Source organism: Odontesthes bonariensis, chromosome 20, assembly GCF_027942865.1.
Source record: "Odontesthes bonariensis isolate fOdoBon6 chromosome 20, fOdoBon6.hap1, whole genome shotgun sequence".
Classification (NCBI taxonomy): Eukaryota; Metazoa; Chordata; class Actinopteri; order Atheriniformes; family Atherinopsidae; genus Odontesthes; species Odontesthes bonariensis.
The window spans coordinates 15792284-15862855 of NC_134525.1; the positions used below are offsets into that span (position 1 = coordinate 15792284).

The following is a 70572-nucleotide window of genomic DNA, read 5'->3' on the forward strand; positions in this document are numbered from 1 at the left end:
CACCTCTGTGTTTAGGTTTGTTCTCATCACTCGGTCGGCTGAATAAAACCACTCCAATGATTGTGTTCTAACCAACATGGGAAAAAAAAAAGAAAAGTGAATTGGATTGTGTAAGTGTAAATCCATTGTTGTGATTATTCGGTGTGCGCAGGCATCCTTCTTTCTTTTCTTTTTATTCTGCTCAGATTAGAGGCAGGTCTGCTGACTTCAACCCTCTGTCGGTTCATGCTAGTTCTGCCTTTTATTAAAAATGTGTGTGTGGAAGTGCATTGTGGGGTGTTTTTGTGTGTGTCGTGGTGGTGTTTCGTCGTGCCCATCCTGTCTTAACGGACGGCTTCCACCAGCTCAGGAGTTTGTCAGCGTGTCGTTACATTTACCAACCGCAGGTGCAGTCAGATGAGATTATTATTCAATTTCTGTTCGCTTCCGTTTGGTGTTCCGCTCAGTTCTCAGACTGGTTCTGTTGGGTTTGTGTAACTCTGATCTCAGTTATCAGACGATCAATTCATCCAGTCAGCGGCTCCTTGATATGTGCTCTTTGACTGTAAACCTTCTGTTTTTTTGTTTCCCTTTCCACATGCAGTAGCTCACCATGTACGCGGGTCGTGTCATAGATGGAAATATTGGGGGGGTGGGGGGAATAAGGGAACGCAAACATCCTTTCATCTGCCTTCTGTTTGGCCCCAAAGACGCCTTTGTACAAGCGTGGAAGGCGAGCTTTTCTTCGTGGTCTTGGAATATCAGCTCTGTGACACCACACTCTAACAGCTGATTATAACACGTCCCGTCCCTGGAAATAAATGAGTCCCTGCTTTTGTGGCTTCTCTTGTGAAATAAACTCCACCGGTCAACCGTTTATTGCCAAAAGCATCTCAGCAGTCCGAGCTGCCCCAACACGAGCTTGAAGAACATTGTGTTTCATATAATGTGGGTTTTTTTTCTTCTCTGTGGTAGATGGAGTAAGGGGTGCATTTGCTCGTATGTGAACGTGTCCAAAGTTATGGGAAACGGCCCCGTGCTGACGTGGTTTCTCAAGCTCAAGGGAAAACGAAACTACAAATGCAAACGACTAAAGACCAGGTGACGTCTGCAGATGTGAGGCCGCATTCTTTGGCTTTAAAGCGGAAAAATCCACAAGCTTTGTCGACAGCACAGTCTTTCAGAGCTGTGGAGGAAATGGAAAGAGCAGAATCCGCTGAATTGGCACATAGAAACCAGGTCTGCACACGGGACGCGGCACCTCACACCTGCAGACCCTCTCTGGTCCTCAAACAGCCTTCAGTGCTTTCAGACTCCACCTGAAACACTTGAGCCATGCTTGAAGCATCTCTCTGTGTTCGTGCGCGTGCGTGATTGTGTTTTGTTGTCTGATGATGCTGAGTGTTTCCCTTCAGTGGCAGAGAGGCCAAAATGATCTTGTCTGTGTATTGTTCTTCACATTTAATGATGATGATGATGATGATGATAATAATACACTCCATTCCATAAGCGTTCACTCAAAACAAATTAAAGCACTTGTTCTGCTTGAAATTATCTTGAATCTTTGTTTTTTTTTCACTTTGTTGTTCAAACTTTGAGGATCCAATGCCTGCATGTTTGTTCCTTATTTGTTGAATATTAGTATATATTTTTTTCTCCCTTCGGTCTGAAACAGAGGACAGAAAAAAAACTCATTTTGAGTTTCTTTGCAAAAAGAAATAAAAAAAATATGGTTTGTGTTATGATTAAATAATTCTGCCTTCAGCAGTTAAATTACAGCGCGTTTAAGTTGATGAAATGTCACGAATAGGGTTTTTAATTTGATCGCCGTTGCCCTAAAATGTCCGCTGTTAACGCTTCTTTCTTTCTTTCTTTCTTTTCCATTTTTCCTGACCAGAATCAGGAGTTGTGCTCCGGTGAAACACAACCAGGAATATTTGCACAGGCCTGTACATTCGATAACTTTCTACGTACTTAACTTCAGGGCCCGCATGAAATAAGAGCGACGCATTCGGGGTTTTTTGGTGTGTTTTTTTTCCCCTCTTTTGTGAGTTTATGAAAGAAAAATAAAGTGCGAGGTGTGACCCTTGCGACAAACTTGAGAAAGTATGAAAATTCAGATTATTTTCATTACGTAGTTTTGGGGGTTTTTTGTCTTTTAGAGTCGATTAAAAAAATATATAAAAAGAATCTACATATTTTTCCAGCTGTGGTCGCTTTCAACCAGACTGACCTCAGCAGTGAACCGGATGCTTTCATCGCTTTATAAGTTTACAGTCTTCCACAGATAAATAATCTCGTCTCTCATCTGATCAAATGCTCTTCTAAATTCAGTGACAACTGGGAGAAGAAATCCAACCATGGCATAAATATCGGTTGCATCTTGTTCCCCTTTTCTTTTCTTTTTTTACATTTTGATTTTCGGAGTGTATTTTTTATTTTATTTTTTTTTTTTGCTGTTCGGAACGAAATGTTCACTCGTTTCTGTTTAACATTAATAAATTAAAGGGACGGCTGTTCGTCATTGAGGGAGACAGAAGGGGGAGAGGGGGAGGTTATGAGGGGGGGGTGTCTTTTGTTTAGGCTTCTTTATTTTTCAAACTATTAGTCTGCAGTGAGGCTGTTAATTAGGCAAATAAAAAAGTAAATCAGGTTGTGATTTGGATCTTTAGGGCTTTATTTATTTGTGACGGCTTTTACCCTCGAGCTGTGAGCTGCGGAGCCCACTGAGAGGCGGATTCAGAGCGCGCAGCTGAGGAAAAAAAACTGCGTCTCGAAATCCAGCTAAGTTCATTAGAAACAGCCTGATATTCACCGCAGTCCGTCTGCGTCACAGCTTCCAAAGTGCAGTGAATCTGGTTTTATAATATCAGATAAGTATTTTATAAACACTCGAGGGTCGTGGGGTGGGGGGCGGCGTTGGACTGGTGGCAGCTGCGGCCGTATGTTCGGATCTCCTTTGCGGTAAGGAACCGAGGCACACTTGCACCCCGAGTATAATGAGGAGAACAAGAAAGAGACGCCCCGGCAGACAATAAACAAAGAACCGTTCGCCATGTGCGCTGCAGCTGCTGCACGCACACGCCCGCAACTGGGCAGCAGTGAGCAGCCACCGCCGCCAGGGGGCGGAAAGAGCGCTGAGTGCTCGCGCTCAGGTGGGCGACATCACACCAGTTTTTCTCCCATTTCTTTACGCTGAATGACGTTTCTACAGCACAGAAGCGCCGTCGACCTTTGAAACTATAACAACCCGGTGTGGAGGCATCGTCTTCTCTCTGAGGTACTACAGGCAGAAAAAAAAAAGTCGAATTCAAATCCACGTGTCAACAGGCATCAAGCCTGATGACGTTTTACCCAACCAACAGCTGCTCCGTGTCTGAACCTGACCTTTGAACTCTTTTTTTTCTTTCTTCTTTTTAAAGTCGTCACATGAAAGAAGTTTCCAAAAAAAATAAAAGGCACTTTAGACTTCAAGAACAAGAACAGAATATATATTTTTAAGGGTGACACAGACGTGCAGATGATGTTCGTTAGACAAAGCCTTTCGTTCGTTTCTTTTTTTTTTTTTTTTTTTTTTTTTCCAGGCGCAGTTCTACATGTTTAATTCAAAACTGAAGGAGGATGGGATATGAGGTGATTTCAGGCCGGCTGGTAGTTCTCTAAGCGCTCCAACAAGACCTCTGAGTAGCCGGGGGAGTAGTACCTGAAACAAGACGCACACACACATTACAGCGAGAACATTTTATCTTTGTAAAAATATCACTGAGTTAGAATCACATTGTAACTGACGGTGGTCGGAAGGAGAAAAGGCAGCACCTGACTATCTCCTCAGGGAAGCAACTGTTGATGGCGCTGATGTACTCCTGCAGAGCAGAGCCGGGCTCCGCCTCGATCTCTTGGACCTTCTTCAGGCCCCCACTGGTGACGAACAGGCGGCGGGCCTTACTGTCCTGGGGTAGCACCTTTTTTTTTTTTTTTTTTTTTTTTTGTAGGAGGGAGGGAACGAATTGATGAAAACCACCATAAACTTTTAAAGCAGACCAGTACCGGAGAGGCTCCCTCCTCACCTTGCTGAACTGGCAGACGACGTGCTTGAGGATGTTGCTGGGAGCCTCGTAGAGGAGCGGCTCCAGGGCCGGCAGGTGGGTGCATATCTGCAGAATGCTCTTCAGAGCCTTCTTACTCTGAAACGAGGAGAGGGATCAAACGTGTTTGCGAACCTTTTCATTCACCGTCCATCTTTGACTCCGCAAGGGCTTCATGTCTTACTGTAAACTGTCAGTGCTCTTTGGGAGTGCAATGGAGGCTAATTTACATCACTGATAACAGTTCGTTGTGCTTTTAATTTCATTTCATTCTGTGTTCATTAAAATAAATAAATAAATACACAAACTGATCTTAACACAGTGAGAGTAACACACTTTAGCTTGTAGCTCCTCTGAGCTGCTTGCACCCATGTAGAGCTCCAACAGCTTGGGCAGCAGGTTCGCTGCAGCCACCGCCCTGGCGTGCTCGGGACTGTGACGTCCTATCTGGCCGATTGACCAAACTGTGGCCGCCTTGGTGTTCTGCTCAGACTCCTCACAAAGACATATGGCCAGCTGGGGCACCCCCTGCAGGACAGGAGGGCACACGGCAGGACAGAGCCGGCTCGGTTAATGTGACCTACATACTGAGCGTGATGGAATGCTTCTGCTTTCAGCGTCCCGGAGAGAGAGAAACGCACACCTTGGAGAGAATGACAGCCATGGCGAGGCTTTCATTGTGCGCAGCCACATATCCCAGCATCATGATCCCCGGCAGCTGCAGGTTTCCGTGGCTGTCGCCCAGGTAGTCGATCACTGCCGCCAGCCCACCGTAGTTCACAATTACTTGAGACAGCTGGAGGACAAAACAAACACACACAGAAAAGAGAGACACACAGACAGACAAGTCACTCAGTGTGGGTATGTCTTTTGTGGGTGCTTGAGCCGACAAGGGTGAGTGCGCGGTACCTCTGGTGTGTGTTTCACCACCTCCCGCATCAGAGTGGCAACATTTTTCCTGACGTACTCATCTGGATCTCTGAGGCAGGCCACCGCGGCGGGGAAGATCTCAGCCTCGATCACCATCTCTGCCAGGCTGACTGAGTGCTTGCTGATCTGGCTGAGGGCGGAGAACACCTGCCTCTGGATGGGGACAAACGAATGCCTGAATGGTTCCCGAGATGCGTCACATCATTTGCAACCTATATGCATGTTGGAATGTCGTTAGTTTTTTTTTAACTAGAAATAGTTTTGGTTCGGCCTATATTGGGCAGTAGTCTTAAGCCACCCCTTATTTCTTTATATATTCAAAGGGAGACATGTTAAGCACGTGAGGGCATAAAGAGAAGCCAATTAAATAGGAGAAACGGAGTTGGTTCAAATGTTACAAGTATGAAAGTCAATCATTAGTGTGAGCGCTTTTATTCTTCAACACAGCCTGAACCCTCTTGGAGAAGCTTTCTGTCATTTCTTTAAGTGGTCTTCAGGAATAGTTCTCAGGCTTCTTGAACAAAGCTCTTCTTTGCCTGTTCTGTTCTCTGTCAAGATGATCCCACACTGCTTCAATAACATTGAGGCCACTGATTTTCAGTCTTGTTCTTATGTCATCTGGTCTTTTCTCCCTGTTTTTTTATTTTTTATTTTTCCTTTAAGAAAGGCTTCTTGAATGCCACCCAGGGGCGATTTGTCCATAAGGGCGATCGGGCGACGCACCACCAAAGGGAAAAAAGAGGAATTTTTTTTCTGTCATATTTTTCCACAGCATTACGGTGGTTGTGACAGTTCTAGACAGTTTCAGCTATAGACATTATAAAGGAGGTCTCCATCCCTGACATAAACGATGATTAGATTCCTTAAATAATAAAACCTGGAAGTCCATGAGCCCATGATGATTCCAACCTCAGGCAGCATCCCATCATCCTGAGCCAATTTCTTTCAACTTTAAAACCCTTTTTTAAAAAAGTTGAATCCTAAAGTTTCTCTTTTCATTTTGGCTTAAAAAATCCCAGCCTACTCTGAGCTGAACAACCTGCCCTTCCTTTTCTAAAAGCCATCAGCATCCACAGGAGTTGAACCCCTCATCTTGACAAACTAAAAGCTGCTCAGTAACAGTTTGAGCCATTAAATCAGAGAATGAAACTTTCCAACTTAAAGCTTTTCACTCTTTACTTTGGCCTCTAAAAGCTGGAGATATTTAAACTCCTTAAGCAGCACTCACAGGACTTGAACATCTCTGAGTCTCAAAACAGTTTAATGACCGTCTGAGTTACGACTCCGCTTGTTTGTGCTGTTTTTTTTGCACTTTTTACCTGAGACTGATGACACCATCTTTTAGATTTCCAACATGTTTCCTGTGAAGCAGCTTTGCTCATCAACAGTCTTTGATTTGTTCGAGTGCTTCGTGTTGGGTTGGGACAGTTCTGTCTCATGCTCTGTATCCCAATAAAATCTCTGACTTGTTGGTTTCAAAATTTGAAGACTGAGAAAAATTGAGTGGAACCTGGAAAAGATCAGCAGGAACAGCTGAGAACACGACTGAAACAGTTTGGAAATTTACTGAAAGTAGTTTAATGAGGGGATGGTGCTGAGAGCTTCTTCCTCTCATCCTGTGCTCAGCTGTTCCTGCTGATCTGCAACAACTCACATCATACTGAATATTTCTTGTAGTGTCTGCTCACTCTGACCACACTCTTATGAGGCTTTGGTGGAGAGTAGATTAGAGTAGTTTTCCCCTTTTTCTTCAGAACAGCTGCAAGCTGTTTTTAGGCCTTCCAGCTATTATTTTGTCCTCCTCTTCTTTTCACTTTCCTCAAAGTTTTTGCTGACACTGCACACAATGCCCAGATATGGCAAGTTTTGTCAGCTTGTAGCTCTTTGGGAATGGCCTCCTTGGTGCAAACATGATAAATTATACCTTTCGAGTTGTGTAATCTTTGGCTATTTTCATAGTTGCAGCCACAGAAGATTGGACTGGTTCTGGAACAGGCCGCTGGTTACTGCTGTAAGTGCTTAGAGACCTTTAAAATTGGTTAAACGAAACTGAGAAAAACAAAAACATGTAAATAAATGAGGGGTGGCTCAAGACTTTTGCACAGTACTATAATTACAGTCAAATGTTTGGGAATTTACAAACATGAGCCTGAACACAATGTTGATATTTAACAATAAAAACTGTAGACCTAAAATATCTAAATTAGTCTTAAATGAAGAAATGTCGTCAAGGAAAATTGTCAGTTTTTGCTAATATTTTACCTCTCATTTTTTGGTTTTCAAAGATCTAACTTTTATGTCATTGTGCCGTTTTTTTTTTTTATCATACCTACTACTACTAATAATAATACATGTTAAATGGAGGCTAAATAATTCGGTATATAGAAATACCATGAATGAAACTTACTGTATTTAACAGTAAGAATCTTTTTACAGATTCACAGATCTAGTCTAATCAAAGTAATTATCATTAAAATAACCTCATTCGTGTCTGTTGATTTCCCAAAGAGTGTTTTCTGGAGCTTCAAATGCTTTTTTTTTTTTTTTTTTAGAAGAACAGAAAATATTTGAACACAGTTGATTGGCACACTGTAAAGAAACAGAATGAGACTGGTGTTTATGTGATTCCTTCATAAAGCAGCAAGAAGTCCTCAAAAGCCCCACCTTGAGTTTGGCGTCTCTGCTGAGGATCATCTGTGCCAGGTGTGGGATGGCGCCGGTGTCCACCACGGTCTGGGCCAGCTCTGGCGTGTGTTTGGAGATGTCGCTGAGTGTAGAGGCTGCAATGCGTTTTAGGGCCATCTCCGGCTCCAGAAGACACAGCACCAGCAGGGGGGCAGCACCTGCATCCACCACCGACTGGGACAGAGCTGCAACATATACGGCATGAGTACAAACACACAAAGTTAAAGCGGGTGTATTTCCTGCTGTGTCCTCTTTTAATTGTTTTACCCAAAATCCAAAAAAAAAAAAGGATTTTCTTTTCCAAAATCTGAAATGCAATAAGATAAAAATGTAAATCAGTGGATGGCTGTGCTTCCTTACATGCATTATGTCGGGCAACGCAGCCCAGAGCCCAGGCAGCGGCCTCCTTCACCCCAGGGTCAAACTCCTCCAGGCAGAGAACTAAAGCTTCCACCCCCCCACTGTCCACTACAGCCTGGGCCAGCTCAGGGGAGTGTTTGGCTACGGCACGCAGCACAAATGCCGCTGCCTTCTTGTAGAACCTCTGCTCACAAACACACGGAAATACACACATCAGTTGTCTAAAGAATCCAGTTAGAATAACTACAAATTATCCATGTGAGTCCTGCGATTAAATTTCTTAATGTGGTTGGGGGTTTTTTTGTTAGTTTTTTTTTAATCTAATTCATTATTGAACAGCTGGTGTACTTGGTGGAGATTTCCACCGACTATGTGCATCAAATAGTGAACAATTTCAAAGAAGTTCCACATGCTGAAAGCGTTCACATGCTCACGCTGTAGATGAAATATTTCTTTTTTTTTCACAAAAATTCCCTCGACCTTCCTGTTAGAATTATTGGCACCCCTGAACTTTAAGTTCAGCATTTAGAATAATTCAGTAAATGTCCAAATGTGTTAAAAGTAACAACTTATGAAAAATAAATTAGAATCTGAATTAAGAATGCAGCTAAAATGTATGCTGGACACAATTGCTGGGCTTTTTGATGACTTTAATATAATTCCCCGAACAAAATAAAACATGAAGAAAACAGGATTTTTAAAAAGGGGTTGATTGCTTGAAGTCTTTTCCTAAATGAGACATTCTAGAGCTTCACAAATGATTTTATTCAAACTATATATTTATTAATATATCAATAAATATATACATATAAACATATATATATATATATATATGTGTATATACAGTATGTAAAACACTACACAAAAGGCTACAATGCAATCTTCAAAAATTTTTAGATCCATGTCTCAATTGTTCTTGAGAACGTTTAAATTTTACAACTATAAAGTTGCTCTGGATGTGGTTCTTGGAAGCAATTTAGTGGCATAAGTCTGTGAACACATGTACAGTTTTACAGCTTCGGACTGATGTGGAGCAATCAGTGAAGTGTTGATTTCAGGCCGTGCTATGTGCTGCACACTGAGCCAAGCAAGAGTCGATAAGCGAAGGCCAAAAAGGACACCACTGTTGAGAGAAATGCACTAAAGGGTAAGACCTATGTCTGCAAAGACGTTTAAAGATTACCTGTCAGAGAAAGAAGAAATCGGCTTGTTCATAGGTGAATGAAAGAACAATGAGGGTTAAGACTATGGAATCAGAGGATCACATGTTTTAGAGTGAAAAATGTATCCCGTTTTCAGACAACTGGGTTTGAGGTGAAGATGGTGGGACTTTCAGCAAGACAACAACCGGAAACACTCATCCAAGAGGACAAAAGAGTGCTTGAAAAGGACCAGATGGACTCTTCCGCACTGGCAGAAGAAAGTCCTGACTTGAATCCCATTGAAAAACTTTGGGTAGAGCTGCCATTTTGAAAAGGACCACAGCACACTTCAAAAGACCTTGAGCAAATAGCAGGGGAAGAAAGGTGTAAGAAGCCAAAAGTTCTGCGTTCAGATGTTAGCGAACATTGTCAGCGATTGTATTCTGGATGCGAGCACTTAGCTGTTGTTAAACATGTTAATAAAATACTCTGATTATATATATTTGGTTCATTTGAAATCAATTGGATACATTCCTAATTGATCTGCTTTCACTTTAAACTGCTAATTCTGACCAAAGCTGTCTGCTCTGAGCTCTAACTGTAGTAAAAAAAAAAAAAGGAGCCGGTAAAATCCTGAGAGGTAGATATTTCTTTGAGGCATAAATAAAGGTTTTAATATATTCAGGATACCAAACAGATCTTGAGTGTTTGAGAGAGAGAAAATGAAATGGAGGGTTTCTCAGACCATTTTTGAAATGTAAAGCAGCTAAAAAAAAAAAACTGATTCATTTCACCCCACAACAAATAAAACTTTGCAATAAACGCTGTAATTAAAGTGTCCGATTTAAAGCTTGAAATATTAACTGCGTGCCTCCTTTGTCTTCTGCCAGTCTGAGCTTCTGAACGCGCAGAGAGAGGAGACAAAAGTCTGGTTACTCTCATGTTAAAGAGCTCAAAGGTTTAGAAGCAGCCCTAAGGCCAACTGACAAGTAAGCCCCCCCCCCCCCCCATACACATGATCAAATTCAGGGGGCTTGACCCTGGAGGTCCTGCAGGGTGACAGCCAGCCTCTTGACTTCATCCGTCCTCTCTCACACACAAAGAAGAGGAGAGGAGAACCTGTTAGAAATGAATAATACATCCAGTGGATGAGATGCTCACATTCTGCGAGGCCAGGGACTGGACCAGCTGGGGCAGGATGTTCTCCTTCACCACAGCCTCCGCCAGGCTGTCGTTGCTGTCTGCCAGGCGGCCCAGAGCCAAAGCCGCCGTCTGCTGGATGCTTGGGACGACGTCCAGCATCAAGGGGCGCAGCAGGGATATCACACCTGCAGGCGAGGGGAGGTGAGGTGAGGTGAGGTGAACACTGGAACCACCAGCACACTGTAAGGTTCTAACACCGTTTCTTACCTGCATTTTGAAGGACTTCTATATTTTGTGGTCTGCTTGCCAAATCGGCAACAGTCTGCACAAACTGCATCCTTGATTTTTGGTACTGCTCAAAAACTGCAGAACAAACACACACACACACACACACTCAGTCAAACAAAACAATGCAAAACACTAGAGGAGCCACCCTCATTGTAAAGCTAAACAGCTCAGTGAGCTCACCTTGGATGATCTGTCGTTGACTCATTGTGACCCCCACAGAAAAAACAGAAGACGCCTCTTCTCGATGATGGTCTTCAAACTTTTAGTCTGGATCTGATCACGGCGGTTATAGCTGCGCTATAGCAGGTATTGTTGTTGACTGTTGCCCCGGCAACACGCAGGAAGCCGAATGTTCTGTTGTCTCTGTCGAAGATTGTGTATCAAGATAATGACTCACTCTGTGGCTCGCGTGTCCGCCTGAACCTGACGAGAGTCAACGGTCTCCGGAAATTTGCTCAGAGTGATAGCTCTTGGCTGTGTGCTATCTGTGTTCGCGCCCTGTTCAGTTCCCGCTAAAAACGCAGCCGCGGACGTGTCGCACACTTTGGATGCCTTCCATTGACCAAATTCAAAGGACAACAGGACTGAGAACGCTTCGTAGTCGTCGACTGGAGATTCGACCCGCCGACTGAGGCGTCAGATGCTCAAGGCCTTTTACAGTGTGCCCGAGTTCCCGACCTTCTTACGACCTGCCGGCGTTAACTTTTAACATTCACGAAGCATTTTGGAGCAAAAAGATTTGCACTGAACACATTTTAGAGCAGCTGCCAGCCCACCAGACGCCTCTTAAATCTCTTAAACGTTGCGCTCCACATTTTCCACAAACAAACACACTAAACTTTCCAATTTTATTAAGCCGAAAGAACTCCGTCAGGGGTTTACTCACGTCTCCTTCCACAGCTCATTTATTGGTCGCATGAGTATTTTAATCCTCTCGCCATCGACCGTGTTTTCTGATTCATACAAGACTAATTCAAAAACCTGTCTGGAATAAAACAAAACAAAAAACTTTACTTTTTTTTTTTAAGCAGAACGACAGACTTTTGATCCGGGCTTATGCAATCAGCTTCTGCTCTGGAAATGTATTCCACTTATACTCATAGAAAATCACCTGTTTGCATGCGGTAACCTAACAGGTCAATTGTGCCACGAGTGTAGCCAAGAAATAAGAAACAGAGACATCAACTTATGGAAATAATGAAGCCAGGTGCACGAAGATAACCCGAATGAGTTATGTAAAAGACAATATATTTTAACCTGCTGTTTAATCTATCCCAGAAACAACTAAAAAAAAAAGATGGCTGTTTGGAGTTTTTTTTTTTTTGTAGCCTACAGTTCAAAGAAAGTAACATATTCGGCTCTTTTTTTTGTTGTTTGTTTTACTTTGTCTTCTTTAGATAAAATTATATAAATTCATTTAAAGTTGGCAGTTTTACCGACGAGATATCAGACCATTAAATCATCATCATTATTGCCCAGCTAAGCCCCTAAATAACTATGCGTAATAAACCAGTATGAGTCCAATTTTCTTTTGATTTAGTTATTACTAAAACAAACAACAAAAACGATAATGTGCTCTTTTTTCCCCTTCCTTCTGATGAATTTATCACGTTAGAATCTTTAATCCCGCTGCCAGCCCGAATGGTTCATTCAGGGTAGCCTAAATGTGCGGGTTTTTTTTTTTTTTTTTTTTTTTTTTTTTTAAAGAATCTTCATGTGAACAGACGATTTTTTTTATTGGCTGGTTAGAAAATGTACGCCCATTTGATCTAAAAAATTGAATAATTATAACAAAACAAAAACAACCTAAATCCATTTTAAACCGATGGTTTGCAGTTGCCTACTTCTGCAAACCAGCAGAATCATTCTAACTGTGCAACATGAACGCAGCATGGCTAGGCTCTTTGAAAGCTCCCCAATCTCCATCGCATCCGCTGCGTTTTAGAGCAGCAAAACGCGTTCAGATGAAAAAGATTAACGCACAAATAAACGCTGCTTTTATTCGTCAGCTGATCACACTCAGACGCGCGATTTGATCAGAGCTTCTGCACAGTTCCCGCCGCCCTCCTTAACTCAGTTATCTGAACTTCTGCTGCCTCAGACGCACATCTGGCGCTTCAATGACTCCTTTATTCTCGTGCATGAGCACCAAAAACAACGACCAAATTTTTTTTTAAGAAGTCAACACGGGAGCGGCTTTCTTCATAAGTGTAAAATGTTTTATTTAGATGTTTTATACTGTGCAACAGTAACAATTCAATAAGTTGTCCATAGAATCGGGCGATACAAATACGGAAAACAGAGACAAGAGTCAAAACATCTGTCGTTGAGCATGAAATGAAGCTGAGCCCAAGTCATTCCCTCGTAACCAAAAAGGGGGGAATAATAAGATATCATCGTCGCTGATTAAATATGCATTTTGTATATGTACACGCAGATTCTCTACATGGGTTATAGATGAGGAGGAATAATCCGGTCCCACTGCGGCTACAAGAGAGTTCTTTTTTCTGTGATGGTTTTTCCCTTGAAGTTAATAGCGCTATACAAACTTCTGGTGTCCGGATTCCAAAGTCTTTCTTTCTTTTTTTTTTTTGGGGGGGACCAAACACCCTCTTTCAGAACTAAAAAAAAAAATAAAATAAAATGATAAAGTGTCACCATGAGCATGCATGTTCAAACTGAGCGTCAAAATATCCCAACACACATGAAATAAGCATGAGAAACACGTTTAATTTGAAAGACGTAGATCAAAAAAACGTAAAAGCCACCTTCCTTCAGTCACCTCTGTAAAAAATAAAGACGTAGCTTTAAAAAGGGAGATAAATGTTTGTCCTTCTTTCCAACTTTCTTTCTTCTCTCCTTCTCTCTGGTTCAGAACTCCCACGCCACCTGACTTCCTCGCTCCTTGAAATGTCTCTGGTTCCATCAAACTTAGGCTACAAACGATGCCATAATATTTAGAACAATGAATGGAGAGAGAAAGAGAGAAAACATTGTCTACACAGTGGAACTACGTTGGCATGAAAACAGGTTCAGCTGAGCGGGAGTCTGGCGTTGGCTGCTCGGGTCCGGAGCCCCGCGTCATCCAGATGAAGTCGATGAGCCGTTCAGGGAAACCTTCCGGGGTTTCCCGCCGCTACTGCCTCCGAACTGGGTGAAGGACCGGCTCGGGGTTTGAGCCGCGGCGGCCACCGTCCCGTTCACGCTGTTGGGGCCGTGCTGGAGCTGCGGGTGCGGGGACTGCGCGGGCGTACCAGGGCTCGGCAGCGACGAGGAGGTGGAAGGAGCTCCGGCGGGACTTCCGGCTTTGTCGCTGGCCGAGTCGCTTTCCGGACCGGACCTGCTCGCGCTGTTCTGCCCTTCCTGCTGCGCGTGGCTCACCTTCATCTTCTTACAATTAGGTCGTACCCGGTATTTCAGCGGTAACGGGCCGTTCTGCGGAATTTTAAAAGACAAAAATATATATTTAAAATGATGAAGACAATTTTCTAAAATAAGAAGAATTGTCCCCAATATGACCACAGCACATTTAGCTCCCTTAGGCCTACGAAAGCATTTGAGCAAACAATCATCATGACACGAACCTACTTCAAAATGTAGGTCAATAACATGAGAGGCAGAGTGGGGAAAAAAATCCTCATTGTGGCAACAGCAGCTCGTTCTAACATCAGGGCATAGTGTAGGCTACATCAAAATGTTTAAAATATAACCTTCTCTGGAGGGCATGACAGCACAGCCTTCCAACAGCATTTTTTGTCATTTCCTCCTCAAGAACTTTATTTTTGCGTAATTTCACCTCGTCAAATGTGAGGCCAGAGTCATCCCTCCAGAGCACATACATGGTCTAAAATTGTTCTTCAGAAAATCCTCAAAATAAAAAGCAGCATAACTTGGTTACTTTGTCATAAGTTGGACCTCTCACGGTTGGATCCATCTTAAATTGCACCCACGCAGTTCAAAACCTGTAATTGGAAATAAACTACCTCACTCTGCATTTAAAGCTGTGGTAATTCGATCAAATAAAATAAAAAGGTTTCTAAACGCAATAACTGATAATTCATCAAACAAAATAAAAAACAAAAAAAATCCCCAAAAGTCTTCTAGATCTGCATTGTTCTTTTGAACCTCAACAGCATTGTTTTGGTTAAGAAAAAAAAGAGGGAAAAAAAGACATTTTTGTTAACAATAGCTAACATTTATTTTCTAAACAAATCTAACTCCAAATTGATAAACATTCAGGTGACTGAAGCAACATTTATTCGATAAATTTCAATAATGTTCCACGTGCGAAAAAGTAGAATTCAGGATCATCCATTTAATTTCTTTAACAACTCCGTCTCCAATGAATTCTTACCCTTCTCCAAGTGTAGATATATGCTATGTCCATTAATGTGTAGTAATCTTTAAGAGGCTCATCTTCATACATGACTTCAACCTGGGGAGGAGAAAAAAAAACCCACTTCATTTGTAAGAAGAGTTGTTCAGTTATAGAAAAACGTGCTGAGATAGGTTTGTTCATATCAAAGCATCTATCCAAAAGTTTAAAATAAAAAATGTATTGAATAGATATAGATAATAATAATAAAAATAAGTAGGCCTACTTGGTAGGCGTTGGGGATGTCCATTTTGCTGCGCAGGAACTTCCTCAGATGCATAACTGTCATGGCCGCTGGACACTGCAGGTACCTCTTGTTAGCTATCTGCAGATCAAATTAAGATTCACAAAATGATAAATAAGCATTTGTAAAAAAAAAAAAAAAAAACTATGTACCCTGCCCTATGTATTAGTACATATATATTTTTATTTTATAGAGAACACAGTCTGATTGGTCCACCTTAAAATATGTGAAAGAATATTTGCTTTTCACAAACAATGTGGCTCATTACCAGTAACATGTTTGGCCCATCCCTGCTATCACATTTAAATCTAATGGCAGCAGAGTTGAAGGTTTCCATTATTGTGTGCTTTTTAAAACAAGTAGAAACGGGCCAAATGAGGGTGGAATACCTGATCTTTCGGTTGCTTGTCCTCAACTCCACCTCCCAGTCTGCACAGATTAAACATGGAAAATACGTCATCGACCCTCCACCTTTGTTACATCTGCACTTTTACCAAGTGCAAAAACCTCAGGGGGTACCAAATTCCTCGAATTTTTTAAGCATTTTTTATTCACTCACAGCAAGTCTTATTTTATTTATTTATTTTTTTTTTTTCAGGATTTCAGAAAAAGATGTATAGATGTAATAACTGTATGCAGTGTGTAAGGGCCCCTGTGCTCTGAGATATGGCAACAAAAATAGTAAATGTGAGACGCCAAAGGCTGAAGAGATAGTCTCGACTTGATTTAATGCAGGCAGTAAATGAAGGTGAGATATGCTGATGATTTCTAAATATGCCAGCAAACAGATTTATTTTCAGACTGGAAAAAAAAACAAAAAAAACAATGGGTGTCACATGTGTACACCCTATTGAATGCTGATCCGGTCCAACTTTATTTGTATAGCGCTTTAAAAGCATTAAACATTAAAACAAAGTGAAACACTAAAAGCAAGCAAAAAAACAAAAGTGACAGTATCAGACCAACACCTCAGACTGAATTAAATTCCAATGAAAAAAAAAGGATTTTAAGAGAACAGTTGAAAACAGCTAGTGAGAAGATGTGTGAAGGTAACTCCTTCCACAGTTTTGGGGCAGCGGCTGAGAATGCACAGTCCAACTCTGAGTTTTCTAATTGTTTTTTATGGACGATTAAGACATTTTAATAAACGAAAATAAGAATTTCAAAATCAACTCTAAAACGAGCCGGAAGCCAGTGTAACGATGCCAGAACTGGAGAAATGCGCTGGAAGCCGAGCAGCAGCATTCAGAACCGGCTGTAGGCGAGTGATGATGTTTGACTTCGCCCAGCATAAAGTGCAGTAATCTAAACGAATTGTGATGAAAGCACGGATTCAAATCCCAAAGTGGTGCAAAGAAAGAAAGATCCAGAGTAAGATGTGGGTCCACAAACACTTCAACGCTGGTTATTTTCAATGTTTTTTCTTTTTTTTCTTTTTTTTTCCCAGAGGCAGGACTGCCATTAGCTACTTTTTCTTAGCATGTTGAAAGGGAACCTTCTCAACCCTTTTACAGATTACAGAATAAAAAAAAAGAAAAAGAAAAAAAAAGAGGCTCACCTGCTCTGATCAAAGAACTCGATGGAGAGGCTGATGATCTCATCATCCGTTATTATTCTCTTGTCCTCATCAGCCACCTCACCACGATCTTCATGTGATCCATTCGAAGCTTTGTTTAAACAGACGAACACACGGTAACTTTAGGGGCCAAAATGCAGATGCATTGGAGGACCAATAATATTATGATTTCTGACTCACCATCCACAGGGTGCTCCGCATAGAAGTCTCTTCTCCTTTTCATTTCATCTGAAGACAATCAGAGAGACACGCTATTAAACGTGAGTTCATTTTCTTATTTTAAATCACAAACACATCCTCTCGGGGCTCGGACAGTGAATGCACCAGACTAAGAGGTCTGTTCTCACCCCTTAAAAGTGTTTCACTAGTCAATCCTGTGTGCATATTTCTTTCACACCAGATAAATTCCATCAGAACGGTGACAGGGATCTTAATCCCATGTTTGTAATAACTAAACCTTGTCAATTAAAACTGTTTTCATGACTTAATTTTAAAGTTTTGGGGTTTTTTTTTTAATCAATTTACAGCCCTCGACAAGACATCCTAAGTAACCAGATGTCATGTCCATGATACTAGATACTACACAGTGCTGCAAAAGATTTGAACAAACGTCTGATCACAAATGCACACGTGGTCATTCCTTCTCTTTTTATATACACATCTGTGTCATTTCCTGTGGCGGACCAGCTCTGCATGAAGTGACAGCATCTCATCTGTGTACATCTACCAAAGCTGGAAACATGCTTACTTTTGAAGAGGCCCGGGACCAGTTTGTACACAATGTCCTGTAAGGTTTTATCAGACCTGCAGAGAGGAGGAGAAGCTTCAGTCATGAAGATGAGAGAGCAACGACAGCCTCGCTTTCTATCAGGGATGAACGATTCATTCAGCGGTTCAGGGGAGAAACTCAACAAGCAAAAAAGACTGAGCTGGGGTTCGAAGAAGTAATGTGGCTGCCAAATATTACAAACACATTTAAGGAAAAGATTTAACTGATTTAAAACTATATTAAAAAAGACACACTAAGGTGGAGTAATTCCATTTTTTAATCGCAAGGCACAATCAATGCGAACAACACAAAGTTCTCAAAATAAGAACAATAAAAATCAGGATTTAAAGCAATAAAAAAGACACTCAAAAAAAAAGGTTCAGTTTCTTGTATAATATGGCAGAATATTCAATAAGCCATGTTCTCACCTAATATTGAGCAGCGGCTTGGTTTTATGCACTTGTACATCACAGATGGGACAGTATTTGCTGGTTTCCAGATAGCGCACAATGCACATTTTGCAAACTGCAAAAAAAGAAAAAAAGTCAACATATGATCTGAAAAGGATTTCCTGACTATTGTCAGAATCTGGGTTAAGGATGAATCTGCATCACTGCAATGAGGCTGCAGCAGGTTTGACTTTGGAGTTGGAACTTTGTGAGGCAAAGCTCCAAATTGGCATTTTCCACCCATTTTTCACTAAAAAAGAGAAACTCGCTCACATGAGTGAAGGCATTCGATGATGGTGGTTGCGTCTATGAAATATCCTCCACACAGGACGCAGATGAGGTGAGGGTTGAGCTCGGTGATCTTTATCCTGGTGGTTCGATGCATGTTGGGAGAACTGAACAGCAATCCTGCGTGGAAAGAGAAGGACACGTCACAACAGGGAGGCTTGGTTGGGCTGCAGGTTTGTGCTGACAGTGATGGCAAGGCGCGCCATCTGGAAAAAGGCTGCTGTTTGCTTGACTGTGTTAAAGCAACACAATCTCTTATGCTAATCCAAAAATAACTGAAGGGAGAGGTTGTTGGTGGCAGATTGATAGGCAGCAACTTCGCGGTCACCTGGCCGAGGGGCAGTGGAATATCATAAATCAATCGCTTTCGCTAAGATCGATTAAACGTAGATGGAGGGCGCAGCGCCTCGCCTTAAACCAGCGTTTAATCCAAAACCTCAGAGGAATGATAAAGGTTTAACAAACCAGAGGAGGCGAGTTTGGATCAAAATTACGCTCAGAGCCAAAAAATAAATAAAAAACTGATAAATCGCCGCGCAGATTATTTGAGGTGTTGTGCTTTTACATTTGTAGAAAATCTGCGCAGCCTGACTTCTTAACGTCCGTTTCAGCTTAAATAAGAAAGCAAACGCTGACAAAGAGGAGACGCGATGATATCCAAACACATGTGTTTTATGTGATAAAAAAAAGAAGAAGAAAAGAAAATGGTTTTAATCTGCGTCCACACGTTTGGCAGAAAACTGGAACCTTTTTAGTCGCCTATACGAGTCAGTGGCGCTGCGGCTTGAGAACTTGGGGAGGATGGGAGGCAACGACTCATTGCGTCAGGTGTGCCACACAGGCTGTGGGGAAACCTGATCGTTTCTATGGCAACCCCTTTTGCTTTTAGCCCACATGGCTGATCGCCAGTGACCAGAACGAGACAGGATGTCGAACCAAAACAACAACACGGGCGAGCTGCCGGTGTGCGGGGTGGGAGAGCATGGACGGAGTCTCTGCGTCCCTCCGCGCGCACACAGAGAGCCGCTGGACTGCCAGGCTGCCGACAGCACGGCTGCCATTTTGTGAAGGGAAAAAAAGACCCAGCTCGCATCGGTTCAACGGGCTGTGGGGTTTCATTCGAAAGGGGGCACAGAAAGCCAGTATCCACGGATTCCACGTGAGCTCGGCGGACCTTAGTGGACCGCCGAGGGGAGTGCGTTTACGTCCAAAAGGGAGGGCATTCCAGATTTCCTCCGCATCGCTTTGCGCCGTGTTTTTTTGTTTTTTTTTTCCCCCACGGCGAGTGCGCGATACTCGGCACCGTGCGGCAGCAACATGGCCAGACAGCAGCGACTGCGCTCAAGTTGATACGCAAACTGGATCATGGGCTGCAGTTTCTCCTGCGCCATTATCACCTTTCATGTCCACTTAGCAAACACCTAACGTCACGTCTAAAGGGATCCAACTTTACCGAGATTGACTGGAAGCTCAAGTTTTGTGTGTGTGTGTGTGTGTGTGTGTGTGTGTGTGTGTTGGGGTGGGGGTAGGGGATTATTTCAAAGATAAAAAATTTTTTTAAACAATTTATTCCATATTTCGGCTATGAGGCAAAACTGAGCCCGTATGAAAATAAATGTTGGGGCATAATATAAGAAGCTGGGCTATGCAAACAGTATAAATGCGCCCAGTGCTTTACTTTAAAGAAATGAAAAAAAATAATTACTAGTCATTTGAGGTCTAAAGAGCCCGCAGAGGCTGTCGCTTCATGAGGAGTTGACCCTCTCTGAACGCCGGGTGACGGCCAGCCTGTCCAGCCCCGCAGCTCGCCGTTACTTCATGGAGCCACAGTCGGCACCGAGCCCGAGTCCCGGCTGGTCTCAAGGCACCAAGCGACCTGTCTCTGATCGGACCTCTGTAGGCAAGTTTGGGCAGCTCTGTTCAAAGGTCGCCTCACGCTTGCAGTGATGGATAATGGCTACATAAGCAGGGCGCCTGTTGTGGCATTAATCGATAGTCTTGGTGTTTGGACAACTGTTCTTCCTCTTTCATGGGGTCCGCGTGCTCACTTTATAATACTTTGAGTCGATCACACCAGAAATCAAAAACTATGCCACATAAGTTCATCCCCAGCGGGAACGAATGCTCTTAAAATGGCTTGAACACCAACCAACAGGCGACCAAAATGAACCTCAACATCCGTGCTGCAGTCAGTCAGCAGCTCTCTTTATAAACCGACACATGAGCTCGATGGAGGAGTCTGTGGTATCAATTGATTCGTAACACCCTCAAAACAAGGTTTCACGTGGTCCTTGACAAGATCCAAAGTTCCACTCTTCTTATTTGTTCCCAAACGACCCCAGTGATCAACAGCGACCGGAATAAGCACCATCAAATTCGGCGCTGAGAGAAAAACCAAGACCTCCTCTTAGCCGCTGCCAGAAAAATTCTGAAAATCGTCCATTGAATAAGTTCAGAAACGTCGATGAGACTTCTCCAGTCAACACAAAGGAATATGTTTTTTTGTGCGCATTGGATGGTTGTCTTTATCCACCTAACCAGTCTGTTTAGAGGCAGCCAAAGCCTTCGCGTCTATCCACAGACCTGAAGGCTGTCAAACTGCACATACCGAGCAGGGGTAAATTAGGCTACATTGAATTTAAACCATTAATCACACTAAGGTCCTGTCCCCCCCACCCCACCCCACCCCACCGGCATTCGTGGGGGTGAAACAATGATAATTTTACCTTTCACAAGAGATAACACTGCCTGTCAGTGTCTGCCCCATAGGACCCGATTCCGTAACAAACCGAGCACCAGCGTTGGCCGTTCAAAGGTGAAAATGTTGACATGCACGATGAGCTCAAACGTCAAGCAAACAGTCCACGCTGGCTGAGCTCATGTGAATTTGGGCGAAATAACCGATGCTTTTCCTGCTTGATAAGGCACAGCCACCTCTTTGTATCCAGACCGAAGCGTCGCCCAACTTTTAACTTTTTTTTTTTTTAATCCAACAAAAAAACTCAACCATCCTTCTTAATCCAGATAAGCGCAAACCAAACCGTAAACACTCGAAGTATCTGATTTTTGGACGAGCCCGTGTTTATCAAGCAGCCGAGACGAAGTATTTAAGCACAAAATGAAAAGGTTTGCCTCCGTGTCACGTTCCTGGGAGCTGTGCGTGTTAAGTTAATAAATCAATTTCTCGGTCTTATTCGCCAAAAAACAACCCGGGAGCCAGTTCCCAACACCCCAACCATCCCAACTCTATAAAATGAAGACGCTGTGTGGAAGTATGAGCACAGGGGGACTGTTTGGAGCACTTGCTGCTGTTAACATCTCAGCCAACCCAGCCTTGGTCGCCTCAGATCTTCCACTTTACATAAATCTAAACGATGCAAAGCGAAGCCTAGCCGTGGTCAACTTATACAGGCAGAAAGCTGAACGCCACGCAATGCAACAATGAGCGTGCGTGGGTCTTAATTAGGTTTTATAGCCGGGCTGGGAACATGTTTTGTAGGAAGAAAAGTGGTGAGCAGACACACACGGAGCTCCACGTCGGTGATCGCTGCAGCCACCGCTAAAAGCCCCACATCCACCGCTGGATCAGCGCGGAGAAAACACAAAAGCACAAACCCCGAAGCTCGCCTTCTGCCCCCGTTAGTTAGAGACGATATCGAATGAGACGTACCTGGAGGCTCGGCTTGAAATCGGTGGGTCTTGAGGCGAATAGACAATGAAAGTTGGGGGGCGATCAGCAGAAAATGAATAGGAGCCGAGCCGCCATCTTGAAGCAGGCTGCAGACGCTGTCAGTGGCTGAGAGCGCACGGCGGAGCGGAGCGCATTTCAGATGTGCGAATGAAAACTCCTCGTTTCACCGCCTCTCGCGCGCCGTGTGCGTATCCGACCTGCGGCTCCCAAAGGTCCGGTTCCTACGGCTCGGGCTCGGGAAGGCTCCCACTTCGGCTGCGATAACTTTGCCTCCAAAATATCCGCTTCGCCACCAGTGAAATGCAGCAGTGTGTGTGTGTGCTCCGTGGAAACTGACACCGTCCCCAAAATGGCTTGTAGTTCGACCGCCCCGCTTTGGTCACGTGGTCTCGTTGCTTAAGGGAGCCTAGGAATTACTGTCGGTGTATTGCTGTTCCTCCAGATCTACTACGCAACAATGTAACAGAACACACAGACACGCACACTTGAACAGTTTTTGTGTGTAATTTTAATAAAAACAGTAAAACCTTTGAGTTTTGTTTGAGCTAAAATGACGCCAGCCGGCTGCTTAAGGGCGCCTCAAAAAACGACTGCCGGTACATTCTTGCTCAGTGACTGACTTACTCGTGATTTACAATAACATACGATGGAGTAATATGTATGCTCGAGCACGTTTGACCACGGCACTGCAGTTGGCACTGTGATTAAGGGCGTATGGCGAGCCCTCATCTCTCTCTATGATGTTAAAAATAACAGAGGCACACGCGCTCGCGTCGTTTCTACACCGTGAAAGTATCACTATAACACGGAGTCTGCGGGGGCGGCTGTCCTATTAAGCTCTGCTGGTCGTTGCTTTTAAGACCCACGCACTTGGTTAAGATACGTCCACGTGACAAATGGCTTCGGTGTCAAACCTTTGTCGCGGGCTGTCCTGACATCTGCAGCCCCCCCTCACCCCCAAAAGAAGAAAAAAAAATGCGCCACAGCAGTCACTTGATGAATCGGAGTCTTTATCCCGCTGGCCGCTGAAAATGAAGGCACCTCGGATGTTTATGGAATCCGAGCCTCCGCGCAGCTCCAGCTGAGGAGCTTTGAAGTTTCAGCTGAGGTGGATGCAGAGAGCTCAGGGCTTTGTCGAGGGAACGAGGACCGAGATCCCGAGCAGTTTAGCCACGAAAGAATTGGCTGTCTGCTAATAGTCCTTTTAAAAATAGTTTCCTCCAGAAAAAAAAAGAAGTAGCCTTGCATGCAAGTAAAAAAGAAAATCCATTTGCTCACAAACGTTTACCTTTTTTTTTTTTGTTGTGGATTTTTAAACTCATCCAGTTTTCAAACAAAATGTTTCCAGTCACTTTGACACAGACAACGCGGACATGTTTTTTTTGTTGTTGTTGTTTGTTTTGTTTTTAAGAAAGGGGTCACTCAACCAAAAGACGTTGAAAGTCGGGTCACCTTTTTCTTTCCTCCTCCTTTCTCTTTGTGTGCGTGTGAACACATCAAGCTGCGAATATGTTGAAGAAGCAAAACTTTTTTATTTTTCACTTAAGCCAAGTTGGAAAGAAAACTCTTCTCTACAAAAGTTTTTGGAAAAAAAAAAAGAAAGAAAAAGGAGTCCGGCTAAGTTGAGGGAGCTGTACACCCCATCACATCTGACTGGCTTTCTCCACACTCTTGGCAGCGTCTTTCAGCTTCCCCACCAGATCCTAAAAAACAAACAAAGGCCGATTATTTTCAGTTGGAATTTTCTTTTTCTTTTTAAATAACCAAAAATAAGCCCAAATATCTGCAGGGGGACATTCCAGTCTGCTATAAATAAGAATTAAAGACGACACTGTCAGATTTTCTTATTTGTTGGTTTGAACAGGGTGAAGATAATGGCCGATTTGAATCCACAGTGTGTGAAGCTGACTGCACCCGCTTATTTAAACACGTTAGCACACCTGCTGACATATTGCACCTGTTTACACAACGTACAGCAGAGCTTTGCGGAATGCGCGTGACACCTTGATTCGACTCCAAACGCGTTTTTGGTTTGAAACTTGACACACATTTACAATTTGATTGATTTTTTTATTATTATTTATTCTTTCTTCCGACGGGCTTTGATGCGACAGATGAAAGTCCCAGCGCGTTTAGCATCCCTCCCTTTACCTGCAGCTGCTCCGTCGTGCAGGCAAAGTTGATGTCTTCCGAGGAGCCTCCGTTCTACCAAAGAGAGACAAGATCACCGTCCAGCCCACTAAAACTTCCAGGAAAAAAACCAAGAGGAGCTGCAGTGCAGCTGTGTTACCTCAGTGTTGAGTGAGATCAAGTAGAAAGGCTCGTTGACCTTGTCGAGCTGTCCGTTCTGTTGGAGGAACAACATTTTGGACCCATAAAAGACATTTTAACTTCACAGATTTGTTTTATTGTTTTTTATTATTTTTGGCTGGTATCTACCTTCGTGTGGTATTGAAGCCGCCACGAAACATCATTAATTTGAGCGGGACGTCTTCCTATGCTGGAAGAGAAAGAGAAAAGGGCTTTTTTCCCCACCCCTTTTCTTCCGCTGCCATGTGTGAACTTTATAAAGCAGAGATGACACAGGACAGAAGCAGTGGACTTTGTGCGTTTTTTCTGTAAATTAATTAGCCTCGGATGAGGTCCCGGTGCGAATCCTAAAATTGTGCGAGGGATCAGAAGCCTCGCTCTGCGTTAAAAGACTTGTTCTCAAATGGAACTGAGCGCCATAACGGCATATTTACATTGCAGTTCATCACTCCACTCAGACTCTCCCTGCTCTTTGATGTGCTAAAGCAACAACTTGAATGGTTTTCTTACCATTTGGGTTGATCTAATATACTTTTCCTCGTCAATTCTCATCCAGGAAAAAAAAAAAAAAAAAAAAGAAAAAAAAGACCATCTTCCCTGAGCCAAATAGTTTAGTTCATATTTCTGCAAAGCTAAAACCAAAGCTTTATGTACTAAAGTAAAAACTCCCCGATTTTACAGTTGTGTCTTGAGGACGTTATCAGAGTGCAGCACAATCTTTTCCATCTTTCATTTCTTTTTTTAAAATCACCCTTTCCCCCCCATACTGACAGCTCTGAGCATCGTTCTTACCTCGCCAAGAGACGGTCCAGTTCTTTTTTATGCTTCTGCAAAACAAAACAAACACTGGTTACCTACAAGTCAGGCACAGCTAAAGAAACAATCCAATAAAAACAACGCCATCTTAAAATGTACCTGATATGTGCCACAGAATATTTCTATTCTTTCTGTACTGAATGTGAGCTCTTCAAGGCTGGAGCTGCAAGAAGAAAACGACACTTGGATTTCTCTTCATTTTCCTCACGCAGTCTTACAACAGTGTCACTGTGCATTTCCCCCCTTTGAGCCAATATTGCTAAATGCTTCCATCCTATTTTAAATACATAAATTGGTTGATGTGTGGCTTGGTAATCACTTCAGATGGAGTTTGAGATTGGGAGAAAAAGAAGAAAAAGAAAAACTATCAAAAGGCATATTGTCCATTGTCGGTGGGACATCGTCAAACTCGCTCCAAACAGCTTCACTTCTCTAACTTGATATCCAAAGGGAACATTTCTGAGAAAACCTGCAGATACCTGAGCTACCTCTACTCCGTGTCCATATTATCTACAGCAAAGCCTTTAAAGGATTTCCCATCATTTCCACAAAAATAAAATAGAATCGAATGAAATTATGAATCAATATTGGTAAGTTCTCCAAACAAACAACAAGCAGAAGCAGAACTTCCCGTGCAGTAAAACTTCTGGGAAATGTTGACCCCGCGTGCAACAGAGCACAGCAGCTTGTTTTAATAAGACAAAAAAAAAATAATAATCCATGACCTCCCCTGAATCACTGTTTTGTATTTCAGACGCTGGTTTTGCACAAAAGCTTTACTCTGTTGTAGGTCCTCGCCTCCTCTGGAGAAAATGTAATTTGACATAATTGACTGCTGCTGTCTTGGAGAGCCCCGCGTGTGCATTCAAAGGGTCAACCTTTGTGTCATAATATAGTCAGGAACATGTCCGACATACTGGTACATTAGTTTACTCGTAGAAATCATCCTGGCTCACGTGCTGCATGAGCCCCTCTCTGACTGATGCCGCCTACCTTACCGCTGACCTGTCAGCGTTCAGTTTGACTGCCTCCAGTATGAAGGTGGCCGCCGCGGTGTGAATCTGCTTCAGCAGGATTCTGTCGATGCGCTTCAGCTCGGGCAGATCTGAAACCACAAACACGGGGACGTGAAGACGGCTGCCACCCTGCATACACAGGCTTCCAGCACCCCTTCCTGACACAACAGATTGGTGTAAATAAATGATCTGTAGGTCTGCGATCCATACTCAGGATACCCAGATTGACGCGCAGAATGGAAATCAATGGCGATTTGCATGTGAATGGGCCCCTCGGCTGCATCGGCCGGGGGGGGGGGGGGGTCCTTTGTTTGTCTGTCTGGTGGGCACTTCACTTTTTAAATAATTCTGACACTGAAATGAGCCGGAATGCTGCGAAAGTTGGACAACACATGGTGCGTGGAAACCAGAAAAGCAGTCCCGACAGAGCAGGAGCCTGTGTGGTCGTGTTGCATGCTTCAGGCTGAAGTTCAAAGCTATCAACAGCAACACGGAGCGAGCTGCTGTGAGTTCTACAGAGACGGTTAAAGCGAGCAATCGGATGTGCGTGCAAGGTCACGTTTCATTAAACAGTGATTGAGGTGGTCTAGCACAGCCTCTCCTGTGTGCTAAGTAGCATTGGTGGGCTCTCCACACGAGATGCCTGCTTCCCGTGTGAGAGCAGAGAGCAGAGGACGCTGTGAGCGTGCGGCTGTCTGCTCAGCCGCTTCACCTCGCTGAATAGTTGATGATAAACACAACGCGCTTCGGCAAGGAGCGCCGATGAATATCCGCAAACATCGACGCGGCTCCGTTACGAATCCACACAAACGGGAAACCGGAAGCAGCGGCGAAGACAAAAGCTGCGGCGGCGAAGAGAGGCAGCGGCTCACCGAGGACCGCGGGGTCACCGTGAGAGGAGAGCAGACTCCGGAAAGACGCGTCCACCAGCGCCTGGAAGCCGCTTTGGTCCACGGCGGAGGGGTCGGCGAGAGACTGCAGCCCTCTCTGCACAGACTCAGACAACTCCATTTTGCAAAGACGACATCAGACCACGTGACGGATCAGCTGATGTAGCGGCGTGGACAAGCTCAGGGCTGAGCGAAGGGCTGTTACAGAGAGAGAAGAAAACGAGAAGAGCGGGGCTGGCAACCGTCAATAAATCACAGGGGGATCCCCGAGCTGTGCTTCAACCATGAAGCACAGCTCTGACTGTCCAAGCTGGCGGTTTCCTGGTGTCTGATTAAGGCGGTCATCTGTCTCACGCTCCAAAGAGCAGTAGCCAGAAAGAAAGAAAGAAAGAAAGAAGAGAAAATGTCTCTGAAGTGATCATAATGCTGCTGAAATTGAGCCTTTCATTTAAAGATGCACCTGAGTACGAGGACACATGTTTTACATAGTTACTGTGGATGATGCACGACCCTCACATGTTTTAGAGCCGTCAAAATGAGACGGTTAAACAGCTCTCAGGTGGTTCAGTTAGTTGGATTTTTGCAGCGCTCACACATCAGGCTATAGGTTTCAGCAGTTTTACTCACACAGCGATCATAGGAATATTCGGGTATTTTGTTTTGGGGGAGGGGAATCTTGCCAGATAAAGGCAACAGTTTAATTATTTTCCAGTTACTCGTTCAATAAGTTCAACGATGAGTTCAAACCTCATTAAGAAAAATAAAAGTGCAATAGAAGGTTAGATGCATCTTTAAAAAAAAATAGATAGGCTACAGCTCTTCACTGGTCTGCGTCCAGTCAGAAAGAAACGGCTGAGATGAACATGTTTGAAATGGCCGAGGCGTGGTTCAAAAGGATGACCTTTTTGCGCCACTGTACAGACTGCTAATGAAAAGGGAAGCTCGCAGCAGCTCTTGGGTTTTTTAGTTTCGCTGCTGTGAGGTTACAGTCTAACACAAACACTAAAACTGCTCTAGATGTACTTTTTTTCCTGCTGTCCTCTCGTCAGATTGCTTTTAGAGATAATACCACAAAAAAGCCCCCAAAAACCCACGAGTTCTCCTGATATTCTCTGGATGGAATGGTCAACGTTTGAAAACCCTTTGAAATGTGCATTTTATAAAGGACTTGGTCGCTAAAAAATAATGTGAAGCGTTTTCTCTTGAGGAAATGCCAGCATTGGCCATCAATATAGCACAATTCAACAAGGCGATTCGAAGTGCTTTACAGATAGGCTACATTAAAACAGTAGAAATAAAAAGCGTGATTTAAATTTTAAACAAAAGAGCAAGAAATAACAACGATAGATAAAATCTGATAAAATCAGTAGTTAAAATGTGTTTAAGTTTCGAAACTCAAGCTTCAGATTTGGAGCTTTATTCAAACGCAGCTGAAAATAGGTGTGTCTTCAACCTGGACTTAAATACACTGAGTGTTTCAGCTGATCTGAGGCTTTCTGGGAGTTTGTTCCAGACATGTGGAGCATAGAAGCTGAACGCAGCTTCTCCATGTCTGGTTCTGACTCTGGGAACTGATAAAAGACCGGATCCAGATGACCTGAGGGGTCCGGAAGGTTCAAACTGGGTCAGGAGGTCACTGATGTATTCTGGTCCTAGACCATTCAGAGCTTTACAGACCAACATCAGAACTTTAAAGTCTATCCTCTGATGGACAGGCAGCCAGTGTAAAGACCTCAGAGCTGGACTGATGTGCTCCACTTCTTTGGTCTCAGTGAGGACTCGAGCAGCAGAGTTCTGAATAAGCTGCAGTTGTCGAACTGACTTTTTAGGTAGACCTGTAAAGATGCTGTTACAGTAATCAAGCCTACTGAAGATGAATGCATGGCGGGTGATCTGCACCAATCAGACTCAGATCCCATCTGAAAGTTCATTCTGAAATAGAAACCCCTCGTATTCCCCGCCCAGAGAGCTGAGGCAGTCATGAGGTGATCAGTAAATTTCTGCACTTTGAGCGCTCCACCATTCCGTCTAGACTCTGAGGCTTATGACGGTGCGACTAAGGACAGCAGATCTGACAGGAAATTCCCCTTTTTGTATAAAAAGAGCACAAATGCCGCCCGCGAACGCAGACCTGCGTCTGTGGCGCAAATAGCCGAACCAAAGGTTTTGGAGAAGTAGGTCACGTGGTACGAAGGCACAGTTTCCTACCAGGAAAAAATACCTGGACAAACGGGGAATCGTCTCAGTGCGTGTCACTGATTTGCACCTCTGCCTTTCTGCTGCTTTATCAGCTCCTTCGCTCTTTTTGAGCATCGCTCAAAAAAGGGAAAAAGTTACTTTAGCCGACTTCAGAAATGTTGCCTGTGGCTGTAATGGTTTGTAATGTTCAAGACTTCATTTTGCATTCTGCATCATTGTGGGAGTGGGATACCTGCGGGTCATTATCACGGACTGAGGGCTGCAGCTATCGGAGTGACCTCTGACTCCGCGCTTTGTCCAAAGTCCATTCTTGTCTCCGGGTTGCGAAACAGATTAGCCTTCTCAATCTCCTTGCTGTTATTTCTTTCTGTCTCACGCCACAACGCCTCTCTTTCATTGATTTCTGTTTTTCTCTTCGGTGTAAATTTGCGTCACGAGTCTGACGTCAAAATCTGCAACGCACACGTCAGCCTTTCACACAAAGAACGAACCCACGATGGCGATCCAGCCAGATCGACTCTCTCTGGTTCTGCGAGTGTTTTCTGTGCCATCCTCTTAGCCCGATCTGTTTAACATAACCGAACAACCCGCCATATGTCAGCGTCTCCCTTTCATTATGTTAATTCGGTGAATAATTCAAGATTGAGGCCCACAAGTAAGATTTTCTGTTGATAGAAAATGAAACCAGACCGCTGATCCAAGCTGTTGGTAAAGCTATTAGTCACTTGATCTTTTTTTTTTTCTTGAAAAAACAAACTTTAATATGACAAAGTTTACCCATGACAAAGCTTTAAAAAGAAAAAGAAGTCAGAAGTGTTTGAGTTGTACGGAAATAAAGCTGACTTCGCAATTTCTGTCAGTGCGACTAAAGCGAATGATTTTCAGATAATTTCTGCTGCAGACCAACGGTTGTGTGCGCAAAGTCTCCTTGCAAAACTCTTTAAAAGATGGAAAAACTTTCAGCTGACCCAGACTCCCGGGAAGAAGAGAGCTCGTGTCAGAGTTGGACTCTCCTGGCCAAATGATGCTTAATGAAATGAAAGCATGTGTTTTTTGTTGTTAATCTTTGAACAATCACGTCGTTTAAAGCCCGTGACAGTCTTTAGCTGATAAATCAGCCTGAGAACGTCCCCTTTAAGAAGACACCACTGTTACATGACCTTATAGAACGTGTGGATTATCAACAAGGAAACACAATTTAGGTGGACTGTTACTTCCTGGAATGAAATGTAGCCTATTTTAACTGTCAGAATGTCATATAGCTACCTTTCAATTTGTTGGGAAGAAACTGAAAGGCATAAAAAGCTATCAACAGTTTTTTTCCCCTTTTTATTTCAACCTGTCTGATGGTCGTGCTGTTCACGTTGGGCAATAAATAGACTATACGTAATGGGTCAAGGTGAGACTTTTAACAACCAGCTGCCATCTGGGTCTGAGCAGCAGATTCTGTTTGATTTTGTTGGCTTCTATCCGTCTTTTTTTCCAGCTCTGCCACAGCAAAAATAATCACAGTAATTTAAAAACAAAAAGATCCTTTGACGTCTCAGTGTGTAGATGTATGGGTTGCTGGGTCGCAAAATGGGTCCAAGAAGCTGATGAGCGCCCGCTGGCCGACGCGAGTCTCCCGGGTTTCCTAGCCGTGGCCGTCATCGTATCTCTGGGGTGTTCTTGTGCCATTCGTTCCGTCACTCTCCGTGCGAGAGGAAACTGGAGGCAATCACCCTGTTCTTAATCAAACTTCTTCAAAGCCACCAACGCATGCGCGGCACCTCCCGTGGGAATTACGTCTCAGCATCTTTTTATAAGCCTGGCGAGATAATGTGTCCGTTTTTAAGTTGGCTGACTCGATGCCTGCGTTCATATTGCTTTCACAACACAGAAAAATCAGCCTTAGTCTGATTTAAATCTGTTTAGTGGCTGAGAGAGGGTCAAAGGTTGTTAAAGATTGACTCCAGTTTGGGAGCTCATACGAGAAATCCTCAATGAGACAATTGCTCCCCCCTTTTTTTTTCATTTTTCCCTCCTTCACATTCTTTTTATCATTGAAACGTAATCCTCTCTTAAATGGTAATGCAAAAATTAAGGGTTTCCTTTTTATTAATTGAGGGTTTGATAGGCTGGACTTCAGTGAAGTGGCTGATTTGAACTCCTTAATTTGTCTGACTCATTCACAACTCTCATATCCACAAACAACATACAAATCTAACCAATCCAGTCATTTTCCCTTTAGATCGAGGTGAGTAGCTATTCTATAAAGAATTTTCAAGCTATAATTTCATCAAACTTCCCTTATACACTTAAAAAAAAAAAAAAATCCAGGAAAATCAACCCCTTTTCTTAACTAATAAGCAGTGAATATGAAGATAATCTGCAGCTTAGACATGGGACTCTTTCTTTGATATGTTGACGTCAGCATGGTGCAGGTCCTGCAAAACCTGTAATTATTGAAAGAGACGTTTCTTTCTTTCTTTCTTTCTTTCTTTCTTTCTTTCTTTCTTTCTTTCTTTCTTTCTTTCTTTCTTTCTTTCTGTAGCACCCTTAACCTGCTTTGCAGCTGAGCCTTGAAGAAAATCACGTCCTGGAAGATCTCGTGAGTTTGGTGATCCAGTCCGTGGTGAAATCAATTTGAAAGGCGTTTTTTTCGTGTTGTTTCTAGCACGAAAATGGGTTTTCGAAAATAGGAAGATGTCAGAAACCAGTTCACCCGACAACAATCTCAAAATCAACCAAGAGTGAAAAAGAAAAAAAAAAAAAAAAACGGACCAAAAAAAACTGGAACATCATGTTTCAGCAACGTCGATTTTTATTGAATGTTCTCTGAGAAATCATCTTTTTTTTTCTCCCGAGCGATTGGTACAATGAATAAATAAATGAAAATAACTGCTTTGCAGAAGTTGATGCAACTTGGTGAGACATTTACCAGCCACTGTGTTTTTCATCCTGCTGTTTATAAGCCCGATCCAAATAGGCAGGTCCTCCTTTAATTAAAACTTAATTAAGCTTGGAAAAGCATGAAACCTCAACTCCCAAGCAAGCAGCTCTGGGGTCAGGACCCCGGTGTAACAATAGGGCCCCTATAGAAGAAAACAGAAATAACTCAAATCGGCGCGCTTCATATCGCTGTTATTGTAAAACTTTAAACTAATCCCAAACACTGAAGGTAGATCATACAGTCACCTGCCAGGCGAAGAAGATAACCTGCTTTTATCTCTTTGTTAAACATCCACTTTGCTTAACCTTTTTTTTTTCTCTCTTTTTTTAAGTGGAGCTTTCGGCTTCATATTCTAACGCAGATTTGAGGCTCTGGAACCAATCTCACACGTCCGCGATCCGGTTCAAAAGTTGATTTGTTAAACTAACAAATGACTCACAAAGCTGCCGGGCTTCGATTTGTTTTGAGCCTTCGAGGTAATATTTTCTAAGGCTGCAGGGTGTGAGGTGAAAATTGCTTGCAGAGAGAGAGAGGGGGAAAAAAAAGAAGAAAAACCAACAGATTCTAAAGCATACAGCCTACAGCGTGTGTGGGTGCGCCGGTGTGCGCTGAGCTTGTGTGCAGGCGTGCGTACGTGACAGACGGAGAAGAAACCGGGAACAGAGGAGAGGTTTTGTACAGAGTGACTCTGCCCCCTGTTGGAAAATACCCTCTTACCCTTCTCTTTCTGGAAGTCTGCCGCCTCTCTATAAATCATCAATCATCATCACAAGTGATGGAATCAGCAACAGCAAATGAATGAATGAGCAAACGCTTTTTTCTTTTTTTTTCTTTTTTGCCTCAGCAGGAAGGCGAGGCTGAATTACGTGCGCAAAGATATGATTGATTATTCCCACACGCAGAAGCTGAGAGGAAAAGATGCCCCGCAGAAACACGCAGGGCCTTATAGAATCTGTGATTAACGTATCCCACTTGAGTACCTCATTAAGTGGGTTACATATAGAGCTAATTCAATTATTGTGCTGCACAGCCTACACATTTTCCCTTCTTTATCAAATCATCGCGATGTGTCATCCACCAGATAGGGCGATGAAGAGAAGTCAGAAAAGATGCGCCATTTTGATAAAATTATGACCATCTCTCTCCCACCCGCCATCCTCACGAGGTCAGCATTGGGTCAAGCAAGTGTCTTGCTCAAGGACACTGCGGCAGGGCGCGTGGGTGCGCGCGAGCGGCTCGAGCCCGAACCCTGGAAGCGAGGTGGTGGAATCAAAAAGCTTCGAATCCCTCTGAAAAATGATTTCTATCCATTTTTAATGATCAATTTTTCATTTTTGTAATCAAATAGGCTACTGACGGAGACAGAGGTCTGGGAGAACAAAGAGCACGCGCAAACGGCCGCGCGCCTCCGCTGCCGCTGGGTGGCAGTGGTGTGGTTTGCCTCTCTGTCTGTCCTGCGGGGAGCGTAGAGGGGAACAAAGAAGGGAGGGAGAGAGGGGGAGGCTGTGTGTGTGTGTGAGAGAGAGAGAGAGTTGGGGGGCATATATGGAAATCTGAATGTGTCAGATTCAGATTCAGAGCGCGCATTCAAACCCTCCACATAGAGCCAGCAGCATCACCACCACCACATACTGCTGGGACTTGCGTCCCGTACGTAACAAACGCACCGGCGATTAGAGTCCATGGTTTTCCGGCGTGGCAGGCATTTTTTTTTAAGCTTCATGTATGTAGCCTAAAATATGCTTGGTTACCCCTGCGGAGCTCCGTGTGTGTGTGACAATAACAGCTTCCGGGGCTTATTGTGATTGCAATTATGGTCCTTAATCCTGCCCGTCACAGTAACTACGTGGCAGACCAACGTGTGGTGCTGCGCGAAGGGATATTAAATGCAAATAATCAGGGCTCAAAGTCTTAACCTGCGGTTCACACTCACGTGCACGAGTATTGGTACAACTGCAAAAATTTAAATTCTATGAAAAAAAATAAAAACACTAATAATTATAGTTTCAATAATAATTTTCATAGCAACGAGCTAATTCACTCATAATGGAAAAAGACTGAAGAATACGACATGAGCTTTAAGATAAAGAGAAACGTAGAACACATTTTAAATGCAAAAATATATAAAACCCACAGTAGGATTATTATTATTATTATTATTATTATTATCATTGTTATTGTTGTATTTTTTAAAACATTTTTGTTGTTGTTGCATTTGTAATTTAGTCCATATAATAGCTATGTGAAATTGAATGGCAGCCTATTTGTAACTATAGATTTTTTTTATTGGGTTAATATTTAGCTTAAATGTAGGCTACATAGACCTATGAGATATATATTTAAATACATATATATATATAATATATATATACATATATATAGCCTATGTATTTATATATAGCCTATTTTTGGAGAGTATAAATAATCTGTTATTCACTGGGCTACATAAATTGTATGGGTGCCGGCAGGGGCAGCTGTTCCTCCCCCTGCCTGCCGGTGAAAAGCAGCTTCCTGCCGGCTGCTGCTGCCGTGGCCGCTGTCAGGAGCTCTGATTCCGCCTACATCCTCCTCGGCTTCCCGGCAGCACGTCGGCAGCGAATTTTTACCACGACAGGCAAGTCGCAAACACGGAGAAAGCTGTTTAAGATATTTTACACCCCCCGTCTCGGTGCGAATGAACATTTTAGAAGATGAATAAAACACGGCGTTGTTTGTATCTCTCAGACAGATTTCGCACGGCGGACCCGCCATGTTTAGTCCACCGCTACGCTGCCGAGGACGGCGGGCTGCGTTAATCGTGAACAATTTCACACTTCTTTAATTTAAATACACGAACACATTCGCCAGAGTGTGCTATACCTACAGTGTGTAGCGGAACAGACGTTATCTCGACGACTGCGCGTGCTCACATCTGTTTAGGAAACACTGTAAAATCTCAGCGAGTTCACCTCCATCGGTTTATTGTTGCTGCTGGTTTGTGAGTCTTAACGTTTTCTATCTGAAAACACCCATCACAAACATGTGTCACATTTGAATGTTGTTTTTTTGTTTTTTGTTTTTTTTAAGGCTCAGCTTGCTTAAAGACTAATTTTAGTAAGTCAACATGATAAAACTTCTGTCAGAAGCAAGGGGTTGGGGATCAAAGTGAGCTAAGTGAGGAACTGAACTTTGTGGTTAGAAAGGTTACAGTCTCGGTTGACAATCCTGCGGGTTGCTCCTCCACTCCACCTCCCACAGGTTGGTTTTTAAGTGTGTGTGTGTGTGTGTGTGTGTGTGTGTGTGTGTGTGTCTGTTCTCCCTAACACTCCCCCATAAAAAAAAGATGAGAATTGGTAAATGCTGGAGATGAGCAGTTTCGTGGTATCAATCTCTAGTTGACCTAAAAGACTTGAGAGGTTTACACACGTGAGTTGTACCCAGCAGCAGAAACAAAGGCACAAAAAGCCATGGCTAACCTGATGCCCAGCTGTTGTCATGTAGAACATCTGGACATCTGAGGATTGTTCTGATTACAGGGCCTGTGCATTTGTTGAGAAAATACTTAGCAGTTGGATGTTTTGTGATGCTTTCGAATGTTTTAAATACAGTGTTTTACATTTGATATGACAGTGCTTCAAAAGTGCGTCATTTGAGCTAAATCTGCCTTTAGTTTAGCAGAGAATGAATGAAAATTACTCTGTGAAAAACTCTCTGGACCAATACTTTTACATAGAGGACCCACACGGTATGTGCCACTTCACATTTCTCACTTCTGCATTTGAAGAATCCTTGCGAAACAGTTCTGCTGCTGATTACATCAATATGTCTGAGCATTTAAACAAAAAAAGGTTGTGGATTTTCTTTTTTTAATAATATTCCAAGAATATAGAGAAAATATGCAATATTATGCAACATAATAATGAAATAGAAGAAAGTTACAGTAAAGGTTTAGTATAGAAAAAAAAAAGAAAAGAAAAGAAGGTTGTTGTTTTGTTGGCCAACCGAAGGGTTTCTGAACACATGACTGCAGAGCAGGCTTGCACACAGAGTCCATCAGACAGACCGAAGCTGGGATGTCCACTGCAGCCTAAATTAAAATTCTCTGCAATCAGGCAGGGCAAAGGACGACCCTGAGGCTTTTCTGTTTCCTCACACAGGGAGTCTTATCTGAGGATCAACTTTCATGCCAGCACTCTCAAAGAAGGACATTCCATCATGACCAGCCTGCACGGCATCTCTGTCTCTTTCAGTTTGACAAACGGAAGATGAGAGGAAATTTAATTATTAGGATTATAGCAGAACTTCAGAAAAGACCTAAGAACTCTGTGCATATTCATTGCAGTGACACAAGAGGACTTTACAATGGAAATTGTAAAGCAACACTGCAGGTTGACTGTTTGCGTTGAAGTCTGGTATTTTCTAGTTTAGCCATTCAAATTTTTGGAAATATTAACTGTTTGGTTTCTCCTTTTTCTATTTCCCCCCAACAAATGCACAGGTAATTGAAGACGATAATCATGCATTCATTGCTTGGTGATGCAAAATGTAGCTGATGTGCACAGAAATGCGTTCTCTGAGAGGCCACCGTCGGCTTATGTGGAATGAATACAATGTTGAACACAAAAGGAGCACAGCAGAAAGAAAAGTGTCAATCTCCACCTGACTCAGAGCCCATTATAGGGTGAGAGAGGAGACAGGGATGTGTGTGTATGTGCGTGTTTGAGTAGAAGAGACAGAGAAAGACGCCCAAAGGTGCATAAAGCACACACATCCATTCACTGTCATGATTAGCAGCTATTATCAACAGCTAGAACTGGTTGCCAGTCAGACTGAATTATTCTGCAGTGAATCGACTAGCAGGCAGTTGACCAATGACTGTTTCCTTTACACAGAACACTAACTCTGATTTCATTTCCTACCTTTTCTTTCATGCCTCTCATTGATTGGCTCCTGTGCTTTCAACTAGAACCTTCTTTTTTTTATGAATCCCACCCTCCTTTATGTTCTCCCTTTCTGCTTCGTCACAGCATCCAACTCGTGCTTCTTTGTTGTTGTTTTTTTATTTCAGCTTTGAGCCTCCAAGTGACAAACTCACAAAGCAGCCATTCTCTGTATATGTATATGTGCATGAGCATACATTTATGTGTATGTAGTTTTCCAGGCAAGCAGCAGTCTGATCCATACTAATGTTCATTGATAGGAAAATCAATGGTTCATTGATCCAAGACTTGGCTCCAGGAAAGGGAGGGAGGGGTGTGTAAGTGTGAAGACTGGTGGAAGGGCAAGAGAAAGAGGAAGACATGGAGAATGAACAGCAAAAGAGGGAAAGAATTAGGCAAACGAGGATGGATAAAGAGAAAATAAGGAAAACAGAGGTCTGAAGCACTGTGGGCCACAATGCGTCTCCAGATGACAGAAATGAGACCGTAGCTCTAGTGGCTGCCGTATGTGTGAACAACCTGTCGTGGCCCACTGTTCTCTCCCTCCCTTGTCTTACAGAGCTGCTCTTGAGAGCGGATGAACAAGCCTGAAAAGGAACCTGAGAAGAGAGGAGAAAAACCGAGGAGGAGAAACAGGAGAGGAGAAAATCAATTTTCCAAGACAGAGGCAGACTGGTCTAATGGATGTCTAAAAGAGGAGGAGGAGGAGAGGACATATTTTCCTCTGATTACCTCCTGTAGCCTCTCTGACAAACCCTTAAAACTAGCATTGCTGCAACGGCCTTGCTCTTCCGACCTTTCGAAGGAGGTATGGGGGTCTAGTTGCTTCTTTCACTCAGCACCAATTAGCCTTTGAGGGGGACAAAAAAATCCCAACATACAAGATCAATAACGCAGTGGTAAGCAAGATCAGGAGTTTAAAAGACTCCAAACAAAATCATTTTTAAATGAGAAAATATGAATATTTGTCCCTTTGAATTTGGAACAGTGGTGGAACATTTTAAAGGCACATCGAAGCTAATTTCTTCTTTTTTTAGTATGCACTTAGTAGAAGTTCTGTAACCCGCTGTTACATCTCCATGAGAGAAAATTAGTTGGATTAAATTGATAAAGGTTTCCATTTGGCTAAAATGAATCATTTCTACAGTACAAAGGAAGGAAATTTGTCATCAGTATGTCTGCCAAATGTGAGGAGATATCTAGAGTACCCTTGTGCTTGTGATTCTTCGCTCAGATGGCCCCTGACCAGCTTGCAATGTTCAATTTCCTGTAGATGGCTGGATTATTATGAATTGGTGAGTGAAGTGGATTTTCAGTCTTGCAGAAATTGCAGGAAGTGATTTGTCCTCTAACTAAGTGAATTTTAAATCTTGTTTATTGCTCTCTTCATGAAGGACAGTGTGTGTACATGTGGGTAGAAAATTTGATTGTGAAATAGCAAACCAACTGCTGCAAAAATGATGACGTAATCTATATATTTGTGATAATAATATAATTTCATTGTTTAGGGCATGCACTGTAGGAAAGGTTAGTATGCTAAGAAGAAGCAGTATCTGATTTTTTGTTAAATTAAAATCTATTCAATTTCCACTACATTTAACCTTCAAGTCAGATGAGGCTGAAGTCAAAGCCCACCACAAGGGCCCTTGAGGGTCTGTTTGATGCAATGATGAGATCCATTTACTGTAGCTAAGACTGTCGATAAACTTGAGATTATTGTTCCAGTACATCAACCACTGGAGGCTCAAACTTTGTCACATTAGATATTGTATCATAGCAACTCAGGACATAGTGTTTTGCACACCCAAGCTGTTTGTTCACAGGTGAAGATTGGACATCCTGTGTTGATCCTTTTACGAGACAAACGAGCAGAAGTTCTAATAATACTATAGAACTACAGCTTTCGCAGCTACCTGTAGCTCTTTGAACCATGCACCGTCAGGTGACACGAGATCGAAACCAACATATTCCAACCAAAATAAACCAATAGAATGTTATATAAAGAATGTAATATCAATAAGAAAATATATAATATATAATAACTAAACTAGCAGAAACTCCAGAATGGTGCCACCCTGGAGGCAGGAAGCCTGCTGCAGCAGCTCTGGACACGTTGTGTCTTTCTTTGCATCTTCATGACAAAACGCAGCTGTGCTGCTGGAATTACTTCTGCTGGTAACTGGCGGTTTTTACATCTGTTTTGATGCATAACCTATCGAGCTGCAAACTAAGCTTTTCAAAGCCCAAGTAAGGCCTGGAATAAGACACTAAGTCAAGATGAGTTGGGGAGGTGATATTTAGGATGCATAGCGGGAACAAAATGGAGAAAAAGGTGAAAGAGGGTTAAATCATTTATTCCCTTGATCATCATGAGAAGTGTGAGATCACTGGCAGATGAAAGGAATAAGCAAGAATATCAGGAAGGCAATATTATTTTCTTCATCGAGACACATTAATAAAATATAATTTAACTGAATTTAATACCACACGACAACACTTCATTCAAACACTTTTTTCACTTCCTGGTTGGGTTCAGGCAAAAAATAGAAAACAAAAATCCAAATATGACTTGCAAAAGAAAAAGATCTTGGTAAGGGCTAAAAAATGGATTGTACTATACCATCGTCTTTCATTTTTTAGCTGCTTGAGGACTTATTTGAAAAATTGTGAAAAATTGTGAAAATTCATGTCCATGCATGTAAGTCTGCTCTCATTGAATGTTGCCGCAATAACAACGATGTAACATGTTATATCACACATTTCTTTGGATTTTGCATGTAATTGTACACCACACTGTCAAAGATACTTGGCACTGCTCTTATAACACGTTTAATTTTGAATTGCTATAAAGTCACAATAAAAATCTTAAAAAGAAAAGCAATGACACATGCAATACACCTGTGGGTACATGTTCTCTAGAAAAATGCAGATCATGGAAATATATGCAGGGAGATTGTCAACTCTTCATGAGCAGTATGGAAGTGGATTAAAGAGCAATGCTTCTGACAACCACAAGGCGTAATATCTTTTGGAGCCGGAGCTCATTAAAAAAACTAAGTATCTATGTTTTTTACATCCTATTATGGTGTCATTAGCTAGATTCACCCCTTCACTATGCCTCTTGTTCTTTTGAGAATAATTCCATAATTCATATACTGTATAGTTATTCCCAGAATTACACATTTTTGCCCAACAAGTTGTTGAGGACTGCTCCCCCCTCTTGTCCAAATATGGTCACTATCAGCTGCAATAATTTTAAGATGGCCACAGCCAAATACTGAACTCCAGGCTTCTGACAATCAATTAACGAACCGAAAGTTGACATGATGATGACTTTCTTCATATTTTATTCAAAGTCTATGACTGTAACCTTAGCTCTATTTGTGCAGACATAGACTATTTTTAGGAAAAGCTTTATAAGATTAGAAGTTAGCCCCACTTTTATTATTAATCGTGAAGAGTCCTAAAAAGACGGACAGATAAGAGTTTTATTTCCTAAATAAACATGGGAGAGACCACTTTATCTGCTAGGAAGATGGAAAAACAAATCAGCGAAAAGGCCAACAAATGAATACTATAGATTATCAAACTGGTCACAATATACACACATTTTCAAGTGAAAAGTTCATAGGCGTATTTAACTGACATTGTCATTGAAATAATGATTGGTTGTGTAATTTCAATTTCCCCTTGGATTATTAAGATGGTCTTTCTAGTGGTAATACCCCATGTGCATATTCCAGAAGAGTGGATGGAATACAGCTGATAAATTCAGTCTCTTTCCCTAAGCTGCAGTAAAATTTCCATCCATCTAAAAAAAGCATTTATTTTCATTGAACACCGGGAGGTATAGCCAGTGTTTCATATGGGATTACGAACATAAAACAGCTATCTGAAAACAAGGTGTAACTCACACATAGGGATGCATTATGGAAATTGAACCACAGAGGAGGCTACGGACGCAGGACACAGTCGTCTAAACAACTAACAGTGTGTTGCCTCCAGGCGATGATGTTAAGAGTAGGTTCAGTGCTGATTGGTTCAAGTTGTCTTGAACCGGAGATGGTGAAAAACAAGCATGGGGGAGGAAGCACAGACAATGATGGTGGGCAATTCAAATGATTGTTAACAACACTTAAGGATCTACAACAGAATGAACGCAAATGAGCCTTCATTCACGGTTGTTCAATTTTTCCTCCAAAGTGACAAAAAATAGAACAGGTAGATGCATCTCCAAACATCTGTGCAGCACCAGCGCAGTACAAATGCAGAACCATGAGGGGACCTGAAATTGCATTATTATTGGGAGCAAAGTCGGAACCAGTCTGCACATGCAGAAGTGCAAACCATGAATTGGCCTTCCAGACTGTGACCTGCAATGGAACCAAATAAGAACAAAAGATCCCAAATGCCCCCAACTCTCCCTCCACAGCTACTGTATGTTTGCCTCTGTTGCTTTTGTAGTATACGATTGAAATTGTGAATCTTCAACGAGCTGTTAAACAACACTTCATTTTACTTTTACTTTTCCAGTCAACACTTACTGTACAAATGCGGTGTTTATGTCCCAGGGAGAGGAAGCCGGTGAAAGAGCTCAGAAAGGTTTGAAAAGCTATGTGGCTGAAGGAGAGCTTGTAATACACTGTCTGCCTGTTTCTGTTTTTCTGTCGCTCCCTCCCCGTCTCGTTGGTTCTTTGTGTTTTTCCTGTCTCTCGGCCTTTGAGGTGAAAGTGGCTTCCATGGTAACGACACACTCTGTTTATGCCACGACATCTCACTTCATCACAAGCTGTTGATGGCTTTGATTTGCATGCATGCCTCTGTGTGTGTGTGTGTGTGTGTGTGTGTGTGTGTGTGTGTGTGTGTGTGTGTGTGTGTGTGTGTGTTTGTCCCCTTACCATTTCTGAAAAATGCTCCTTAAAACACATCATACAGGTGTTTGTGTGACAGTTAGGTTGAAACTATAATCCACAGCTATTTGAAGGGGTTAACACTCTGCCATAAAAATATTTATGTATAAAGGAGCTGTGATGTGATGCTGTAATTCTGTCACTTTTAAAGATACGTCCCTTTTCTTTTGTGGAAAGCGGTTTCTTTCACCATCCAAACTGATTTCTTTAAATGTATCTCATTTGTCAAAATCAATCACATAACCTCCAAAAGATATGCATGCATTTATCCAGCTACCTGCCATATGGTGTTTAACTTTTGTAAATTTCCAACCGTAAAAAAGGAAATTGGTACTTTAACTGTTAGGATTAAAAATGTAAATTTAATCATACTCATTTCCTTGTTCTGCAAGCTCATGCACACTTAGCCACTTAAATTAGCAGCAGAAACAATGATTATGGCTCCTTTTCACTAAAACCAGTCGCTCCCAATTAGTGGAGTTGGGGTGGGTGGGAGAGGAGGGGGTGAGAGTTGAGGAGGGAGGCAGGGAGGGCCTGGCTAGCCAGACCCCCTGCAGGGCGGAAAGGGGGGAAAAATGGATTCCATACCAGGAAATCCATTAGGGCAGGGAACGGCACGGAGCTGGCGGCACAGAGTGGTGGCCGTGTTTTTAAAAATTCCTCATTAGGCGTAATTTCTAAATTACAATCAGCATGGGCAGAATGAGAAGGCGAGGATCTGACCAACTCATCAGGATAATCAGGGTAATAGCATGATCTGGCGTGAGTGTGTGTTGGAGCAGAGAGAGCCAGATGAAAAGCAAAAGGATTGGTGGAGGACAGAGGGGGCTTTTAAAGCTGCCCGACACTGACTTTCAGTTGTTTTGGACTTTGCTTATTTTTTTTAATGTTTTTTTTTTTTTTTCTTTATAACTAGAAGATCCAGATAATTGCTGTGCTGTGTGGGGTTGGTGTGACTAAATCAACAAGCTAATGGAAAGCAGTGGTCTTCTCCTGCCATCTCTATGATACAGAGCTGGGAAAACTGGTGAAAGTGAAGCAAAAGAGTGGTAAAGGAGGAAGAAGAGGGACAGAAACAAGAGAGGGAGCCGAGGGGCCTCTGCGAGGGAGAGAAAGAGGTGGAGAATTGGCAGGGAGGGAGGAGGGAGGGAGGAGAAGAGGTTAATTTGCACATATTAGAGAGGGCAGGATTTTTCATTAAAAAGAGATTGAAGTTGATATATGCCTGTGCGCTCCTGACACACTGTACACTCTGATTGTGTTAAGTCCTTGACAGAACAAAGGATTGCCCCCCTCACACTCTCTCTGTCTCCCCTTCTTCATCTATCTCTAACAGCCGTTGCTGCCTGCTGCAGCCCTGGCAGAATTTTGCAGCTTTATGGAGCTGTGTCATGGTGAATAGGAGCACATATAGAGTGCAGTATCACTTCAGGACCCTCCTTTAATGCAGATGCATAGCTTATTTCCAGTGAAAATTGATCCAGGAGAGAAAAAACTTTGCATGGATTTATTCTATGTTCTTGTCAAATCTAGTGGTCAAAGACATTCGAATCTGTGCAGACAGCAAACAAGTAACTCTCCTCTCTCTCAGCGCAAACAGGAAGCAGAGAAGCCCACGCCCTTTGATATTCACTGACTGAGGGAAGCTTTTAATGAAGAGCTACATTCTCTGTTGAGACAATGCTCATTCAGCAGGAGGCAACTCCACAATGGTAGTCCGCAGGGTTGGGTCAGAATACTTTAAAATGTGTTTAGTGACAAAACGTGTGTTGCGTGTACGTTTTTACAATTGATGTCACTGTGCATTGGATTATAACAATCCAATCGGCAAAATTCTGTTTTTTTTTTGTTTTTTTAGATGTGCTACATCAGTCACCACACATCCTGAGAGAGGAACTTTTTACAGTAGAACATAAGCTCCATTTACAGTTGGATAAATACAATGTGTATGCTCATAAAGACACTGAAAGATCATCTGCATTGATTGTAGAGGCATTATGTTGAGGAAAATTCATCCAGTCATCCAGGTCATGGTAATGACTGATACTCCCCACCATCAGTTTAGAACTGAAGAAGCCTTTCGGATGAGAGGTGAATATGCCATTGAAAGGCATATTTCTTTGCAATCCAGTTATCCTATAATCCATATGATATGTAATTGGTTTCTACCCAGCCCTGCCGGTCAAAAACTGAAAAGCCTTCTCCTAAAGGCTGATGTTCAGGGAGTCGATGTAGTGTCTGCAACCTCAGATGCCTGAGGCAGAGTCATACCTGCCACAGAAACAAGAAGAGCAATCATAACAATTCATGTGTTTTTCTGATCTGTTGTTTCCAACACTTGCGATTGGTCTGAATCTCTCCTTCCTTGCATTTTTTCTCGCCTTCTTTTATGTTTGTTTTCCTCAGGCCACATCTGTCATTCTATGCTGGAGGCTTATACCTGATCTTTGACCTTAGTTAGCACAGCCCCGAAGACCTGTTTCACACAAACACACACATGCATGCGTGGCTCTCTTTGTAAGGTTATTCTCAGACGTTCTCCTAGCCCCTAACCTTCACATCTAAGTGACTAACCACAGCCCTCACCCAAAAAACAATCTCATCCCACAAGCAGGCCTTTGGAGGTGTGCACATGTCCTTCTTTTCCAAAATGTCCTCACTTCAGAGATCCAAAACTCAAACCGGCCCTCACTAAAGCAGCTGGATGAGAATAAAAACACACACGTAGAGACACACTAGCACACACAGAATGGGAGATATCGATTGGTGATAGAGCAGGACTGGCCTGATAAGGAGGCCATATTTGATGTTTGTTCTCGCAGTAGAGCGACAGAGAGAGATTAAATCACAATGAGCAGCCGGCTCTGTCCTTGGCTTCGTCCCCACTTCGGGCTTTACAGGAGTTTAGGGGTCGAGCTTAAAGAATGACGGGTGAGGGATTGTGGACAAGAGGCGCCAGGCCTGCTTTAAATCCACTGTGGTAAGAGCCATTGATTAACACGGCCTGTAATGTTATTCAAGGGTGCGTTTTTTTTGTGCAGTCCAAGGTTTTCAGCATTTCAGGCTTTTAGACATACAAAAACAACGCAGCCAGCCAGTCCTTTGTGTTCCACTCCTTGTCTTCCCTGGGCGATGTTATAAACTGATTGACATGCATCAATACATGTCTGCATTTCACAATAGCTGCGTGCTCATGACATGTTCTCCCACCGTCAGCTCATTCATATTCTTAAATTAGTTATCATCCATTCTCTTTCTGCAAACACCACTCAAAAAAAACCCGTCAATTCACATTTATTTGTACATGTATTTAAGCCTCTAATAAGACACTGTAGTGTAATGTGAAGAATAGGAACATACTAAAAATCAGTTTGAAGTGTGCTGCTTAGAGCCAACATTGGCCACCATGAGTTGCTGGTCATGTGAGAACAAGTGAGGCTACAGATGCAACATGTCCTGCATTTATGGAATTGAACATGGAGGCTGATGATGAACATGGATGCTGTGTTTTTTGCAGACCACTTTCTCTCCCATTAAAATTGACGTAATTCAACTGGAATCAATTGCATAAGCTCCCAGTGAATGGAGGACAGCATGTCTATAAACATGTAATCATAAGCGATTACACCCAAGAACAGATTAGCATGTAGCCCCTGTTTGAATACCGGCACAAATGACTGAGAGATCGGTTTAAACCACTTGGAAACTATTATATAAATGTGTTTCAAACTCACAGAGTTATGTTCATACATTAATTGATAAGTCATAGCTGCTGACAGTATATTGTGAGCAGAGATGTTCTTACATGTGCTTAAAGCTATGTTCTTATAGCAGTGTTAGTGACATTTTACTGAGTTGTAACATGCAATAAACCATTTATTAACTGTACGCATTTGGCTTGTAAATACAATCTTTTGAGATTAGAAATTTAACGTGGTTTATGTTGCAGTCCAATGTAACTCAAAATGTTCCTTTTCTATCTTAAAATTTAAGCATTGCAGTATCTAGTATGCTATCATGCTATTGATTTTGTGTGAGTGTATTAACACAATGCACGAAACCCTGCTCCAGCAGCGCACTGACCTAGGAGTCCCTTTTACATATGACCAAAGCCAACCCAGGATTCAAATCCCCCAGTCGAAAAAGCAGCATGTGTACATATGAAAGGCTGTATATGTTGTCCGGTGTGTGCGCCGTCTCAAGGGCTGGGAGATTATGTCGACAAAGGGTGCACCTGGTGCTTTAGATTGAGTTTCTCTCCTCCCCTTCCTCCTCTTATCCCTCTTTCATCCCCCTCTCCTCTTCTCCTCTGGCCATTTCCAACATTACCCTGGGACTTTTAAAAGATTAGACCACAGCTTTTATAATTGTGCCACTAATGCATGTTAACAGTTTGGAATAAGGGGGACTAATGGAAAATACTACTTTCCAATATCAAAAACTACCTCACAGAGATGGGAATAGAGTTTCTAGTTATTTTCGACTCTTATATAATCACGTATAGAGTGTCAAAGCAGATTATTGAGCCTTCTTTCTACATTACTTTGATCTAATGGGTTTCTGTAAACAAGATGAGCATGTGTCGTGTTTAAGTCCAGTCTTTGGTATAACAATGCAATAATACAATTGGAGAGAGTAAACAAACTGTCACTTATTGATTAAAAGTTCATTTTCATTGCTGCAAAAATGTTCCTCCTCCCAAACCTTCTGATTAAGTTCTTTGCACTTAGAGTCCAGCAGTGGACAACGTATTTATTTCTGTTACTAAAGAAAAAACTCCAATGCAGGTATGTGCTTATGTTCTTATCTGGGAGTTGATATAGATGTTTCACTGGTGATTTACTGTCCCTACATATCTGGTTGAAGTTAGAACTAATTACCACACAGTGAAGTAGTTTGGTCCAGCTTTAGCCAAACTGAGGGCCATGCAGATTAATCTGAGCCATCATGAGATGATTAATGGACCAGGAAAGAAGACAAAGTTCACCTTTTGGAGTTTTTCTGTTTCTAATTTGAGAAATGTTGAATTGACTCAGACAGTAATTTGAATTGAAATCGTGTGGAAAGAGATAAGGTCGCAGTTGCCTCTTTTTAAATCACCATCAGATTGACAGGATACATAACATAAGAAAACAGTGACCATATGAAATATTGCTGATAGTGTCATGCATGAGTACAAGTACAAATCCCTCAAAACTGTACTTCCAGCTTGAGCATGCACTTGTGGTATTTTCCATCACATCTTGTGAGAGTACAAGTTCCCGACTTGAAAACTGATGGTGTGCTTCTTGTAACATCAGGATTATGTGGGTTAGCTTCGGGTATAGCACCAAGAGAAATATGTTCCTTGTTAATTAATGGATCGCTTTGACGGATCATATTCCTCCATCAGGGGCAGTGAAGATGTTTATGTGCCAGATTGAATAGACCCTATACCAGCAAAACTCTGGTTTTCATTTCCACTAATTCAACCAATTCAACAGCTGTTTCTGGTGTCATTCTTGTAATGGAACGGTCAAAACTCGGGGAGCGGGACAACATCTGGTCATTTTTCTCTCTCTGAAGGGCAACGTGAGAAATGCAAGTTAGCAGAGGGATGCACAGCAGCCTCCTAATAATGGTTTTTCAAGGCCTTTGCGCGGTGCACGTGATCAAAGCTCAGCCATCTTTTATTGGACTAGTATTTCAAACAGTTATCACAGCTGAAGCAACAAGTCCAACGCTGCAGTCATCATATCTCTTTTGGCCCCTTGGCTCCTACCACATAAATTCGGCAGCAAAGACCCTGAAATCAGCTGGGTGTGTTTCTGTGTGTGCTGGGGTGGGAATCACGTGCACCCCACCTCTTTTCCCCTCTATTTCCAAAACACACACACACACACACATACACACACAAACAAGCCTTCTGTCCAGCCCAACCAAGGGTCTCTAGTCTGCATAATAGATGAGATTTTCTGATAGGTGGAGGAGCAGAGGAGGGAGCTTGGTCTCTCTCTCTCTTTCACACACACACACACACACACACACACATATTGGCATGTACCATTATGCAGCTTGGGTCTACACCACTTAACAGCTGTTGCCGCTGGAGAAATCCCAGCTCTCTTTACATGCCTGTTGTTCGCTCATTTATCCTGATTGCAGACTATCTCCTCAATCTCTGCGGCTCAGATTTCAATACTAAAAATTAGCTTTATGTCTCCACTGGGAGCTCTAATTTAACATCACAGTGTCCTCGAGCAAGGCACTTATCCCACGTTGGAGGCAGGTGGTTGTGCGTATGAAACCACCCTTTTCTACAGCTACTCCTTGATATGTTATCAGCAGATCATGAAATCCCACACATATCTGCAGAGGTGGTAAATATCAGAGGATTTCGTTTCTTGAGGCTCGTGATTGGTTATGAATGTGGAAGCTTTCTCACACTTGGTGAACACTAAATTCATTTCTCACCTGACAACAAGCACAAAAGAAGAAAAGAAAAAGAGGAGTGATTAATGGTACACCTCTGTTCTACTCTATGGTTTTTTATGTAATTATCACGTATGGACACTCACACATGAAACTCCCTCAACCTGCCATCACTAGCCAGGGCAGGAATTATTTAACACTATAGACCCCTCGCATCGCCAACCATTTGAAAGTAATTATCAGTAATGATCTGCCGGTGACTGATCTATTTTTACCTGATGATCAAACCAGATCTCATCTCAGATCTATATTCCGTGACATTCATTATAACCCTGCAAGATTACATTCATCTCTGCCAGCTCCACCTGTCCTCGTAATGGTGTTTCATTCCTCACCCGGAGCCCATTCACAGTGAAGGTAAATACAGGAAATACAGGGAAAATGCAGAGGCTTTATTTATTTATTAATTTTAGTTGTTTTTTTAGGGTAGGTAGGGCTTAAGTATTTCGAGGAAGAGGGCACTGTTATTCGACAGCATTTGTTTGTGTTACGCTTTATCCCTTCCATAAATTCTGGTTTATATATAGGCCTATCTCTCCAACTCTTTGTGCTAACTGTGGGTCTCTTGTAACAAATGTGTGATGCAATACATTTTTAAAAAACCTGTACCCAGCAACCCTAGTTTCAGAGACAAATAGTGATTCTTAAACAACAGGACATCTACAAGCTGAAGAGAAATGACAACTACAAAGAATAAAAAGGGGTTCTGTACGAGTTTGATTTAATCTATACATAATTTAATGCATTTCTGTGTGTGGGTCATGTGGCTTCCCTGCAGTTGGCTGCTGTGGTCGATGGTCTTCAAAACACCAGACTGGAGGTCGCCACATAGGAGGCTACACTTTGTACAAAGGGACAAACATCACAGAGAAGCTGCTGACTGTTGCATGCCACTTTGGACTATATGCTGATAATAGCCTCGTGGCTGAGGGATAATTTAGTAAGAAATAGGACTAAGTTTCCACAAGTCTCACTATTAACACATTTATTGATTTTAGCCTGGAGGTTTTAGGAGGTCACAAAACAGAATAAAAGCGAACATGTGACTATGAATATTATCGAAGCCCATAAAAGTATCGTTATCAAAGCATATTAAATAAAGTAATGGGAGTTGGTACTTAGGTAGAGATTGTAACGATGTTTGTCATAGCCTATTAAGTTAGTAGCCTATAGCAAGGGAAAATCATTGTGTAATTTATTCAATTATTTGAACTAGATTTGGGATGTTCTGGTGGATCTTTTATATGTCAACAACAACAACAACGCGGAGCAGTCCGATAAAAACAAACACGGAGTTCCAGGCTGCAGCCGAGGACACGAGCTCTGCCGCGGAGCTGCATTTCCCCTTTCAAAGGGGAAAAGCAGACAACACAAAACCAATTATTCAAATCGCTTCCATTTTCCTCCCAATCTGTACACACTGATGCGATTCGCGAAGTTGTCCTCCTCGCTTTTTTTTTTCGGTTTCGGAGGTAATTTTGTACTCGCCCGCCATGGGAGCCGCGTGCAGCGGTACATGAGCGATTCTGTGGCCGCGCAGCGCTTCGCCTCTCTCGGCAGGCGAGTCAACCAGGCGCCGCTGAGTCCCCGGAACACTCCGCAGCTCGGAGACGCCATGAGGGAACTGTGCTCAAACAGTCTTCCTCTCAATGTCTAGTTATATGGATTTGGCTTGAATATTTTACAAAAAATGTATTGTATGTACTCAACTTTCCTATACTGAACCATGCTCTCATTTAATATGAGCTCTATATTTTGTAATTTTACTTTCCCTATATATATATATATATATATATATATATATATATATATATATATATATATATATATATATATATATATATATATATATATATATATATATATATATATATATAAATGTGTGTGTGCATATCTATCTATCTATCTATATATATAAATATAAATTATCTAATGAGTTTACATTTACAACATATCTAGAAATTGCCCAAAGTTTTAAATCTTGATCTAATGAGATCTAAAGAGATTTAAATCTCCTTTAAGTATCATCACCTGCATTTCATGTGCAAAACATGCTTTACACTCAAACCCAGACAGTGTGAGGAGTTCTTTTCATACCCAGCGTTTAGGGTTGAAGGACAGAGGGCTATGTTTGGGCTCCAAACAACAGGGACCCATTGTTCAAATTAAATCATAAAGTGGTGCATTGATTTTTATTTTTATTTTTTAATTTACAGGCATTTGTTGTTTGTGATCAACTCTGTCACTGTATGTGCACAGCTCCAAGCAAACACTGCAAGGTATATGTATATTTGTGTGTGTGTGTGTGTGTGTGTGTGTGTGTGTGTGTGTGTGTGTGTGAGAGCCGTGGGGGTGACAGAGTAGAGTCACTTAGCAGAAGAATACGAGCTGTCTGAGAATGAAGAGGGATGAGGCCGAATCCTGCTGCTTCTCCTTACCACCATTATCCTACAGGAGAGAGACCTGTGGGGGGCACGCATACACACACACTCACTGATACACTTGTATTCTGGGAATTTCCTCAGCTGTTCCTCCAACACTCCCCGGCACCCTTCCTCTTCCTCCTGCTCTGACGGCCCTAAACACCTCTGCTTGCCGGATCTGGTTCCACTCTTCACCGGATCAGGGCCCCTGGCAGCTGACTGCAGGTTTCTGGCCAGGATTAAGTCTCCTAATGGCAGCCACTCTGTGATGATTTACACTGCATTACTGTACACACCAGCGGCTGCTTCCTTCTGCTAATGGTTTATTACAACGGAGCCTCTCTCGGCTTTATTACTCTCCCTCTTTGAGGGTGAGGTGTAATTAAATAATTTAACTGAATCACCAAACATATGTCAAAACCTGTGCGGGAATGGCTGGTGGCACTTGGAGAAGTTGTTTCATGGTTTTGCTTTCTTTTCTGCTTGGCTTCAGGGTGGGAAAGATGTTGGCATCAAAAACTGTAAGTATGTAAAAAAAAAAAAAATGGAGAAATTATTCCTTGTCTTGCCATTTTCTTGTCTTAAGCTTTGTGGGTGTATTTCTATTTAACGTTAAGAGCTGTTAAACTTTAAAAAAAACAAAAGTACTCTCAGGCTAGTTCAGTTTATTTGAAAATACACTTGTTTTGCATTTTAAGAGGGGGCTTCCTGGGGGAGCAGTTCTGAGGACCGGTTATGTCAGAAACACAAAGATGAGGCTTTGATAGGGGAGGAAAGGACTGGAACAAAAAAAAAAAAAAAATTGTTTATCCAATTGTATCAACTTATTTTACCAGTATTGTTCATACTTTTTTCTGTCCCTCGACTTATCCCTGTTAATTCACATTTGAAAAAAAAAAAAAACACAATGAAGTCAAATTTCTTCATGTTACTCAAAAACTTTTAGTAATTTGTGCAATTTTTGTTATTGAAATGAATGTATATTGTCTTTGAAAATAAATAAAAATTAAATCTTTCTTTTCCGTTGGGTTCAACTTTTCTAAAGTACACATTACCTAAGAACCCTAACCGGCAGGAAAAGTTCAAATGATTTTTTAAAAATCCGGAGAGTGCAAACACCTCAGCGAGCCTGATCATCAGTAAGTTAGAGGTATCTTTATTCCTCAGTGACGGCAGCTCAGTCTCCCTGCGAAGCCACAGATATCTATCCTACTTTTGTCTAATCATCCGAGGCTTAACCCTCCTGCTGGCCTGCTATCTGCTCAGTCTGAGTGTGAGCTTAGCCATGTTTTTGACTTTGTGATCAGGCAACTGTTTGGGCAGCGCACAGGGGTCCTCCATCAGCTGTTAAGCCCTCCCACCCCTGTAGAGGGTCTCCTGAGAGAGAGTGGGGGGGTCGGTTGTGATCGATGATGGACACAGCGGCTCTGCCCTGGGTGTGTGTGTGTGTGTGTGTGTGTGTCAGGCAGGGTGGAGCGACTACTACAGGGAGTGGAGGGGAGGCAGCTCTGATGGTGGAGGCTTATAAAAGAGAAGGTGGATGTAGGGAGGGGGTATGCTGTGTAAACACCCTGGCTTTGATTGACAGGACTGGGGGAGTGGGGGGGTTAGCAAGTGCTTGAGTAAAGAGAAACGGGGGGTTTGCGTTGTTGAATGCAGGTTAGATTGCGTCTGTGTGTGTGTGTGTGCACAAATTTTTTTGGGGGGGTGTTAAGGTTTTTGAAGGAGCAGGAGGAAAGTGAGCTTTTAATTACCAGGGCAGAGGCAGATGTAACAGAATGGTGCCCCCAACTCCACAAACACACACACGGGTGTTTCTCGGCAGCTGGAAGTCATCAGCTTTCGAGAGAATGTGTGTGTGTGTGTGTGTGTGTGTTAGGACAGGAACCTTGTTTAAATTCTTTTTTTCAAAAATGCAGTTTTATTGTCACTCCTTAGCCTGATGATTGTCCTTCCTCCTCCCATCCCCCTGAATGAAACCCATCCTGCTGCTGCAACTTCTTCCCATTTTCACATCATGCATGGATGACATAAAGCAGGACGGCCATTATAACACGCACTGCATCTAATAACACAGAACCTAACAGCGGATGCACCCCAGTGACCTCTAACTGGAGGGGGAAAAAAAGAAGAAAATCTATCAGAAACATTTTCAAAATTTGTTCCTCTTCACTTCATCAGTCATCATATGATCAAAGGAAAAGGAGGAAAAAAAAACACACCTTATGTTGTCAACTGGGTATTTATTCCGAGTAACGTAGTGGGTGTCAATAAGTATATTTGGCAAGAATCAAAGCTTACCGCTGCGTGCTGCGAAGATGCACTTTTGATTGTTTTAAGACCCGAGTTTAGAATGAGGTCACCCTATTCTGTTCACGCAATGCAAGACGAGATGAAAGCGGACTTACGGGCTTTCTCAGACTGAGTTACAGTTCTGTAACTGTTCATGGTGCATTAACCTGTCAAAGGATCAAATACATTGGAATATAACGGTGTCCGTGTTTAATAAATGCTCCATTATGACCATTCTACCCAGGATTTTTCTTTCTAAATAATGAAAAATGAGATCTTCAAGTGAGTCTTTATGAGATGAAAGTAAATATTTATGCAATGAAAAGTTTTATATGATGAACACACTTTTAGCCCTTGACACAAAGGCTGAACGCTTCTGTTACTTGATCCAGAGTGTTTCTTTATTTTTGTGATTGGAAATACCGAAATCAGATCCCCAACCCAATTATTTTCCACATGTACAAAAACCGACCCCAAACAAATGTGCGCACAGATGAAAACATGGTGCCCAGAGTATAAAATCATTGAGAAAATGGTGCAAAACTTAAAAAAAAGAAACACAATGTCCCTGCACATATAAAAATAAATTAATACTTTTGTGTGTCCAGTCACTGTTAATCTTGTTTGTCTGGTCCTAAAGATTCACACGCACAAACTGAGGCTTCATTGGCTTTCCTTCACACCAGCACGGCCAATCACAATCACTTATGTACACCAACGGCCAATGAGAAACGTTTATGTACACTTAACGAGGTAAAAACTGTGCCACTGAACCCCCCCTGACACACTTCCTCCCCCCTAATAACAGCTATGTACACCCCCCACCCCCACCCGAATCAGCCAACTATTAAGTAGCTTCTAGCTTTTAAACACATGACACAGAGTAGAAGTCATTAGAAGGGTTTACAGCAAGATTAGACTGTATGAGGGAAAAAAAAACAAAAAAAAAAACTGTACACAGTAGTACAAAATGATGTTAATTTGCAAAATCAGTGGGCTTTTAAAATATATTATCTTATGCCCATTACACAAAAAACTCCAGATAAATAAAAAGCACAACATTAAGTTGCCTTTGATATTAAAGAACGCAGCAGAATATCATTTCCTAGTTTTATTAAAGAGACAGTAGGCCCAGCCTGATGGACCAAGTGTTTTTCAGTAATCTGTTGCTTTAGCAATACAGCTTAATCACCAGTGGAGTTGTGAAAAATTGGGTTGAGTGACAAGAGACTTAGAAGGAAAACAAAATCCTGCCTTCCTCCCTTAGGCCTCAGGCACTTGGGTTTGGACCCTTATTGGCCAGTCCTGACTGTGGTGGGTTTGCAAGTGGCCGCTGCTGTTGGCCTTTTAGGTCCTGATAGGCTGGTCCTGCTCGAGAGGTAGGTGCATCAGGGGGCTCAGTCAGGAAGATGGAGTTTAAATACTTCCGCTCGCTGACTGAATGAGCTTTCTGAGTCTCTGCCGAGTGGATCAATGTATAATCTGAAGAATACCCCTTTGTTGTCGTCTTCTTCTTTTTTTTTTTCTCCCCTTTCTAATGTTCCAAATTCCTCACTGAGCCCCCTGTATCTGGCCTGGAGAAGAGACAGTCGAAAGCAAGGCTTCTATGGTGACCATACGAGTCTTGGCTCACTGACATTAATGGATCTACACACACACACACAGAGCGAAAGAGACACGAGGAGAGAGAGGCAGCAGCGAGAACATGTGGGATTTTTTCACAAGACTGACCCAGTATTCCCCTCGGGACTGCTGCGAGACAGATGTCAAACATACATCTGCTACTGTTCAGTGCTAGTCTAGGGGAACCCTAATTTTTTTTTTTGTTATATATATATATATATTCATTCATGTATTGCTTCTATTTTTCATTTCATGTCTGTGGTTCTGTGAATGCCAGCTTGAGTGTTGAGTGAACAGCTCTGCTTAGCTGAGGCCCCTGAGAGTGAAACAGCAGAGAGACCAGACCATGACAAAAACAAGAGAAAGAAGAGAAAAAAAAAGAAAAAAAAATCTGAACAATGAGCGAGAGGAACGAGAAAAACACTTAAAGCAATAGTTTCTGGGCAGCTGACCTGTTGGTCAGTTTACCAGTTAAGAGGACAAACACACCAAGTGCTCTGGTGCTACATACTGACACTAACACACGCACACTACCTGAAACATTAAATAAAAACCATGAACAACATAGGAACCAGAGGCAGCACCAAAGGTAAAAAGTAAACAAACAAAAAAATGAAAACAAAATCTATTTGGATCAAAATAAATAGACATTTACACAGAATGTGGGGGTCAAGATTTCAACCAGAAAAAGCTGCAAAAACAAACCAAGCTCGGCCGACTACAGTGAGTGACTGACTGTAAGATACAAAACGGCTTTAGTAGCGCACACCGCTGGAGAGAAACGTCTTCCAGGGTCACAGATTTCTCTCCAGTCAGTGTTCAAATCACTGAACTACAAAGTTGACCAACAGTCTGATCCCAAAACTCTGCATATTCATTGAATGGAAAAACAACAACGGCAACAAAAAAAAAATAAAAAATCAAATCAAAAGAGTATATGCCGTCATGTCTTCTCCTGCCCTGCGACGCCCACGGCTTTCTCTGCTAGCCGAGGCTTCTGCGCCCCAGAGCCGTGCGGGTCGGCGTGTGCGTGCTGCAGCGCCAGGAAGGGGTTGGCAGTGATGGTGCCTTGGCCCTGGCTCTGCGTGGCGGGCAGCAGGTTGTTGATGGGAAGCTGAGTAGAGGAGAGTGGGATGCAGGGAATCTGGGCAGAGGAGGAGAGGGACTGCAGCTGCTGGAGGTCCTGCTGCTGCTGCATCAGCTGGTAGAGCAACACCTGCTGCTGATCCTGGGCGGGTGGGAAGCAAAGAGGGAAGCCGAAACGAGGAGGAAGTGGCCAAAGACAAAGTGGAAGGTTTCAGACAAGAAGGGAAGAGACGTGAGAAAGAAAGGGTGGAAAGAGGAAAAAAGTGGAATCATTAATAATCACGTTATTCAAACTACAGTCAGAAATACAGAAGAAAAGTTACAGCTAGCTTTGTGACTGTGTGTAAAGCGGTGACCAATCCCATCCCTGTAATTACTTGTGTGAGGGTCTTACCGCTGACGGGTGCGAGGACAGCAGCTGCTGGAGCTGATGCTGCTGCAGGAGGAGTCTTTGCTGCTCAGGCAACAGGCTGATTCGCCCAGCGCTGACGAGACAAAACACAGTCAGTCAGTCAGTGAAACACTCTGCCTGCACACTATCAGAGCTGAAGAAAGAAACAAGAGGAGACGGCAGAACGCAACAGACGTGCAACAAAAGACAAATCAATAACTGCTATGTTCACTGTAAATGTCTTCATTTCACTTTCCATCAAGCAGCAAAAACAAGATATGAAGCACAAAACCTAAAAGAAAGGAAAATATGCACGACTACAGCATCGGTCCACAAATGCAACAGAGCAGCAGGTTGATCTGCTGCAGACTTCTGTCTCACCTGTTCTTACTAGTTGCTGAGCTGCTAGAATCCAACATGGAGGCAAGCGGAAAGAAAAAGGAGAGGACCAAATAAATTCATATTCATTCACTCATCCAACAGACGCCAAACCACAAAAATAAGTTTCCAGACATTATGGATGATTCCGGTGCTTTGAGAAGTGAGCGAGGGGATGAATCCGCTTAAACTGCAGGACTGTCGACTGATTTGTTGGACTGAGCGATGTGACATCATGCTTTGGTCATTTTACCGGGTTAAATGGACGATGAAAGCAGCTGTTACGTACCTATTATTGATGGGCAGTGTGACGCCTGGAGCTGCTCCTGTAGTGTGTGTGTGAGGGCTGGCAGTGCCTGCTGGCGTTTGGATCACGCCGTTCAGGGCTCCCACGATCCCCCCTATGCCCAGCGCATTCCCTGCACCCAGAGCGCCCATCAGCCCCGCCACGCTGCCCAGCCCGGCCGCCGTCGCCCCCACAGCCGCAACCCCATTGAGCGCTGGCTGAGGTGGGCTCTGGGAGACTGAGGAGGGTGTGGAGAGCGAAGACGCGGAGCCGCTGCTGCTGTGGCCGCCACATGACGCAGTGTCCTGAGGGGCAGACAGACACAGATAAACGCAATTAATGACACCTCTGCCATTTACAACTGTTTTTATTACGATCTAAAGTGCTCACTGCAGTTTGTCCAGTTTAGCATGTGACATAAAAGCTTGTTTCAGTGGACCTTAACTAATACAGTCATTCCACACATGTTACTGAGCCGCCTTAATTGGGACTAATTATCTTTAGGTGCCGTGGAGGTTAAACTGAGACTGGGAATCTTTTAGTCCTTACTTGAGCTGCAGCAGGTAGAGACGAGTCAGTGGCTCCGAGCTGGGCTCCTTTGACTTCTGCAAAAATAAATAAACGCAGGTTTAGATGCGTCGAAACACAGTCCGTGCCCATGAAGTGAAAAACACGTGAGAATGCTCATCCAAGTGCAGGAAGCTTTCAAAGCTTTCAAAGCTTTCAAAGCTTTCAAAGCTTTAAATACAAAAAACACTCAGAAAACCAACAAAATGTTCCCGTTTGAGCTGTCACATTTTGAAAAAACCAAACAGATTAAATGTCCCTAACTGTGTAACTGACCAGTTGTTTCATGGCTTATGTTCAGATGCAGATATTGAATAGATAAAAGGCAAAGTGCAATTTAAATCTATGATTGACACTAACACTAGAAATGACTTGTACAGTGGACGTCACTTTGCCTTAAACCTTCACACTGAGTTTTAGCTAAGTAATTGAATATGTGTGTGTGTGTGTGTGTGTGTGTGTGTGTGTGTGTGTGTGTGTGTGTGGATTTACCAGAGGAAACAGTTGTGGGGGTGAAAGGCACTGATAGCTGAGCGCTGAGAAGCTGCAGTCTCTCTTTCTTCATGGTCAGAGTTTTAATCTGCTCCTCCAGCTTTCTGTTCTCCTCCTGCAGCTGGTGGAGGGACTTCAACATCCCCACAACTGACAGAGAGGGAGAGAGATGAGAGAGACATTACAGACTGAAAGTCTCCTGATCAAAAACATGAGACCAAAGCAGAGGATTTTAAAACTCAAAGAGGTCTCATTTACAGCTTGTGTTAAAGGAAAAATCTTTTCAAAAGTGAGAAATGACTGAACCGTCCTTGAGACAAATCATTACTTATAACAAAACCATGTCAAAGACGCACCTCCACACACCTAATGTTCAAAGAACCAGAGATTGATATATTCCGCAGTGAGGTCAGAGGTCGATATTGGCTCAAGGACAACAAGACGAGGTAAGGAGGAGGGTTAGTCGGGACTTTTAAACCGGACAGGTCCCGCTGAAGGACGGCCTTTCTAACAACTAGACTCCCATCACTTTACTTTTTCATTTTCTCTTTATTGATCCCCGAAGGGATGTTCAGATAAGCAGATAACTGACCGACATCGACAGCTGCAACAATGAAAGATAAAGTGGCTACAAAGAGGGAGCAAGACTGCGCAACAGCTGGAGGGAATAAGGGCAACAGATCAGTTGATTTGGCAGAAACGGGCAAAAAAGGTAAACGTGCAGATAAAGGCGTGTGCTCAAGCCAGAATACGGGTTTTTAAACTGGTGCTGCTTTCGTGACAGAGCGGTTCTGAATCAAATCAACCAAAAAAATTGTACGTGTCACCCAGTGTGTGTGTGTGTGTGTGTGTGTGTGTGTGTGTGTGTGTGGTCTCACCGTCTCCCTGTGCTCCCTGCTGCAGCAGGAAGCTCTGCCCTTCGTTCCACTGCCTCTCCAGGAGCTGCTCGATGCTAGTGGCCACCGGGGGCAGCGTCTCCCCGCCGCCTCCCCCAGCCCCTAGCAACCCCAGCCCGGGCCCCGGCAACGACCCCTGAGAGTCATAGCGGATCTGCAGGCCACCAATGGGAGAGCTGAATGAAGGGAAAGAGCAAGCATGGATAGAAAAGGAGAGATGGAGAGGTCAATAGGGAGATTAACGACCCAACATAAACGTCAGACAAACATAGACACTGCTGGCTATAAAACTACATCAATTTGTTGTTACAGTGGCCTCTAATGAAAAGAGGCCAGGCTTTCTGTCTGCGTGTGAGAGCCGGAGAAGAGAGAGAGAGAGAGAGAAAAAAAAAAAAAGAGGACATGCAACGGGGAGAAACAGACAGAAAGGCAAGTGCAGCGTCTCGATGTGATAAATCTTGGTGTGTGCCGAGACAATCTGTTGAGTGTGAAAGAGTGGAAATGAGGGCCAGCCGGAGAAAGCCGAAAAGACAGAAACAGAAGTGCACAATGTGGAGGAAAAAGTGCACTTTAAAAAAAAAAATAAAAAAATCATCGAAAAAGTGCTTTACTTTGAAAAGTCATTGACATGGAGAGACTCCGTCTCCTAAATGCGTTTGTTTTAAAAGCAGAAGCACAACTGAAGTAAATACATACACGGAGAGCCAGACATAAAACTGTTATCATTTTTAAAGGTGCTGTTAGCATTTTTTTGCAAACATTTACTTGATATGTCAGCCATGAATTATCGAGCTAAAATAAAGGTAAAAAATAACAAATTGGGCAGAGTTTTAATCTCAAATGTTACCATCATCATCAAGTGAAATCACGTATTCCACACCGAAGCAGAAACACCCAAAAATGTATCTGTGTGATCGATATTCCCATCCTCAAAGATCCATGCAAATAATTCCCAACTGGAGAAGATGCAGCAAATCATCAAGTTTTCTGTCCATGTGAGATTTAAACCCCCAAAAATATATATATATAACTGGACATGAAGGATGGTTACCCCCGTCAAAAACACAAGTTATCGTTGGCTGAGAGAACGAGAATTGCCTGTAGGGGTAAAAGCGAAAGAGAGAATGTGTGTGTGTGTGTGTGTGTGTGTGTGTGAGAGAGGAGTGAGAGGAAGAGAGGAGACGAGGGGCCAGCAAAGGGAAAAGCAGCAAAAGGGGGGATGGGTGAAGCTGGGAGGGGGGGCAGTGAGGAATGTAAATGGTAAAGGAGGGGTGGGAGGGCATGTGAGAGAGTGTGTGTGTGCATTCACCGTGGGGTGGTCTTGGGAGAAGCTCTTATGGAGAAGCCCTGAGATCCGCCGCCGTCTCCCACCTCCTGATCTGCACACACAAGAAAATCTATTGGACATCTGAGGATACGATACGGCCGCTGAAGTTCCAGGCAATTTCTGCACCAGCCACAGATTTCAGGTTGTTTTTAAAAACAAAATCTCAAAAGCATAATGACAATTTATTCTCCTGGTTAAACCTCCGTCACCTGACCCCCTGCTCTCTGCGTTTCAATACAGCTGAACTCACCGTTTAGTTGATTAGACTGATTTACACGTTTCTGTTGTCAGGCGACACAAACGCCCATTTAGTTTTCAATATGATCACTACTCCCTCCACTTTTGCGCTACGATCTTGTTAAAAAAGGAATCATTAAATACCACGCTGACAAAAGTTGTCCGATAGTTAAACATAAAGGAGAGATGAGCTTTTATTGATCACCTGGAAGTGAATGAGGCAAACTCGGCCTGGTTTACAACTTCTTGGAGGGATCTGATATATGGTCAAGGGTTAAAATGCACAAAAAAAAGATGTCTTCTTAACCCAAATATTCCACATGGATGTTGGAAACTCTCAGTCCGCTTTAACAGCTCAAACTTGTTAAGCACCACATTTGCAAATGTTATGACAATCTTCAGTTGATGAGGTCTCAAAACTGCGATGAAAAACGACACACTCACTTTGATCACAGCTGTAAAACACGCTGAGACACAATGGAATTACATCAACTGACAGACTCACTTAGGAGTGATGGTGCCCAGTAAATGCTCAGTTTGGTCATACTGCGGTTGGTCAGTGGACTAAGTGGATTTTACAAATATCACTAACATTTCTGCGCCACATGTCGGTCAGTCTGCGAGAGGTAAATTTGACTTACACTTCTCCTTTGACCAGGCTCGCAGTGTTATTTTCTAAAAGCTCCGTTTAGCTCATCCGCACTTTCACACACAACCACCGTTTCTGGATGGCAAACACAAGAGTGGACAGAATCGTAATATATTCAGGTTTCACCGTTTTCCTGCCCAACCTGCATTAAAAATGTACTCTAATCCTTATTAAAGTACATTTATTACCTCCAAACCTCTTCCTTTCTCTTCATCTCTTTCACACACATACACACAAGTCTTCATTCAAACTGCATGTGCTTCCCTCTCTACCTTCTGTGAGTCTCCACCTCTCCTCCCTCTGGGCCCCTGGCCAGACGCTTCTTTTCATTTTCCTCAGTGAGAGTAATGAATCACACATGCACACACACTTTTGCATTTACACACTCACACAAACTCCCTTCTACTTAAGACAGTCAATCCCAGCTTTTACCCCCACCAGGTTGCCACTCCAGTCTCTCGCTCCCTTCTTTTTCATGTCGTAACCCTTTCCATCCTGGCACCTCCCTCCAGACGGTCAAAAGCAAAGAGAAAAGGCTGCCAAAGTAAACAGGCTACATGCATACAAACACGCGCACACACGCACCCACGCAAACACCTTGCATGTTTAAGCTTGCATGATTCTTTACTAGCTGACAAACAAAACTTTTGTGTCACAGCACACATGCTTCACATGAGAGTGCCGCCACATGTTTTTTTTTCATTACTGGTTGTAGCTGGAGCGACAAACAGATTGATTGATGGGTCCATCAACTCAAGATAAATCTGAAACCATTTCAATCATCAATTAAGCGTTTCCATTTCCAAGTAAAAACATTTCCAAATAAAAAACGGCTTGAAATATTTGAGTTGGAGTTGCTGCTATGACTTTAATGTCTAGGCCGATCTTCTGGTGGTTTGGCACGTTGTGCCTAAACAGGTCATTTAGGGCACACAGACATGAGTGTCGATTTATCAAGAAAATAACTGGCAGATAGAAAAGTTTGGCATTACCACCATAAACTGTAACCATAATATGACAAAAATATAAAATGAATGATGACTCAAATAAGTCATTAGCAGACCAATCTTTACTCTGTCCGAGCTCACATTTGTCCAGAATACACCATCATAAATTAAAGTGGAAGGAGAAATGTTGATATTTTGCTAAAAAAAAAAAAAGTAAAAGAAGTTTACACACTATGGGTGAACAATTCATACAGATCAAACACTTGTTTTTCAGGAAATAGACGAAGCTTTCTGGTGCCTCCACACACAAACTGCTTAGTCTCCATCTATGCACCCCCCCCCCCCCCCCCCGCACAAACACACAAAAACAGGCAGGCCTGTGCCCCCCCGACATTCAGCCTGATTAGTGAGCTGACCTGCAGGTCAGAGAGGATCTGGCTCCGATGACTGCTGACCGGCAGCAGGAACCACTTCCTCATCTCCGCTTTATGCCTCTTCTTCTCGTTTTTCTTGCCTCTGCTCTCTGGCCAACCAGATGTCTTGCATCAGGAAGAGCCAACTTATGATTGCCAAAACCACTTTATACCCCCCCCACCACACCACACCACATCCCTCATCAGACAGCATCAGGCTAACTCTCTGTTATACAGCAGGAGCCCCTGAAGACTCCACTCTTCTTCTCTCACACACACACACACACACACACACACATCTCACGAATATGGAATACGTAACGAGTGAGCTGTGTGACCGGAGCTGAGTGGGAAGGGCTTACAGCTATCACTGACCCTTGACCTCTCTGTGGGATCAAGGGGGGTGTGACCCATCCATTATCTTCTTCTCTTTCACACACACTCACACACACACACACACACACACACACACACACACACGTTAGGTATGTTGCCTTACCTGCTGGTGAGGCCTCTGACTGAGCCATGAGGGCTGCCATGGTCGAGTTGGGGTTGAGCCTGTTGCCGAACATGTGGGGGGGGGCCAGGTTGAAGACAGAGCCCGGCATACCGCTCACCTGAGGAACACGGATGGAGAAGAAGACGGATGAAGCTGCGTTTTGCCATCTTTGTTACATTCACTTAAACAGGTTTCGTTTCAGTGAGAAACACACGGTGATTACGTCATATATGTGTGAACGATGCAACAAGCAGTTTTGCCTAATGAATAAAAAATAAAGAAATGTGGATTTAAAGGAGCATTTCAAAAGAAAACTATTTTTTTTTTATTGAAAATCGAAATAAACGTCACAAAGATTTCAGAATTTACTCTTCCAACGAGTCACCAAGATTATAGAGTGAGCCGATTTTTCTTTTTCATTTAAATGTTGGATTTCTAAAATGTAACATGATAGTGTAACATGGCCATTCTTAATTTCGTAGAGCCAAATGCCACAAAATACAAACTTATTGAATTTCCAAAGACAAAAAAAAAGATTATATCAGATTATTTGTCAACTCATTTTCTGTGGATTTTACATTTGATTTATGGGCTCTACAACTGTTGAATAGCAGAAAAGCACCGTCATCAATGCGGGAGGGGAATTTTGTTGCTACTTAACAGATATTCAAAAGTCAGAAGCGTTTCTTTTTGCACCATTATTTTAGAGTGCAAATCAGCTATTTATTATTCACTTAACATGTCCAAAGCAGAGAGTGATCCGATCACTCTGGTCTGACAACTTTGAGCTCCACAACTGATTCTCCTTTGTCACAAAACACCTACGTATAATCTCATGCCAGAGAAGCTTATTTAGAAAAAGAAAATTAATATCTAAACGGGAACTGACAACACTTCACCATCATTTATGTACTTAAAAAACAAAAACAAAAAACAACACAAGAGTATATTATGAACTCACAGCTCATTATGCTGTTCCACACACACACAGGGCTAAGAGTGCCTCGGCACCCCGACAGTATGCTGACATGCTGACAAAGTGTTTCTGATGCATACAGTTTAATCCAATTAAGGCATTTCCCAAATAAGGGCTGTGGTGTGAAGGGTGGGGTGGAGTGAGAGGGAGGATAGTGAGGGTGGAGCATCAGGAGGAGAATCTACTCCAACCAAAAGAACAAAATGGCTGACTGTTAAATGCTGAAGAAAAATACTGGGACCAAAACACGTGACGCTGTAGAAAACTGGTTAGAGTCCGCGAGCTCGAAAGGTTGAGGAAGTGTGCGCAGTATTTCTTGTTAGGCTGAACATGTGTGAAAGGACTTTTTGTTTTGTCCAAGGAAATTGAGGTAGTTCTGACTAAAACACCATTTTAATTACTATGAAACACAAAAGCCAAAATCATCCAACCCAACATGTTTGAGCATGTCTAAAAAACCCTGGAGCTAATCTGTAAATGTGTCCCGTCAACTTTACGAGTTACTTGTTCACATCCCGAGGGAGCTGTGATAACAATAAGAAAATAGAAAAAATAAATAATGAGGACATGATACAAATTCATACATTTGGGGTGGGCTTAAAATACCAAAAATATGAAAATGACTCAAAATTCCCACCCTCGTTCGATGTCAAATTGAAAGGAGAAATCTGTTTCCGCTGTCTATTTTCTCCCGCTCTGAAAAGACTTCAGATTTCTTTCTGCACCCCTCCTCCTCCTCCTCCCCTCAGTGCCATAATCCTGCCCCCTTTCCCATCAACATTCATTTTTCATTTACATTCATTTTTCATTAAAGTCTCTCACACTCTCTTTTTTTTTTCCTGTCCTGGGCTGATAGCCAATAACAGTAGGCCAAGAGTCTGCTAGCAGACTGAAAATAGCAAATGGTCTCTGTCTTTCTATCACACACACACACACATATATACAGAGGGAAGCCTGTTGTTGGCATCCCTCTGTAGTTGTATAATTTCTGTAGACTCAATTCAAAGTCTGTGTGTCCCAGATGCCCAGAGGCCAGCATCTCACTTTACAAAATAACACACAGTTTAAAAAAAATTCTGAGGGAAAACCAATTCTTTCCCTCTTTAAGTCACCCTCTCTCTCTCTCTCTCTCTCTCTCTCTCTCTCTCTCTCTCTCACACACACACCTCATGTCCTCTATAATACGCGACTGAGAAGAGAGAGGCAGAGCCACATGAAGGCCATGCCGGCAAATCCGAGGCATGATCGCCACCCCCCCACCCCGTACACACACAGAGATACACACCACAGTCACAGCGACCCCTCCCTACCACCATCTATCTCTCCATCCCTACTGTGGTGCTTGTCAGATGTCATTACATCACAGGACAACGAAGGGGGAAAAGAGAAATGGAGGGGGACAGAGAGGAGTAAGGTCGGGGGTGAGAGAAAGTGTGTGTGTGTGTGTGTGAGAAAGAAAGCAAAAGAGAGATGGCGAGTGGACACGGAAGAAAAATGGAGATGGGTGGACAGAGACAGAGCACAGGGTTTGGGGAGGTTTTAAAACATTGGACACTAGGGTCAGGGATGGAGTTAGAGGGTTTTTTTCTTTTCTTTTGGTTGCTCACATTGGACTTAATGGCCTAGAAACTAGATATAAGCTTACATAAGCTGGTGGTACACACCAGATATATTCAGCTACTCTGAAGTAAAACATAAAATTAAGGTCTTTGGTAATTGCTTCAAAGTGGTTAAACTACTGCTTTTATGAGAGTTTGTTTTTTATTGCCATTGCACTATATCAGGACTATAAAAAGAAAAAAATTCTCCAACTTTCCAACAAAGGACGACTTTTCCTCAAACATTCAGCCTTGATTCCACCTACGCTTTGAGACGTGTTGTTCAGTGAATGAGCAATTCCGCAGCCTGCTCTATTTGTGCTTTCTTCAAATATTCTCCAGGTTAAGTGACATGACAGAAACATAATAAAGGTACGCATTTACAATAAAACACAGCCTTGGTGGGTTCTCCGGCGCTTAATTAGCCCGGAACGTGCAAGCCTATAAAAACGATTTTTGCCAATATTCCTCTCTGTCACGTTTTCCTTTAAAATTCCTGGACGCTGTCAAAAATGTTAACAGAACTGAATCACATATGCTTCTATGAAGTGCTTACATAACAAAACAAAGAGTCATTGTTGTGTTTTCAATAAACCACAACGACCCTCTACAGGTGCACACCCAACCGTCAGCTACAGAAAACACACTCCGCACAAGGTCAGAGCACACGCGATCCACAGATAATTAATGTGTGGTGGATTAATAATAGTGCCGAGAGATCTGGTGCGGAAGATGTTTAATTAGTGTGCTTTGGTTTATTTGTGTTGCCGCAATTTCTCTGCACTTGAGCTCAAAGATGTGGGAGATGTGGGCGAACTGACAGACTCAGAGGCTGCTGAATGAAGAGAGAAGTGTGTACTGTATATGTTTGCTTTCATGAAAAAAAAAAAAAAAAAAAGAAAAGAAAAAAAGAGAGCGAGAGAGGTGGATTGTGTGCGTCGCCGTGGGTGTCGTGTGTTTCTTCATGCGTGCGAGAGCGAGGAGGGGCGCTGAGAGTTTCCAGCGCATGTTGCGTGTTACGACTCACGTGTGCGGAGGCTGTGTTGCTCAGCGGTGCGGTGGCGGTGAATGGAGAAGGAGGGGCCAGAGAAGGCGTGGGCTGCTGTTGCTGTGACAACTCTGAGCCTGCTCCGCCCATGGCGACGGCTCCCGTCCCCAACGATGACCCATCGGCAACAGAGAAGACACCTGTGGAGAGATGAACATTAATGGCATTAATTTCAGCCTCTCATGACAGCAGAAAATGTGACACCAATCATTTTGGGGGGGGGGGGGAATCATGCACGACCGTTGACTCCTCGAGGGCTTTTATGATGATTGAAAACAGAACAGAGTGTAGCCATCATTAAAGTTATTAGGAACACCTGTGCTTGTCCCAGCTACGACAAGTCAGAGGGTCTGCGTCACAGCCACTGATGCGGCTGTAAAATGTTCATGAGGCCTGCTGTTTGGCACCTAAATTCTTTGTAAAACGTGAGCTGCACCACCCCAGTCTTGCACGACGTTTTTAAGCACACTGGAATTGTGTGGCATCTTTTACAAAAATAATCATAAATATTACCCCACAATGCACAGAAATACAGATCATGTGAGAAACACTAACAGACAAATGGCGGCTTAGAGGCATGACTGTTGAACAAAGATTAAAAGGAGGATCCGATAGACTCACTCGTGTTTGTTACGGATGAAGTCAGTGCAACAGACAGACAGTTAGGCATGAAGGACTCTTCATTTTTATGATTATCAATACTCAAGTTTAAAATGAACACATATCACAAATTATCACAACAGTTTATCGCCCTCCCTTTGTCTTGTTCTTTAACTTAAATGATGAATATTGCATATGATAAAAAAGATTATTTGAATTCACCTACATACACATAATGCTCCATTCTCTTATATCTACCCTCTCCCACTTCCATCTTTCTTTCCTCCTCTCACACACCCCTGTGCTCGCCCACTAACTAGGGATAAGCCCTGCCCCTGCCCCCCTTTGACCCCAGCAGAGGAAAAGGGGGGGGCGGGGCCCCTCGGCCCCACAAAAGCCTGAATGGCTCAGGGCAGCACGCATTCACTGGGGGAACAAGAGATCTTTGTGCCAGGAGGGGAGGGGTGGAGGGAGGGAGAGGGCAATAGATACGAACACTACATGGGCCGACATACTATTTATAACGCTTTGCAGTATGCACCAGAAAAATTGATACCCAAAGCGGGGCTGCTGAAGCTCAGGGGGGCAAGTGATCCCGCAAGGTTTTCAGCAGCTGGATGAGAGGCCAGACCAACAATTTATCAAGAGTTTAGCTAATTCTTTAGATTAAATGGGTTACACACAAAGGGATGATGGAAAAACCTATGTAGGACTTGGAATATACTGTGGAAAAAAAAAAAAAGACATATTACAGGATTTAAATCGGATTGGAAAACACACCAGAATGAACGTTAATTACCGTTTAACGGGTTAGTCCAGTATTCGCATTTTAGTTGATTTTTGCTTATGACGAAACTAAACTGCAAGAAATCATCGGATTGTTTTTGTTTTTTTAGCAGAAAATTATGATTTCATCTAAAGATATTAATGCCATTATTTTGATAATATTAACATTGTTTGTAACATTTAAGGTTTTATCACACCATCGTCATTTATTGTGAAGTGTGAAGGTGAAAACCTGTTTGTTGCAAATCTGGGGGGGGGGGTATATGCTTCTAAGTTAAAAGAATCAAATTAACTGAAGGATGTGAATAAGTTTGAATGACAGCAGTGTTGTTTTTCATGGTGAAGGACTGCTATCTAAAGAGTAAAGTGTTGTCTGCCTTTGCATCAATTTAAAAAAGCCCAGATGGGCACTTTAAAAAAATCTCAAATGCTTGTGTTTCATTACTCTACAATAACAGAAGAAAAAAAAAAAAAAGAAAAAAAATTACCATTACCCCCCCCACACACACACACACACACACACACACACATACCTCTAACACACAAGCCCCAGCTTGTAAAACCTATAACCTATTTGTATGATCAATATTGTTAAGCCCCTGAAGCACAACAACTTCCATTACCAAACGCTCTTCCTTTTCCCTTCCTGCTCGATATGCCTGTAAGTCTAAAAAATATCCACCTTTTTGGCTCAAGCTGGTATTATCCTAAGAAGGAATCTAAGATGTCTATTTATGGAAGGTTCGGTCCGATCTAAAACAAAACAAAGGCACAGTATCAAAATCCTGCATTAACTAGTCAAATATATATTTTGACTGCAAACTTGCTGCAAAATGTATTTAAGAAGACAATTTATACTTTTTCTTTTTAGGTAGCAGGATGATGCTGAATACTTTGCAGCTCAATCTTTGCCACAACAGAGGACAGTAATGTAATAGTGGCTTCAAAACGAGTGTGGAAGCAAACACCAACAGCACAAAGACTGTTTGTTATTCGGATAATTTTCTACCACTTAAGAAAAACAGAAGATAATTTAGAGTCCAAATGTGGGGTGTCATTGTAAGTGTGTGTGTATATCAGCAGCCGTACTGTATGTGGTTTTGCGATAGACTGATAAAGTCATGTCAGTTACACACTCAACATCAGTGTAGGACAGAAATACAAGTCGCAGCCCCCCCAAAAAAACGTTTTTAAATGTAGATCTTTAAATCTCTACTGTAGATTTAAAGTAAAATATTTCTTATTTCAAATATATGTAGTGGTTTTTTTTTGTGTTTTTTTTTTTTTTAAATGTACATGAAAGAGTTAAACTTTCAAATGAGTTGTTTTGTTATGCGTACTGTGTGTGTGTGTGTTAAGTTGAGTCAGCTTTTATTCAAACAGCGAAATGCAAGTGTGTGTGTGTGTGTGTGCGTGCCCGCCTTTATTTCCAAGCAAACATTCAACATTCTTTGTTTTGGATGGACCTTCTTTCTCCCTGAAGTATTTGAAAGCTTGACCCACTGCACTGCTGCTGACGCCTCAAAAAAAAAAAAACAAACGACAAGTTTCACATTAACAGGACAAAAGAGGGTCTTTTTGTTTATTTGCTTTTTTTTGGGGGGGGGGGGGGGTGTCAAAATATTTTTATTGTTCAACCTCTAAAGACCGTCTTCTTCAGCAGTCATATAGTTTACTGACCAAAGAAAATCTGCAAACCATGCAAAATGACTAAGTGCACAAAGGGGGAAATGCAGGTCTTATATTCCCAGATTAGCGTTTCATTCGATATTCAAAGTAAATCCTGTTTACAGAACATCCAGCTTGTTTTTACAACTTCCCCTCACATGTGCTTTGCATAAGCAACACGAGTCCAAGCTGCTGATAATTACGAGTAGATTTACTGGGATTAAGTCATACAGTTAAATATGTGATCACATGAATTAGCTAATAAACGGACAAATGCACCGCAATAAGCATCTTCCTCTCCTTGTTTGCATTCTTATCTTTCAAACTCTTTAATTCCAGCTGCCCTGAATAAATCCACCTCCAACATCTTTCCTCCCCCATACCAAACCTTGCTCGTCCGTCCCATCGGTGACCCCACGGCCATCAAACATTAACCAAGCCAAAATCTAACCCCCTGCTTCTCCCCATCCACCAACAACGTATCTATCAGGCTAACAATCCATCCATCAGCACAGTGGAGTCAGCAGACAGGATAGAGGGGAGAGATAAATGCCAGGATCCTTCCCATTACTGCCTCGCATTAACCCGTGGCTAAATATTTACAGTAGGAAGAAGAACACTTGATTATCTTTGTGTCCAACACAAAAGCGCACCTATATATGATGCGCGGCTGTACATTACCGCCACTATTTGCCCCAGTCTTTTTTCCAACAGCTGTGGTCTAAAACGTCTCCGCTGCTTCAGGAGAAGCACAAAAAAACCGAGGTGGACGTGGATCCACAAACAAAATGACCCTCAGCCAACATTTTTTAATTAAAAACACGCCCACTTCTCCTATCTGACCCACTAACTCCTGACAAATACTTCTAAATTCTGAAATGTCAGCTAAACACACAGTTAAAAGCGCCACAGAAGATTAATAC

At 42.7% G+C, this 70572-nt stretch overlaps 5 protein-coding genes across 13 annotated transcripts in view; 1 reads left to right on the forward strand and 4 right to left on the reverse strand.

The window, feature by feature from the left end:
* Positions 1-1530, forward strand: part of pip4k2aa (phosphatidylinositol-5-phosphate 4-kinase, type II, alpha a) — a 29082-nt gene extending 27552 nt beyond the window's left edge. For all 5 annotated transcript variants that reach the window (XM_075453022.1, XM_075453024.1, XM_075453023.1 and 2 more), the window contains one exon: positions 1-1530. This exon is cut by the window's left edge and continues 2532 nt beyond it. The gene's annotated coding sequence lies outside the window, so the exon portion shown is untranslated.
* Positions 1531-3598: 2068 nt separating this feature from the next.
* On the reverse strand, positions 3599-10817 carry spag6 (sperm associated antigen 6). Its single transcript, XM_075452593.1, has 11 exons — positions 10793-10817; positions 10592-10687; positions 10343-10509; positions 8040-8223; positions 7659-7864; positions 4974-5147; positions 4708-4860; positions 4401-4592; positions 4047-4163; positions 3796-3941; positions 3599-3682 (listed from the first exon to the last, which is right to left on the reverse strand). The coding sequence occupies exons 1-11, from the start codon at positions 10815-10817 to the stop codon at positions 3619-3621; spliced, it is 1524 nt and encodes a 507-aa protein (XP_075308708.1). The 3' UTR covers positions 3599-3618.
* Positions 10818-12809: 1992 nt separating this feature from the next.
* Positions 12810-22681, reverse strand: bmi1a (bmi1 polycomb ring finger oncogene 1a). Its single transcript, XM_075452132.1, has 10 exons — positions 21984-22681; positions 18299-18433; positions 18005-18101; positions 17556-17611; positions 16988-17035; positions 16790-16898; positions 15621-15660; positions 15214-15312; positions 14967-15047; positions 12810-14047 (listed from the first exon to the last, which is right to left on the reverse strand). The coding sequence occupies exons 2-10, from the start codon at positions 18408-18410 to the stop codon at positions 13694-13696; spliced, it is 996 nt and encodes a 331-aa protein (XP_075308247.1). The 5' UTR covers positions 18411-18433; positions 21984-22681; the 3' UTR covers positions 12810-13693.
* Positions 22682-23516: 835 nt separating this feature from the next.
* Positions 23517-27196, reverse strand: commd3 (COMM domain containing 3). Of its 2 annotated transcripts, none has more exons than XM_075452134.1 (8): positions 27019-27196; positions 26136-26235; positions 25230-25293; positions 25107-25141; positions 24444-24504; positions 24295-24351; positions 24156-24209; positions 23517-23707 (listed from the first exon to the last, which is right to left on the reverse strand). In XM_075452134.1, the coding sequence occupies exons 1-8, from the start codon at positions 27155-27157 to the stop codon at positions 23648-23650; spliced, it is 570 nt and encodes a 189-aa protein (XP_075308249.1). In that variant the 5' UTR covers positions 27158-27196; the 3' UTR covers positions 23517-23647. The 2 variants fall into 2 exon arrangements, with proteins under 2 accessions (XP_075308249.1, XP_075308248.1); XM_075452133.1 differs by having other exon boundaries at positions 26124-26235; positions 27019-27192.
* A 26821-nt stretch (positions 27197-54017) lies between these two features.
* Positions 54018-70572, reverse strand: part of mllt10 (MLLT10 histone lysine methyltransferase DOT1L cofactor) — a 42124-nt gene continuing 25569 nt past the window's right edge. For 2 of the 4 annotated variants that reach the window (XM_075451938.1, XM_075451941.1), the window contains exons 11-20: positions 66575-66735; positions 62974-63091; positions 60211-60280; positions 58884-59077; positions 58006-58155; positions 57496-57551; positions 56950-57251; positions 56664-56687; positions 56286-56376; positions 54018-56033 (exon numbers count right to left, since the gene is read on the reverse strand). In XM_075451938.1, the coding sequence (XP_075308053.1) occupies positions 55749-56033; positions 56286-56376; positions 56664-56687; positions 56950-57251; positions 57496-57551; positions 58006-58155; positions 58884-59077; positions 60211-60280; positions 62974-63091; positions 66575-66735 (1451 nt within the window). In that variant the 3' untranslated portion in view covers positions 54018-55748. The remainder of the gene's footprint in view (positions 56034-56285; positions 56377-56663; positions 56688-56949; positions 57252-57495; positions 57552-58005; positions 58156-58883; positions 59078-60210; positions 60281-62973; positions 63092-66574; positions 66736-70572) is intronic. The other 2 variants (XM_075451939.1, XM_075451940.1) reach the window with 2 other exon arrangements.

Coding starts and splice junctions, on each gene's coding strand:
- spag6 (XM_075452593.1), bottom strand. CDS start 10,817: ATGAGTCAACGACAGATCATCCAAG. Junction 10,510..10,591: donor AGAAGTCCTTCAAAATGCAG/GTAAGAAACGGT, acceptor CCTCGCCTGCAG/GTGTGATATCCCTGCTGCGC. Junction 4,164..4,400: donor CAGAGGAGCTACAAGCTAAA/GTGTGTTACTCT, acceptor TCCTCGTTTCAG/AGTAAGAAGGCTCTGAAGAG.
- bmi1a (XM_075452132.1), bottom strand. CDS start 18,410: ATGCATCGAACCACCAGGATAAAGATCACCGAGCTCAACCCTCACCTC. Junction 17,612..18,004: donor AAGCCGCTGCTCAATATTAG/GTGAGAACATGG, acceptor TCCTCTCTGCAG/GTCTGATAAAACCTTACAGG. Junction 14,048..14,966: donor ATATCTACACTTGGAGAAGG/GTAAGAATTCAT, acceptor AAAATTCCGCAG/AACGGCCCGTTACCGCTGAA.
- commd3 (XM_075452133.1), bottom strand. CDS start 27,157: ATGGAGTTGTCTGAGTCTGTGCAGAGAGGGCTGCAGTCTCTCGCCGAC. Junction 24,210..24,294: donor TGATCTCACTCAACACTGAG/GTAACACAGCTG, acceptor TCTCTTTGGTAG/AACGGAGGCTCCTCGGAAGA. Junction 23,708..24,155: donor GCACGACGGAGCAGCTGCAG/GTAAAGGGAGGG, acceptor TTTGTTTTTTAG/GATCTGGTGGGGAAGCTGAA.